Source organism: Sesamum indicum, linkage group LG11 (genome assembly GCF_000512975.1).
Source record: "Sesamum indicum cultivar Zhongzhi No. 13 linkage group LG11, S_indicum_v1.0, whole genome shotgun sequence".
Lineage (NCBI taxonomy): Eukaryota > Viridiplantae > Streptophyta > Magnoliopsida > Lamiales > Pedaliaceae > Sesamum > Sesamum indicum.
Genome location: NC_026155.1, coordinates 6,921,297 through 6,993,385, shown reverse-complemented (window position 1 = coordinate 6,993,385; position 72,089 = coordinate 6,921,297). Strand labels below are relative to the sequence as shown.

Below are 72,089 nucleotides of genomic sequence, written 5' to 3'. Positions count from 1 at the left end.
AAAAGTTTATTTGAATTGAGTTTCAATACACCTCATCGCATAAACAATTATAATTTCATCTCAAATAGTATTCAACTTTCCGTTTTCTGGAAAGAAAATTTTGAGCTAAAATGCACACCAGCAAATCTTCATACCGCCCTTCCTAATACAGGGCGAAGAAGGACAAGATGGCGGCCCCAACCAAGGACCCGACGGCCGGCACAGAAACGATGGCATTGCTGATTGGGACGAGCGTCGGGGCCGGCGCCTCGGAGATGGTTGTGGCAACAGCGACACTCATAGAGGCAGCGGCCACGACGGCGGCGGCACAGGCAATTTTCTTCATTTCCATTATGGTGAAAAGTTGCTGAGGAGGATAGATCGCAACAATCACCGGCCGAGTGCTGCCTGTTTCTCTTAGCTCCTGTGTGTTTGCTTTTATTGTGAATGAAAAGGGTGGTGCATCAGGGCTTTTTATAGGGGTGTGAGCCTATTTTTAGAAAATAATTCGAGTAAATATCGGCTATTATTTTGCAACTTAAAAACTATTTTAAAAATATTTTGCAACGGTAGAACTACAACATAGGAACGACATTTGAAAAAATTCTAATCTCGACCAAGTTTGGTCGAACCAAATCAATCACAGAGCAAGTGTATGTGATTAGTCGTATTTTTTTAACTGTACACCAATCACACGACAAATATATTGCACATACCATATAATTGATTCAAATTCGTACTAAAATTTTCCCAACATCTGAAAATGTATATCCTAATAATACCTTAAAATTAATAATATGTATATATATACATAAAAAACTGAAATACGAATGTATATATTTTGTAGGGTTAAAAACTGAAATACGAATGCACTCTGACCTTTCTTTTTCTTTTTTCGTTTTTTTTTTATTTCACACTCAACATCTTAAACTTTTAATTTTTTTGTAGCACGGTTTATATTTATTAATTAATTTCAAGCGCATCAAAATAGAATATTCAGAGAGTATAAAGACATGCTTGTGAATAAGGGTGACAACAAGTTGAGCTCGAGCTCGCTTCTGTAATTTCGAGCTTGACGAGCTCGAGCTCGACTCCTATATGTTGAGCTCGAGCTCGAGCTCAAACTGTTTCTTTTTTTATTTTATTTATTTATTTATTTATTTATTTATTTATTATTATTATTATTATTATTATTATTATTATAATAATAAATTATAAAAATCACCAATTTTTTTACATAAATTTAAAAATAATAAAATAAATTGTATAATACATACTATATTATTGTTATTATTATTATTATTATTATTAGTAGATTAAATCATGGGAATCACCAATTTTTTACATAAATTTATAAGTAATAAAATAGATTATATAATGTATACTATATTATAAATATACCAAAATATAGTATGAAATAATTTATTGTTATAAATATAAACTACTGATTAGTTTAGTAGTAATACAATTAGTAAATTATAAAAAAAAATTATTTTGAACAGTTTAAAGTTATTGGGCTCGCGAGCCAGCTTGTGAGCTGGTGAACAACCATAACTGAGCTGAAATTGAAAATTGGCTTCATTTTTAAGTCCCTTTTAGTATTTTTAATTGAAGAAATTGAGAAGAAAAATCCAATGCCGTGGAGGAAAGTTGCTATTGTGGATGTCTAACAGTAGAGAAAATATCATGAATCGAGTTGGATAGTAAACTTGAAGAAGAAGAGAAAATAAAGGAGAAATGGATGTGGGTGGTAGTGAAGACCACTCGTTCAATAGTAGAATTTCCGACTTTTACTCGTAATAGGCTTGTTAATGGATAGAGTAAGGATTCAAAGAAAGCCCAAATAAAAAAAATATTGTACCCAAACCCTATTCAATTCATTAAATCCAACTCAAGATCCATGGATATCTAGATCCGGTCAGACCCGATTTTTAGGAAAATCTCATATTTCAAAAATAAAAATAGACTTGATGCTTTGACAATAAAGGAAAATATGAAGCTAATGATTAGTTAATTCTCTATAAACACAGTAGATGGAGACACTTTTAAGTTGCAAGTTGCAAGTTGCTTTATCTCATCTTCGATTGTGCAATGCAGACATTCACTAAGGTTCTCAAAACATAGCAAGACTTACTACAGTTATTACACTCTACGAAATGATACAAAATTTTAAAACAAGAAGAAGAAAAAGTACTAGAGTGTGTCGATTTGGGGGTTCTTGATGGCGCGGCGGGACCAAGCCAGAACCTTTACGTCTGGAAGGTGTTTGATTTGAGAGAGACAGACACGATGGAGGAAAAGCCTCTCTCTCTCTCTCTCTCTCTCTTACAATACACAATTTTCACCTACGAACATATGCACACACGGATATCTGTAATGAAGATGCTTTGGCGAAATTGATTGATAAGCAAATGTGGTAGATCGGATGAAGGATATGAGGGAACTATGGCGAAATACAACGGGGTTTTAATTTTAATGAGTTTTACGTTTTAGCATCCAAAGTTGTTGATCATGGTGATGTTGATGCTATGGAATCCTTGAGTAAATTGAAGAAGAAATGGATGAAGTCTCTTGTAGGAGAACATTCAAATATTATTTCATCATCGAGAGAGTGAAGGCCGGTAACGGAACACATTGTCACTCCATTTCGTTCCGATGAGGTTGCCTAGTAGATGTATTCCTTTGAGGTTAGAAACTCCCCCTGCATTGAAGAATGATGAAAATTCAACCATGGTGGAGCAAAACGTGGCTGGGATTGTGCAAAAGGAGATGGAGGCTGCAAGCAAGGAAATGGGATCTCCTATTAAGGAAGGGGATCTTTGTAATGGAAGGAAGAATCATCTTCCTAACTTGAATATGGGTGCTGCTAGGATTATGGAGGAGAAGGTGGTAGTTGATAGGGTGTGCAAATGGAAATGGCGACTCCCAATAAGGAAGTGAATCTTGGCAATGGAAGGAATGTTTTTGAGGATGCTAGGAAAATGGATTTTTGTCCATGGCAGCCTACACCATTGATGAATGAGGTAAAATCTACTCCTTCAATTGGTATTTTCATTGGGTCTATTACTTTACGATCTCAAACAATCTATGAGGATGTTTTTGCAAATGGATTTAATAATTCAACTTGTAAAACTCTATCTTTTGCTTTTATTCCACCTACTATGCAAATAGGGAAGTTATTGTTCGTCTGACTTTCGATATGGTGAATCGTGGTTCTAAAAGATGGGAGTCTACTATGGTGGGATATTACCCATATTTCATCAGTTAAATGCTTACGTCCAATCTATTTGGCCGCCAGGGATGGATGTCATGGCAACTAGTACCAGATTTTATTTGTTCTTGTTTAAAATCGTTGTTGCAATGGAAGAGGTTATCAAGAGAGGCCCGTGGTTACTTTAGGGACAACCTATTGTTTTGCAAAAGTGGGAGTATGGTATGGGATTATATAAGATTGTCATACACAAGTGCCTATATGGATTACGTCATCTTCCAGTAGAATACATGACCAAAGAGGGGCTTAGCACATTTGCTAGTGGAGTTAGTCGACCACTTTAATCTGACGCTATTACGAAGACATATACGAGATTAGATTTCATTCGTGTATGTTTGACGCGATTATCAGTCTATATTGCCTAAGCACATTATCGTCATACAACCTACAAAAGATGACAGTGAGACCCCTTATAAGGTCGATATTGAGTATAAGCAGATTCTTGCTTGTTGCACCATGTGCTGCTCACTTGGACATTTGGTTAAGATTTCCCAACTACCAAAGTACCGGTGAAATCCCCCAGTAGCGATATATGTCCCTAAACCGACAGCACATGCATCTGTTCGAAAGCTTGCTGCTGTCGCTAAACATGCAAATGCTCCTAGACCAACGACTCAACCAAGTGTGTGGTTTACTACAATTGATCATGAGGATAGTACTACAACGGACGTGCCTGATATGCCTTTAGATAAAGGAAAAGTAATCATTATTTATAACTTGTTCCAGGCGTTAGATGAGGTTATTCTTGATGATGTGGAGTTTGTTGATCGCTCTAGTTCCTCGGATCCTAATGCAAGTAGCCCCCAGATTGGTGTTCCATGACGAGTGGCTCTTGGACTTGGGGGAAGATGATAAAATTGAGGCACTTTCTCTTACATAGGGTGAAGTATGAGGTTGGAACAATTGAATCGTTCATGGTGTGGCATGATCCTTGGCACTCAAAGGGTGTTCTCATTCATAGATATGCAAGAGGTCCTTCCACTATGGTATTCCTCTTGACACATGTCTGGATACGGTTATGATTGAGGACTAGTACCATTGGCTGTCTATTTTACTTACTTGGAGATGACAGAAATTATTAAGGACTTGCCCTTGATTCATGATGGGCTGAGTAGGGTTCGCTTGAATAATTCCAGTGGCTTTTTGATTAACGTAGAGGCATTTTTACCTTTTTAGCGGAAAGGCCCCAAAATAGGTTGATTTTCACTATTTTTCGATCCCTTTCATATCCCACGGAGGCTGTTTATCCTATTGTTGGCTATCTTAGAATGGTTATCTACTTTGAATAACCATGGTGGATGATGTATAATCAAGAGGGTATGCTGTGTGACACTCATTTGACGGAGACTCATAATCACTTATTCTTTGTATGTTCTTATGCTTAATTATATTTTACTATTATTAAAAGACAAGTTCGACTCTAGTGGCCTTATGATGATTTGTAGATGGGGATTCAATGGGCTAGCAGGAGGTGGCATGGTTGGGATGTGGTGAATGCTGCATATCATACTATAATGACTTCTTTGGTATATCACTTATGGCGAAAACGTAATTTGAGAAGATTCCAAAACATCCGAGTGGAAGTGAAAATGGTTATTGCTCTTGTAGTAGATCAGACTAGGCACTGCATTCTTAGTGATGAGTTGGGATTTAATTTACAGACTTCAATTTTATATAGACTATGGTGTATTCTATCGGATCTGTAGTTGGATAAGTATTGTAATTAGTTAGTGGTTGTGCTGTTGTATTTAACTTAAGTCCATTGCCTAAGTTATTATTGTACCATTTCTTATTATTAATAAAATTTATCTTTACCCCAGAAAAAGAAAAAGGTGTTTGATTTGAACGGGAACCCCAATTACACTAATAAGCTGCACCGAATTACTAAGCTCCTTTTTTCCACTAAATTTTAGCCAACCTAGGATACTGGGAGCTTGCCAGCGCATACCATTCATACTCGTAAAACCCATTATTGTTAGTCGCCGTTGTAATATACAACAAAATTCGAGGTGGGCTTGTTCATCCACACAACAAATTCAATTAATATACAATGAAAAGACAAAAAATCAACTTATATCTTTTTTGAGGTGGCCGCGCGAAAGAGGCGGAAGCGATGATGGAAGGGTGACGGAAGCTGAGACGACGGGTTTGGAGAGGGACTGAGGTTGATGAGAGACTAACTAGTAGTAGTGTGAATGGCTCAATGAAGAAAACTTGGGTAAAATTTTTTTGGAAAAAATAACTTGATTACGATCATTTTTATCTTTGACTTTTGGGTTTTAACTGACACCCATGCATTTCACGTGCATTCTCCGGCAGGAAGAGGTGTTTTTACCTAGTCATATATCCAATTTTACTTTAATTGTATCTATTACATATATTACATAATATATATATTTTAATTGTATATATTACATATATAATTTAAACTTAAGTTCGTATATTTGTTTAAATTTTAACAGTAGATTGAAATCAAAGAAAATCTACACTATTGATCTATTAGTTAATTTGGACCTTAGGTTCAAATCAGATCCAACGGTTATTAAATAAGATTATAAATATAATTTCATAATTAAAAATTAAGAACAAGTGCGTGAATTACACAAAAAATCGCGTTGGAGGTGTAATTACTCTATTTTGAAAAATACAAGCAGATAATTTACTATTTTTTTCACAACAAGATAATTATTCATTTATAATATGGACAAATTATAATGGCATTCTCTTAGGTTTGACATCATTATAAATACCACCTTGTTCTATTAAAAATTACCAAAACCCCCTACTTTTAACGACCGTCTAATAATTAGTCTATTCCGTCAGTTTCCATTTTTTTTTAGGACGAACTGACCAAAATGCCCTTATGGAGTAAGAATTATAATTTTATTTTTTTAATATTTTTTATTTATTTTATTGACTAAGTGGATAATTTTTTTATAATTTTTCAAATTTTTCCATCCACCTCGTTTGATATTTTATAATTTTTTAATTTTTTTATATAAAAATATACAGTAAGGTCATAGTAGACAATTTCATACATCCATCCAAAACCTACATAATTTCATCAAACGTCAAGGGGGTATTTGTAATTTTTCGAACAATGAAAGGGTATTCGTAATTATGTCAAACCTCATTGGAGGATGTTGTAATTTGCCCTTTATAACATCATTGGGGATAAATTGCATTAAACCTTCTTAATATCATAGGCTAGCTCAATTAACTTATTTCGATTTGTTTCAATATTTTCATCATCTCTTCATTAACGGATAAGGGAATGCAACGTTACACGTTAAATCAATTAATGTTATGGGGGAAGAAACCCTAATTTATTTTCTTTGCAGCTCCAACAATCATTGGACGAATATCTTTCAGCTTTCTATGACAACATGATCTTATTTGAAATAAGTTTCCAAACACTTCATTGCATAAAACATTACAATTTTAATTTCAAATAGTACTAAACTTTTCGTCTTTTTTTATGAGCTGAACCCAACCAAGGACCCCACGGCCGGCAAGGAAACAACGGCATTGCTGATTGGGACAGGTGTTGGAGTGGGCGCCTCAGAGATGGTGGTGGCAACGGCAGCGCTCATAGAGGCAGCGGCCACAACAACGGCGGCGCAGGCAATTTTCTTCATTTCCATAGTTGGTGGAACTCGGTGGAAAACTTGCCTGAGGAGACTGATAGCGACAATCACCGGCCGAGTCCTGCTTGTTTGTCTTTGCTCGTGTGTGTTTGCTTTTATTGTGAATGAAAAGGGTGGTGCTTCAAGGCTTTATATAGGGGTATAAGACTATTTTTAGAAAATAATTTGAGTAAATATCTACCTGTAATTTTTTGATGTGCTATTTTTAGAATATTTTACAAAGTTAGACCTTCGGCGTAGGAACCACATTAAAAAATGCGAATAAAGAATAGGGATGATTACACTTTCCTCCCTTAGGATTTAGTATAATTACATATAAATTCTCTTTAGTTTGAAAAATTATATCTGTTGTTTCTGAAGTTTGCTTACATCTTACAAATAAGTTCCTCGAATAGCCAAAATTCACCAAATTTGTTGATATTAACAAAAGACTTGAATTAAAATTTATATTTATCATCGATTAACTTATTACTGACTTATGCAGGTCGAATAATTCTTTTTTTTGACTAAACTATCTTTATATCGGTGAAGATATACCTCCTCACATGAAATAACACGTAAAGACGTATGAGGATAATTTTGTTATAAAAATATTTATTTGATCTGCAATAAATCAACAATACTTAAGTCAATCAAAGGTAAATATAATTTTTTTTTTCATTTCTTCGTTAATATCAACAAATTTGGTGAATATTGACTAATTGAGGGATTTATTTGTTAGACACAAGCAAATCATAGGGGGTGCTAGATATAATTTTTCAAACCAGAGGAGGTCTATGTGTAGTTACGCCAAACTTTAGGGGATGAGAGTGTAATTATCCCTAAAAAATAATACTATAAAATTAATAAATATAGTCAATTAATACTTCAAAATACGAATGAAATATTGAGAAAATATTTTTATAACTTTTTAGGCTTCAAAAACTAGAATATGCATCCATAAATTTGTATAATTATAATGTTTTCCAAAATTATAATTATTCATATTTAGAATGTTTTGAGGATATATTTTTTCTAAACATTATATCTTAAATATACCATTATCCTAATTTTACGAGTACAAAGTCGATTTTGTGAATTTAATTGGCTCAGCCGACGGGGAGTCAATACTCCCCGTTGTAAATTTGCTCACCTTTTTTTTAATAAAGAAGGATCGACGACTTTGAAAAACTCCCCTGCCCCCAGGTGGTTTCAATTAAAAAAAAATAAAAAATTGGTTCAGCCGACGGAGTTCAAGTGGGATCTCATATTTTAAATTTGAATTTTACTCAATTACTAATTGAGGGCATAACTGTTTCCAATAATTTAGTAATTGAGCCATTTAAGAAAAATGACAGATTATAAGTTGATGTATCAAAATGTAATTATGGTATAGATGTGAGCCTGCAGTATTTGCAGGGAAGCCCCTCATGGAGCGTTGCAAAAAGTAAAGCTGAAAATTTGAAGTTGGGGATAAATGCAAAATTGGTACTGTATTATAAGCCACTTTGCTGTTCAGATGTCATACTTTTTAAAATATCCTAATATAGTACCATTGTTTGGAGGATTATGGCAAGACTGATACCGTAGTTTATGGAAGTTGCAATTATAGTATCTTAGTTTTTGAATTGATAATTTTAATACCATGCCCTATCTTTTGAAAATCACATTTTAGCCCCTTCAAGTTTGATTTGTTGTAGATTTAGTCCAATGGTTTGAAAAATGGTATCAGAACATATGTTTATTAAAAAAAAATATATTGATTTATATTACATTTAGATTTTCTAACACTAATGGAGGAGACTTTTCAAAAGTATGGAGTTGAATGAACGTTCAAGTTATGATGATAACAGGGAATATTTTCAGATTTTGGAAATATATAGAAGGAAATTCCTTATGGAAATCCTTGAACAAATTGACAGTCTGAAAAGGATTGACTCGAGTCTTCTCACGCTAGAAGAAAAAGATGAATGGTTGAGAATTTTTCAGGTTCACTAGATACTACCAGGAAATGCGGTGAGGTGTTTACAGTCCATCGAAGTCTATGGTAGGATACTAGTAAGGAGAAACAAAACGGGTAAATTTCTTGACCGATACAATTTTAAAAATTATGATTAAAGGAGCTGACTGGAAAGAACTCGAGCCGGATACCTTGAAAATCTCTCAAGATCTAAGAGAGATCCAAAAGACTGCTCAAGACTATAGACATAAATTAATTCATATATCTATGAAAATGGAACTTTTGAGCTAGAAGATGGATGAGATCTTTAAAATTCTCCCAAATCTATATATGGATCTTTTTTATCTGAAAAATGAAATCATAGATCTAAAGAGAAACTAGAAAAATACCCCTGAAACATCCAGATCTCAACAAGAACGAATCAGGGATGCTTTTGGACCAATATCTCTTCTACACCAGAAGGGGAAGGCTATGAAAAGTCCAAAGCCAAAGACAAGAAAAGATCTAATCCTTGAATCTATCAGATCCATAAAATAATGGAGGTAACAACGGCAGATCTATCAAATCTACAAAAATTGGTTGAATTCCTTTCCCAACTTTTGATTGTGGATTTAATCAACATTCAAACTAATAAAATTATTCTAGCACTACCATGCCGGAGGAAAGTACAGGTTTCAACGATTCTCTACAAGATCGTCCAATGAGGGAAAGTGCGGATTTCCAACCAATGTAACACCAACGTTAATGGGAACCAGATTTAGAGAGAATCTAGGATGAAACCCAAGAACAATGCCTGGAATACACCTTGGGCAGGGATAACGCTCCAACCCTTGCATCCATACGGCACTATACTCAATTTGGATGTTATCGACTTTCGGAATATTGAGAAACTAATAGATGAATGGGTTGGAATCATAAAAAATAGCAGCAACTACTTAAGAATTGACAAAGAAAACTTCGTAAGATTATTGGAGTTAAGCTTGGAGGTTTTTGTGCGGATGTGATAATACTCTAGAAAATACCAAAGCCAATATCCTTGCTGGAGTATGTAAAAGCACAGTGACAAAAAGGCTAGGAAAGCTTATGAAGTTAGACTTCATCAGAGATTGATATTTTCAAGGAAGTGGAAATGAAAAGGATGGAGAAAGCATACAAGTTCTCTTTGGCCTTGAATTAAGGAGTATTTGTGCAGTAGATGATTGTATTAATTGGTTTTGCAAATATTTCTTTCAGAGTGAAGTAAAAACGGAGGTAGCCGCTCCAATTTCCTTTGCAAAAATCTGCAATCCATAGAGGAAAATGTTAATCCAATCATACAAAGTATCAAAGGACAACTGGATTTAATAGCAAGAAGAATGTCTTTTCTCAAAGACAAACTGAAGGATTAGTGTTATCAAGCATCTATCCAAAAGAACATAAAGAGGCTAAGAGGTAAGATCAAAAGAACATAAGGATTTGTTTATGAATATTTTTTAGTATTATTTTATCTTAAAAATTACTAATTAACATGTTCTTTCAGGTCTGACCACCACTTTCACGAGCACATCAATGCAGTGGTGCGAGGGCACTTTCTCCCGGGGCCATGTCTGAGGCAAGTGCCGACAGAGCTCTAACATTTCTAGTTTCAGAGCATGAAGGTAATGTAATTAAAATTAATTTCGTATTATCTTATGATTTATATTATTTAATGAATTCTACTAATATTTTGTTTAATTTTCTTATTGTAGATGACCTATTGGTGGGATTATGCAATGAGTTATGTTCCGAATCTTCCACACGTGGGCCGGAGAGTACATCCAAAAGACATTCTCCGTGCTCGGTCGAGCCTGGTCAAGCCACTTTGGCTGGCCAACGACGTATTGCTCCAACTCTAATCATATTGTGGCAGCGCGGATTTCCAGCAGGAGTCCTTAAAGAATAAAGCAAATCGAGCGACGAATCCTACAACGTCTTTGACTGTGTATTGCGCGAATATTCCTCTATTGGGATCCACAAGGACTCTGATCCTCTCTTTCAAGAACTCTCTAACTTTGCCTCTCCAAAATCTTACGTTTCTCCACCTCTAAAAGATGTCTTCGACGTTCTTCTTTTTTTCTTTTATAGGTATATTTTAATTATGGTAAGCAAGAAAAAGAATCCTAATAGCTCTCAAACTCTCTATTTCCCTTCCAATCATTTCCTACCATTATTACAATTAGCTCCAGAGAAAGATTGTGGTTCGAGCAATTAAATTAAGAGTCTGCTAATTTTCATCCAAGCGCATGTGTCACACATGTATGATAATTCTCGAGCAGGGGTTGAGTGTTGGGAGAGTTGTTGTTTACGAAATTCTAATAATCCTTAGACACGGGTTATTTTGATTGCATTTTTGTGATTATTTTTTTGTTCTTCCACTTTATTTGCTTTCAAATATGAGTTCTTTCTTCTCAATTCATCATTTTCCATTAAAGTACCTAAAAATCAAGAAAGATCACCATGTACAAGCATTGTATCATCGAAAATTGGAAAATTCAATGTAGAATAGACCACATAAATTTTTAATGACGTGGTACAATTGACGATGTTGTATATCATACGAGCTGTGTGTTGTATGATATAATTGATAATGGCATATCACACGAAGTATGTGCTGTGCATTATCAGAAAAAAAGAAGGGGTGATATTTTGATTGAAATGATGATAGTCGGGAAACACTATTTAATGATGCACTCCAACCTTGGGTATTGTACTCTGGATTGAAATATGATTGTTGATATTACTCTCGCATTTATTGTGATTGTATGGTGAATCTCTATTGGTTGGTGTCATTGCATGAAATTTATCTTAATGTGTATTAGTATATACATATAAGTTGATTAGCTGTACTTGTTAAATAGGTAGCTCATTTCTTGATACATATTTTTTTTTCCAAGGTCTTTGTGTCTGGCCAAATTGTATCTTAAGTGATGCTGCCAATCTTATTAGGTGGACCAACCATGATATCTGAAGTTGTGAGGTCTAGCAATATGACCATTAGATATCTAGTCTTTCACTAAATTTGCATTTCAAATTTAGTAATTGTTAAAAACTTTGCTATTTTCCTTTTAGGGCATGTATATGAGTACATTATTGGAATAATAAATATAAACTTGTAACGACGTCTATCATTATTTTAAGGTAAATATATATTATATTGATGAATTAAAAGATCTTATTCATTTTAAATGAAAGTTTCATAAAATAGGTTAAGATTGAAGAGGGCGTATAGTATTAATTAGCGGGTATAAAGTATAGTATCATAGAATTAGGGGTGTCAATGGCTAGGGTTTTAGACCCATAGTTTAATTCTAAAATCAAGACCTATTGAATATTGTTAGACCCAGAATTTGGGTTGGGTCTCTACCCATCAATACCCATGGATCAATGTACCATATTTAGACCCAAAAACTAAATTTATTTTTCTTTGTTGTTCAATTGAATTATTATTTATCAATCAATCTATCTTCAAATGAACAAATCTAAAAATAATTACTCCCCTATCAACTTTCTTGCCATTTAATCATACCTTAATAAATTTGTGTTTATATATATATTTCTCGGAAAGGGCTTACATGTATTTTTAAAAGGGTTAATTATATTTTGTGATTTGAATTATGATTATTTTTATATTTTGACGTCTATATCTTTCTTATTTCAAAACTTACCATCTTAACTTTATGAGTTTTTGTACTTTGCCATTTATAATTATTTTTTAACTATTTTTTTTTTCAAAAAAACATCACATGCAGTGTATATGTGATACTTAAGGGTTATATGATGTGGTATTTTTCACACTGAATGTGATGTTTTTCCTATAGAAAAATAAACAAAAAATGAATCATATATAAAAGTGCAAATTTTACAAAATTAAAATGATAAATTGATACAAAAAAAAAAAAGTTTCGATGGCAATAAAATCAAATATAGTTTAAATGATAAATGTAATTTACCCTTTAAAATATTTAAGAAAACACACTTAAATGACCATTTAATGAAAGTGAGAGAGAAATTTCATAAAGCAAAAATAAACACTTCGCAAGAAAGATTATTGCTCGATCACATCCAACCAATTCAATTGTACGTGTTTGGTTATTCTCTTTAATATATATAAATTAAATAATAAATATAATATTCTAGTCATAAGATTAGTTTTAAATTAATCCAACCTTGTTTATAATGGAATTTCTATAAAAATAAACTTCTTTCACATCTAACTTTATTTGAAATAAGGTAATAAATACCACCTTACATAAAATACAATCTTATCTCAATAATATTGAATTTTTCATCTTTCGAGCAAAAAAGAAAAAAAGAAAATTATGAGTTAAGAACCACACTAGCAAACTTTTATTTCACTCTTTCTAGTGCATGTAAAGGGCAAAGAAGGACAGGATGGTGGCACCCATCAAGGACCCCACGGCCGGCAAGGAAACGACGGCATCACTAGCCAAGATTGGCGTCGGTGCTTGTGCTGGTGCCTCAGAGACTGTGGTGGCAACGGCGACGCTCATGGACGCGGCGGCCAAGACAACGGCGGTATAGGCAATTTTCTTCATCTCCATGTTGGTGAAATTAACTCGGTGAGAAACTGCCGAATGGGATTGAATGCAGCAATTGCCAACCGATCCTGCCTGCTTGTCTTTGCTGGTGTGTGTTGGTGTTTATTGTGAATGAAAAGTATGGGACTTGAAGGCCCTTTATATTAGTGTTATAAGTCTATTTTTAGAAATAATTTGAATAAATATGTGTGAATAATTCTTTTCCTTACTATTTTTAGAATGTTTTGTTGGCGTTGATCCTCAAGTATCGGGACAATTATAGTTAAGAATGTGTTTAGGAATATTATGTTGAAATATAAATCATAAACATAGTACTTTTTGAATCAAAACAATAATGTAAAATTAGCAAATGTTTTCTTAATATATTTATAGGAAAGAATGCAATTTACTTGCTTTGTGATATGAGAAATGATCAAAAAATCTGTTCCTCAGGGGACACTTCAATGGTTTGGGGCTCAATATTTCATTGTGGGAATATTGGGTTCAAAATTCACTGAAAAAAATATATAATAAATTACCCCTTATGTTTTGAAAAATAAAAATAGGGGGTAATTTGTTTCATTTTCCAAATCATTGGTGTGCTTCATTTTGCATACCAATTAGTTGATATCAAGTCAAAGGGATTGTACCTTTTTGAAAGAGTGGAGCTTCCTAATTTCAAGTGCTCATCTACAATAAAGTTTCTTACTTGTTTACACAAAAATAAAAGAATACTCTCTCTAGCAAGTTCACACAGAATATCGACTTGTGTCTCTTTTAATCTTGCTAAAAACTCAAAACTATAGCAACACTTCTATGGACTGAAATATATAATAGGGATTTTGAAAAAACTTTGAGGGTACATTTGGATTTAGAGGAATGATTTGAAAAAGAATTTCAAATCACTCCATTTTAAAAGAATTTGAAATCCGTCAATATTCAATATTCAATATTCAAAGTACTACGAAGAGGGAGAGAAATGAAACACATACCTACCAAGATCTTGCTAATGGCCAACCACTCATATTTATATGGATAAATTGCATAAAACCCCCCTTTGTATTTTTAAAATTTAGCTAAAAATTCTCTGTGTTGAAAAATATAGACAAAAAACTCCTTATATTTTTAAAATAGTGTATATTCTTCCCTTCCATTAGGTAAGCCCTAACGACGTTAATTTTTTTTTGCTAAACTGACCGTTATACACAATTATAACAATCATAGATATTCAATTGTAAAAAAATTTAACGATCCAGATTTTAAGTAATTTAAATATATTTTTATTTATAAATATTTATATATAAAATATAATAAACTATATATAATATATAATATAATAGATATATATATGTAAATAATATATATATATATGCATTTGTATTGGCGACAACCACCGCTTACGTGGGTGGCGAAGCCATCGCCCGGGCACAAAGGGGGGGACGCTACGCCGTGCGGGAGACATCACCCAGATAAAATTGTCTGAATATTTGCCAGAGGACTAAAAGTAAGCAATTTCGTAAGTTACTGGACCTAAATAAATATGGACATAGTTATCGGATTAAAATTAAAATTAGGCATATTTAACGGACTAAAATGATACTTTTCCTGCACCAATGATAAATACCAAGAGAGAGATACAAATTTTGGGACAATGAATGATAATATAAAGAGTATATGATTATGATCCTCTAAAATTTGAATTTGTCTAAGATAAATACAAACTGATTAAGTATCCTAATCTTGAGTCTTGTATAAGTAAAAGTTTGTAAAATTAAATATCCTGTAAATAATTTTGTAGATAAATACAAATCAAATTATTAATTTACAATAAATATGATTTTACAACCAATCGATTTAATAAAAAAATTTTTTGCTACATATACAAAAAAAAAACACATAAATTTTATAAGAACAAAAGTTCTGAATATGAAATAACATGAATTTAATTTGATTAATCTCAAGTAACATCTGTAAATATACGTACCAGCTACATTCTATTTGTTTTTGCCCACAGTTCATTTAATTTTGGCAAGACATTGACAAGAAATTCATGATTTGATGAATTAATGATTGTTAGAGGGACAGCCGGTGTTTTAGAATTCCCATAAAAGTGAGAGAAAGCAATTGCAATTGCTCAAATTATATAATCACATCCAACTAATTGAATAGTATGTGTTTGATTATTCTCTTTAAATAGTGTATTAATTACATGATAAATATAATACGCTCGTCGTATAATTAATTTTAAATTAATCGAACCTTGTTTCGAATGGAATTTCTATAAATATAAATTTCTTCCACATCTAGGTTTATTTGAAACAATGAAATAAACACCTTCTGACATAGAATACAAATTTATCTTAATAACATCGAATTTTTCATCTCATCGGACAAAAAAAATTATGAGCTGAGACCCACACTAGCAAACTTTTATTCCTCTCTTTCTAGTGCATATAGAGGGAAAAGAAGGACAAGATCGTAGCACCCAACAAGGACTCCACGATTGGTAAGGAAACGATGGCATCGCTGGTCGGCACTGGAGTTGGAGCGGAAGCCGGTGCCTCAGTGGCGGTGGCGGCCACCGCTATGCTCATGGAGGCGGCTGCCAGGACAACGATAGAGGCAATTTTCTTCATTTCCATGATGGTGAAACTCGATGAGAAACTACCGAGTGGAATTGAATGTTACAATCGCCAATCAATCTTGCCTTCTTGTCTTTGCTAGTGTGTGTTGGTGGTTTATTGTGCATGAAAAGTATGGCACTTGAAGGCCCTTTATACTAGTGGCATGTCTATTTTTAGAAACAATTCAAATAAATATCCACCAAGACTTCTTCACCTTACTATTTTTAGAATTTTTTTTTTTTTGGTTTTTGGCATTGTTCCTTTAGTAACGGGATAATAGTTAAGAATGTATTTAGAAAGGGAAAAATATTTTTTTAGTCCGTTAAGTATGCCCAATTTTAGTTTTAGTCCTATAAGTATGCCCAATTTTAGTTTTAGTCCTATAAGTATGCCCATTTTTTATTAACTCAAGTAACTTGCAAAATTGATTAGTTTAATCATCAGGTCGATTGGATTTATAATTTGCACCGGAAAAGTGACATGGCATGACACCTAGATGCGTTTTTGTTGATTTATAATCTTATATGACTAAAATTATGATGTGGAAGACAAGTTGACCATCTTTTGTGCAAGTTTGGAGAGAAGAAAAGTCACTTTTCTTCCCTCCAACAAACAGATACCAATTTGTCTTCCACATCATAATTTTAGCCACATAGAATTATAAATCAACAAAAATGCATTTAGGTGTCATGCCATGTCACTTTTCTGGCGCAAATTATAAATCTAATCGACCGAATGACTAAAACTAATCAATTTTGCAAGTTACTGGAGTTAATAAAAAATGGGCATACTTATAGGACTAAAACTAAAATTGGGCATATTTAACGGATTAAAAAAATATTTTTCTCAATTTAGAAATATCATACTTGAATATAAGTAATAAATATAATACTTTTTTTGAATTAAGACAATAAGATAAAATTAATATATATATAGTTAACTAGTACTTCAATCTATATGAAATTAGCAAATATTTTCATAATTATGTTTCATAAATTGAAATATGCACGTATAAATTTTGTAAATTATTGGATCATTAGGAGAGGTGATGCCTGTTGCAAATATTTCTTCAAGTCTAAAGTGATTTCAAGGGAAAACGCTTCGTAGAGTCCTCTCAAGGGACTTCAAAGTGTGTTGTGGGGGTTCTAGTCAGGTGTTAGCGTCGATCCCCATAGCCCTTTTGTTCCCCTGGTTTCCACTCTCCTCTGGCGAATTAAGGGGATCAGTCCTCCCAACGCCTTAGGTTCATCCCTAGTTGGGATGTTTGGACGTCCAACTCCACCTCCACTCTGATTTCCTCTGGGGCATTTTCCTCTCGATTGACGGTCGTGCTTGTTGTTCAGCCACCTCTCTTGGATAATGATGCTACTTTGGAGGTGCATGCCAGCCTACATTAAATAGATTTTCTTGGTGGCCTTATTGATGTCTTGTCTTTTAGATTGTTGGGGACTGATTGCCACTGTATTAGAGGAGATGCTGAACCAACCTCAGCACCTTCCCACTCCTCTTGAAGGCCTATTGAAGAAGTAATTCTCGATTTAAATTACGTATCTTGTTCGTTTTTCATCCATAGCCTTACACATGATTCTATTTTATATTGTCTCTGCATTTTTCTCTATACACCAAACTTTCAGGAATATCAAGGGAACACTTCATGACCTGAATCAATTGGTTTTAGTTTTTTCGTACTTTTTCTCGCTTTTATCACGTGCTCAAGCCGTACTGATCCTTTCATGGAGTCCGTTAATCTTTGGGGGAAGAATAAGGGAATTTGCTTGAATGAGGTTTCTAGATATCCGAAGGTGCTTAAGAGGATATTCTCCTCTTATTGAGTTTCTTGGACTAGAGGTTACCTACCTTAGGGATAAGGATGCACTCAGTCCTTCTTTTATGGCCTCCATGTATATCTGCTTGGATGGTTGGAACCTATCGATATGGTCTGAAAGGTCCTACGTGAATGCCACTAAAACCATCAGTAATGTTCCGTGGCATAAACTTGATTGTGATTGGGATTCTAGTTCGATTGGGGATCCCAAGCTCCACAAACTTGGAGAGGGAGGTGCCACCTGGTTACCAAAATTATGCGATCCTTGAAAGTAGATAAAGATACATTCTCTATATAAGGATGTCTACCACATATTGGGAATATCCCATAAGTTTCATGAGGATTTCTCCTAGATCTTTAGGGAATACCTTCTTCCCGCCAATAGATCAAGTTTTTAGGGCATGGAGGTCGCTTCTGACTAAGTGTGCCACGCATCCTCGCTTATGGGGTTGGTGTTGATTCACCCTGTGGGGCCTCTGACTAACATAGTCTTTGCGAATGCCCATTTCATGCCATTTAATCATACCTTGATTAAATAAATTGTTCGAGTTGTTTCATATGTATATATCCACTTTCATTGTATTTCTAATATTAATGAAACTATAGATAATTAAGATGAAAACATATTACATTTTATGAAAATTTTTAATTTTTAAATTCCAGATAACAATATTCCCATGGACGCTCAAAGTAGTGCTCATTTGTTTACAGAACGAATTTTTGTTTATATATTCCTCAAAAAGTGCTTATGTTTATTTTCACATATTTGTGAAAATGCACTGAAACGGCCATTTTATTAAGGAAAAAACGCAAATAATCTCTTTGTGGTATTACAACTGAACAAATTACCTTTTGTGGAAAAAAATAGTCATTTATCTCCCTATATTTTTAAAATGCAGCAATTTGTCCTCCTGTGATTTTCAGCATAAAGGAATTTACCTCCTTAGGCAAGAAAATAAATTGCTTTATTTTTTTTTAAAAAAATAAGGTAAATTGTTATTACTTTTTTATAGGGGATAATTACTGATTTACAAAATTTGAGAAAGGTAAATTGCATTATCCTATTTAATTAAAGTGAGAAATTTCACAAACATCGCGAGGAAGCTTTTTGCCCAAATTATATGATCATCTCCAACTAATTAATTGTACATGTTTGGTTATTCACTTTAAACAATATACTCAATTACATTATGAATTTAATACACGGTCATATGATTAATTTAAAATTAGTCGAACCTTGTTCGGAATGAAATTTCTATAAAAATAAACTTCAACATCTATGTTTATTTGAAATAAAATAATAAACACATTCTTAGATAAAATAAAATTTTATCTCAATCATATTGAAATTATTCATCTTCCCGAAAAAAAAAGAAAAATAATTATGAGCTAAGACCCACACTAGCAAACTTTTTTTCCATTCTTTCTAGTGCATGTAAAGGGCAAAGAAGGACAGGATGGTGGCACCCACCACGGACCCCACGGCCGGCAAGGAAACGACGGCATCACTAGCCAAGATTGGCGTTGGTGCTTGTGCTGGTGCCTCAGAGACTGTGGTGGCAACGGCGACGCTTATGGACGCGGCGGCCAAGACAACGGCGGTATAGGCAATTTTCTTCATCTCCATGTTGGTGAAATTAACTCGGTGAGAAACTGCCGAATGGGATTGAATGCAGCAATTGCCAACCGATCCTGCCTGCTTGTCTTTGCTGGTGTGTGTTGGTGTTTATTGTGAATGAAAAGTATGGGACTTGAAGGCCCTTTATATTAGTGTTATAAGTCTATTTTTAGAAATAATTTGAATAAATATGTGTGAATAATTCTTTTCCTTACTATTTTTAGAATGTTTTGTTGGCGTTGATCCTCAAATATCGGGATAAAAGTACTGAAATTATATTTTATTTAGATTACTATTTGATATCGTCATAAATAAAGTAATAAACGGTGTAAGGTATGATCAATTTGTTAGCTCAACAATAGGCCCATGGGACCCAATGGACCAAAGAGGCTCATGAAGGCCCCACATGGATCTTCCCCCAACTATGGCCCAAGAGAATGAAAGCTCAGGAGAAGACTCGGCTCTTGGAAGCTCAGACGGTCCAGTGCCATCCTGACAGCCAGCAAAACACTTGTCTAGATAGAAATATCATTCTAATAGAGTTTGATCAGCATAATTAAGAAAGAAGACCCCTGAAAAAGCAAGATCCATATTCTGCTAAGGACTTCGAACCTAATTGAACTCCCGTAGACTTCTCCAACCAACATCAAAGAGATTTATCCATTAACAATTACCTCCACTACTCCCTCGGAGGCTAGACTCCCTCACCACTGGTGGACTTCAATTATAAAACTAGGTTTGGTCTTATCAACTAATGTACATGAAATTTGCTTTTTTTTATGTTTCAAAAGTTAAAAATACGCATGTATGAATTTTGTAAACCATTAGTTTTTTTTAACAAAAGTATAATTATCTTATATAGAAAAAAGTTGGGATAATTATATTCTCCTTCCCTAAAATTTGTTGTAATTATCTCATATAAAAAAAAAGTTGTGAACGTATTATTTTTAAGAATTATATTTAGAAATATATCATCAATTTTTTTACTACAAAGTGGACTTGGTGATTTTAACCAGTCCAACTTATCAAGTCAAGTCAGATGGTCTCATATTTTGGTAAACAAGCCCAAAATTAGGCTGAGTTCATCATCTATAATATAAATATTTTATTTAGAATAGTATTATAGGATTTTCATAATTATAGGATGTGACACAAATTACTATTATGCATATAGGTAAAAATATATTTTTATTCTATAACTTACTTTATTTATACATTTAATTTTTATTTTTTTTTTGATGAATTTAATTTTGAGCATTTCACATTTGGTCCTTCTTTGACAAATATAGCCATGTATTGACAAATTTAATCTTTTTCATATAGTAATAGATCTCCTTTTTTACCTTATATCTATAGATCATTAGGTTCAAAATCGTCAACATAAGACTAAGTTTGTCAAAAAAGGACTAAACGGGAGATATTCAGGAGTAAATTTATATATAAAAAAAAGGATTAAATGTATAAATAGAATAAGTTATAGGATCAAAAATATTAATGATCTAAAATTATAGGACCAAAAATACAATTTTGCCATATATTTATATTAATATAAAAAAAAAAAGAGTCTCCATACTTACAAATGACAGTTAATAACGCCTTCGTACCAATTTTTTGGGAAGTCAAAAATGTCATTTAACTATTAAACTATCCTATTCAACCTTTTAAATTATACATTAACTGATAAATTAATATTTTCTTTTATATATATGTATATATATTTTAATGTATTGTATTGTTTTGTTTGTTTCACTCTAATTTATAAAGTTTAAAGTATGAAAAATTATTTATTACATGCACGTAGGAACGGTGTGCAGGAACTGCTATAATCTATACTATATATTAAGCGAGAACACCTCTTTGATTTCTCTTTTATTTTTTAGCTTTTTTTTTCTTTTTCTTATTCTTTTTTCCCACTAACTTGCACATTTTTCACACTATCTAGAAGTGGTAAAATCTATTTTCTAAAGTAATTATTTATTTTAAATTCATATATCTCTTTATTTTGTTCCAAATATACTCTCTCGATATTATTTATTTTTTATTATAATCATCTTCATATTATCATTTTTCGTACAGCAAAAAAATTTAGTAAATGAAATTTAATTATTTAAAATTTTAGAATTTTTCGTCCATATACAAATATATATTAAAGGAGAATACCTCTTTGTGTGTCGCTGTTTTCTATCTGTCTTTTCTGAAAATATTAAATTTAATTTATTTACTTATATACCTAACTTCCTACATACATACGTAGATCCATTATAAGCAAATTGTAAGAGTTAGAGTTCAATTTAATCCACAATTAATCATTGAGGGCAGAACAATATTTTAATATTGTAGTTGGTGAGGTCTGAGAAATAGTATATAAATAGTTATTTATATTTTTAATAATATGAGTGTGCATAATTAAATAAAAAATTTAAAAAAGTTATTTATATTTTTAATAATATATTTTAAATGAATAAAATAAAAAATATTCAAATTAAAAAAAGTTATAAAAATTATGGGGTGTAGAATAATGGGAGGGCGGAAAGTTAATAAATTAATTAATTAATTAAATTAAATATTAAAAATTAAGAAAAAAATTCTAACTCCAACTACGCCGATGGTTTAAGTTTCATCACAAATATAAAATAGCAATAAATAACCATCATAACTGTCGTTGTAAAAAGTGTCGTTGGAAGGGCAATTTTTTATAGTGTAAGTCCTAAAAATTTGATCAAGAGAACCCTTTTGGGATTTCATAAACTACGTTGATGGATTTGGAGACACGAGTTGGGTAGGTTTCCACTTGCTTGGGGTTGAAATGATTTATGAGCGTTTAGCTTGCATTTGAAAATAGGTCAAGTGAGCTAAAATATCAAAATACGGTGTTTCGAGTCCAAATATTAATCTAGCTTATCGTGTGTTATTGGTTTCATGTGTGTATCATATTTGGAAGGAACGGAACTTGAGACATTTTGAGGAGTTTGAGTAAGAACCGACCGCACTTGCTGGACTCATTGTGGAAGAGGTTGGACAGAGGATTCTTAGTGCTTCTTTAGCTCGTTCTGTTAGTTCTTATGCGTTATATGAACTTTGTCGTATCCCTTGGCCTGTCGAGGGAGACGCCACTCGTTGAGCATTGTTGTACTGTATGCTTGTACTATTTATTTAATGAAAATTACATTTACCTAAAAAAGAGTCCAAATATTAACTATATGTTGAAGTTCATTTAGATAAAAATAAATATAGTGATGATTTCTCTGATTAATAGTGAAATTTCCCCTCTCTCATAAACATTATTAATTGGCTATGTCTGAATAAAATATTTTAAATAAAAGGAAATAATGGACCAATGGGATTAATAAATTAAATATATATTTCCATAAACATAATTTCTTCACTACAACATCAATTAATTAATATCTTAAGAAAAAAGCAAAGAAATTATGAGCCGAAACCTACACCAGCAAATCTTCTTCATCCAACGTATTCTTCCTACTGCATATAGAAGGCAAAGAAGGACATAATGGTAGCCCCCACCAAGGACCCCATGGCCGGCAAGGAAACGATTGCATCGCTGATCGGGACAGGGGTCGGAGCCGGTGCCTCGGAAATGGCGGTGGCAACGGCGGCGCTCATGGAGGCGGCAGCCACGACCACGGCGGCAACAGCAATTTTCTTCATTTCCATGGTTGTGGGAATTTCGTGAGAAAACTGCCGAAGGGGATTGATCGCAAGAATCGCCAACCGTGCCCTGCCTGCTTGTCTTTGCTTGTGTGCTTTTCGCTTTTATTTGATTTGAAGGGTAGCAATCTCAAGGCCTTTTATAGTAGAGATGAGTCTAATTTTAGAAGTAATCTGTGTGAATATCTACCATTGATTTTTCAACTTACTATTTTTAGAAATATTTAGAAATTTATTGTTTTGTTTGATAAATACAAGTGTATGGACTTCCTTTTATGCTTTGTAAGTGGTCAATTTTTGGTTTAACGCAATTTTACGATGTGATATTGTAAATGAGTAAATTATTTTTTTAAATAAAATAACAATTTATCTTTCCTGTGCTTTTTAAAATAAGGCGATTGAACTTTCTACCTAAGGAGGTAAATTGATTTATCTTAAAAAACACGAGAGGGTAAATTGATGTATGTTAAAAAAAACACAGAGAAGTAAATTGTCATATTTTCACAAGGAGTAATTTGCTCATTTGAAATATTACAGGGGAATTATTTGCATTTTACCTGATGAATTTCAGATCTGTATTTAGGGGGAGTTATTTTTTTTTAAAGTAAAAGTATTTGATCACGTCAAACTCATCATTTGTGGTTATTTAACTAAAGTTGCATTTGAATTGAATGATGTGAAATTATGAATTTTAAATCCTTAACAAAAAAAATCATTTGAAATTATTTAGAAAAATCAATGTATTATTCAATTTTTTTTAATATTTATTAAGTTTTAAAAATTTTATTTCGAGTTGATTTGAGGTGGAAAACTCTAGTAAGTTTATTTTTTGTATATATGGCAAATTGCAATTTACCTACCTGTGATGAAGAAAATAGACAGTTAACCCCCTTGTGTAAAAGATAACACCAATTTACACCCCCCGCCCAACTTTTAAGAAAATGTGCGAACACCCTTTCACGTAAGCAGTGTGTACATCACGCGCATGAGGTGTGATTTTGCTTCATTTTTTAGCTATAAAATGACTATTATACCCTTAATCATAAATCGTTAGATCTTGTTCTACATATATATCAACGTTCCACTTCTCATTAATAAATTGATTATCTATATCTTTTCTGATTTAAATGAACGGTGTATACTTGATATACAAATCAATGGCTTATGTCCATTTAAATTAGATCAATGGCTCAAATTTATTCAAGTAATAAATATAACTTTATAAAAATTATAAAAATAGATTTATACAATGAATAATACATAAAATATGCATACACATTTATAGATATACAATATCCAATATTTAGAAATAAAAAATATAAGAAAAAATAAGAGGATGGCAACAAAGGGGGAGGGAGAGGCGAGGGGAGATGCAGCCGCAAGCGAGGTGGAGGCGGTGGTAGAGGGTAGAGGCGGGGGTGGAGGGAGGGGGCTGCATGAGGAAGACGATGATTTTTTTTTTTCTTTTTTTTAATTATTTGTATTTTTAATTTTTTATATATAAATAACATATAATAAATTTCAACTGTTGATTTATATTATATAAAATCCAATCATTGTAAAAAAAGATGAAATAATAAAAAAAAGACAAAAAGAAAATTTGCACGTGCACGACACCACTCGCGTGAAGAGGGATATTCTGCACCTTTTTTAAACATTGAAGGGGGTAAATTGCTCTTTTATTTTTTATAAAGTGGCTAATTGTCTATTTTTCATATCATAGGTAGGTAAATTGCAATTTGCACTTTATATATAAAATTTGATTAATTTAATTAACTAATTGAATCAAATTCAATTAAATTAATTTAATTATGCTAAGATTAAATTTAATTAATTGGATCATCCATCAAATGGACTTTTCTATTAAATAATCTGATCATTTATATTCTCCGAAATTAATTTAAACTATTTAAAATTAATTCATTTATTCTAGGATTGATTTCAAATTAATTCTACTATTCTCGTAGTGATTTGCGTGTGACTCTTAGATTTATTCTCAACTAGACTTCGTTTTATATCCAACAAAATTAACTAATTAAATATAATTTAATTAATTACTTTTGATTAACAATTAATCCAGAAGCGTCCATCACCACGGACGGCCATCTATCAATGATTCATAGCACTAGAAACTAGGTGAGCATGAAAATTTGGACTCCTGATCGAGTACCATACACGTACTGTCCTTTCATTTTAACCGTCTTCCAAACCTAAATCTAGGGTATAAAATTACACCTAGACCCTCTCTGATTTAAAAAATTACATCTAGCACCCCTGTGGTTTGTTTCTGTCTAACAAGTAAGTCCCTTCATTAATCAAAATTAACTGAATTTGCTAATATTAACAAAAAAATATAGTGAAAATTGATATTTACCCTTGATTGACTTATTGCAAGTCGAACAATTTTCTTTTGTCTAAATTATCGTTATAACGGTGAAAATATACCTCTTCACATGTATTATACGTGAAGACGTATGAGGGCAATGTGGTCATAAAAAGGCTTATCTGACCTGCAGTATATCAGTAATAAGTCAATTGAGGGTAATTATAGTTTTTTTGTTTTTCAATTTTTTTTATTAATATCAGCAAATTTGATAAAATTTGACTAATAAAGTGACTTATTTGTTAAACTTAAGAAAATTTTAAAGTGATAAATATAATTTCTCAAATTGTAAAAAATTTAGAAACAATTACATTAAATTTTAGGAGAGAAAAATGTACTTAACCTGATTAATAATTAGCTAAGCCCCCAAGCCAGCCAGCTGTCCCATGTGTCCCAACGTGCCCACCAGACATCGCCGCCGCCCAAATCTGCTAAACAGCGGCTGATAGGCAGCTCATCTTGTGCGCCTACCCCCAGCCACCTCTCACCATTTCCATTCTCATTTAATTTGTACACAGGGTTAAATGATCATTTCCAACAATTTCTTTTACATCAGTTCTTTAATAGTTTATTTCCTTGGAGTGAAAAATCAATATTGAATGAAAAAGTGAAAGTTTAAGGTTAAAAAGATAAAAAAGTGCATTCAGTCATCACTTTTAATAGGGATAACTACACTCTCTTTCCTGACGTTTATATTACACATAAACTCCACATCTAGCAGTTCTGAAGTTTGCTTTCATTTGACAAATAAGCCCCTTCAATAGTCAAAATTCTTCAAATTTGTTCATATTAAAAAAAATCTAAATAAAAAATTAATATTTACCCTCGATTGACTTATTGCAGGTCAAATAAATTTTTTTATGACTGAATTACTCTCAAACGTCTCACGCATTAATACATGTGAGGAGGTATATTTTTATCGTTATAAGAGTAGTTTAGTTCGAATAAAATTGTTTGACCTACAATAAATTAGTAATAAGTCAATCGAGGTCAAATATTAAATTTTATTTTTTGTTTTTTATTAATATCATCAAATTCAGTGAATTTTAACTAACGGACGGACTTATTTGTTAGACGTAAGCAAACTTTATTTCCCAAACTATAGAAAATCCACGTATAATTACATCAAATTTTAAAAAAAAGAGAGTATAATTACCCCCTTTTAATATATAGCCTCCAAAATGTAGATGCATTCTTGAACCACATTTATAGTACTCAAAAAAAAAAAAATTTTATTAAACTTACTAATTTAAATATTAGATGACTATAGTTAGAATGAATCCAATATTTTTCTTACCTAACTTTTTGGCCATAGTTAGAAATTTATGTAATATTTTTATTAATGCAAGCTTTTTCTATTCATATTCTAATAAAAAAAGTTATAATTATGAAGGTGAATAGCAATTTACCTCTGTGATATTAAAAATGAGCATATTACTCCTATATAGAAAAGATATAGCAATTTATCCCTCTGTATTTTTTAAAATGAAGCAATTTATATACCTTATACACGGAGGTAAATTGCTTCATTTTAAAAATCATAAGGGGTAAATTGTTGTATTTTAAAAAATATAGGGAAGTAAATCGCCATTTATTTTTTCATATAAGGGTAATTTGCTCATTTAAAATATCACATGGGATTAGTTGTATATTTTCCTAATTATAAATGAAGAATTCAAAAAAATGTGCAAGAATTTCAAAAGTTTTTTAAGGAAAAATACGATAGAATTTAAAATAGAAATCCGTTGCTTAAAAATTAGACTAGGCTCCCACTTTGCTTAATGGACAAAATCGTGTTCAGCTCTGGCATGTCCCACCCCACCTGCTGTCCATCCACGCTTTTGCTGGCCCCTCACGCGTTTACATCTACATACAAACCTCTCCTGTCCTATAAATACCCCACCAGAATCACACCTCCCTTCATCACATTTATCACACATTTCTTCTCTGTCTACTTCGATCTGTTCTCAAAACTTTTGAGATACGAAAGTTTGCTCTCCATTAATATTCATACTGCAGTAGCTATGGCGACTTCGAAGGCTGTCGTTTTGATGCTTGTGGCCATCTTTGCAACTCTGTCTTGTGTGATCGCACAAGGAGCTCTCGCCATGGCTCCGGCGCCATCCCCTGACACCGGCGCCGCTGCCGGTCAAGGCTTCCCGGCCTCCGCCGCTGTGGTGGCTTCCTCATTGATTTTGTCTCTGTTGGCTCTCGTCAACTACTGAGTTTTGTTGCTATATATTGACGTTTTTTTTCTTTTTTCTTTTTTTTTGTGTGTCTATAATTCGTTCATATTGGGACTCTGTATGTAGGAGGGAAATCCTTATTTATTTATTTATTTTTGTTTAAATCTTTTCGTAATATTGGAATGGAATTATTATTTTTCTTCTCTCTTGCATTATTAGTTTTTTTTTTTTTTTTTCATAAATACGAATCATTCTCAAAGAAAACTTAAATAATTAAGTATGAAAAGTTTAAATCTGTTGTAATAATGTTTATGCATAATTAAGGGGTGAATAATAATTTACCCATGTGATATTGAAAATGAGCATATTACCCTCTATGAAAAAAATATAGCAATTTATCCCCTTTGTATTTTTTAAAATGAAGCAATTTACCTCTTTATATAGGGTAAATTACTTCATTTTAAAAAATATAGGGAGGTAAATTATTGTATTTTAAAAAGTACAGAGAGGTAAATCGCTATTTGTTTTTTCATAAGGGGATAATTTGCTCATTTGGAATATCACAAGGGGGTTGCTTGCATTTTTCTCCATAATTAAGGATTGATGTTAATAATTTTAGCATAAAGACAGAAACCTTTTTATTGGAAAAAAATGGAAGCAATTTTTGTTGATGTGTTCGAAAAATGCACAGGTCCAATAGATTTTGACGATCACTCACAGCTTGGGCCAAAGCAAATACAAATCCTGAAAGGGAACCTGCAAAAAAGGCGTTAGCACTCCGACGCCAAGTTAGTATTGAATTTGAAATTGACATGGTGAATAAAATCGTTGAAAAGTACAAAAATACGTGATAATTTACACATAAAGTAAATTGCTATTCCTTTATCATAAAGATAATTTACTAATTTATAATACTACGGTGCGATAAATTACATTGAATTAATTTTTTATTTGAGAGAAAACGCTAATTTTCTTTAGGAAAATGAGAAAAGAATTAAGGAGGATAGCAAAGGTGAAAAAAAGAATCGTTAAAAACTCATTAGCGTTTTAGATAAAGGTAATTTGATTAAATAAATAAATAAAAGAAGATGATACAACAAGATTTTGCAGGCTGTGGAAACCATGAAAGCCACCACCTAAACACTTGAATTGCAGCTCCCAGTTCAGCACATTAAGACACCCTCTGCGAAAACGACATAGCGTCTCATCACAAACAACACAATTGTTGTCCTTCTCTTGCAACCAAGTCTTGTCTAAAGTTGACAATCGCCCCAAATTTCCAACCAAAAACTAAACTGACTTTGAGCTCCCTTGGGATAAGTACATTTTTTTTGTACTTAAATGCGATTTTGGCTTTCAAATAATTTAAGATTGTAATTTTGGTTTTGCAAATTTTAATTTTTGGCACTTTTTGTCTTTTCATTAACTTTTTCGTTAAATTTAACAGAAATTTCATGTAAAGTGGAAGGAATTGCTATTTTCCTCCCGTATTATGGTGCTTTTCAAGTTGTAATTTAATGCATCCATTGTTCTTATTTTTCTTCAAATTTCAAAAGAGAATAAATAAAAAAAAGTAAATTTAAGCAACAAATTTTCTAAAATTTGACAATTTTTCTATTATTAACAATTGTTTGTTAAGATTATTCAGAAAATTTATTACTTAAATTTATTTATTTTTTATTTATTCTCCTTTGAAGTTTGATGAAAAATAGGAAAAATTGCTGTATTGGATTACAACTTGAAAAACATCAAAGAATAAGAGGAAAATAGCAATTTTTTCCACTTTAAATGAAATTTTCGTTAAGTTCAATGAAAGGACCAAAAGTGCCAAAAAAAATTAAAATTTGAGAATCAAAATTACAACATTAAATTATTTGAAGGCCAAAATCACATTAGTAACTATATTTAAGGACAAAAATTACATTTACCCCGAATAAGGTACCTCAAGGAACATTAGCACCCTGTGGTTGGAATAGTTTAAGAGCTTCAGCTGTGTTAAGTTGACCTGAAGATGAACGACAACAAATGTGATCCTTCCCCTAATAAAAGGATGGAATAATAGCCAAGATTTCCGCCACCACAGAAATACGAGACACAAGTGTCAAACCTATCATAGTTGGTGTAAAATTGGTGACTGTCGATTCAATTGTTGACTTAAAATCAACCATTTTGAATAATCTTTTTCAATAAAATATTAATATTGAGAAATGTTCTTTGATCAACTTCACTATGATTTGTACATTATATGTATGCATTTGGTTGAAATTCTTAGATATTGATGCTATGGGGTTGGCACATGGCATTGCCGTCATGTTTCTTGATGCTGTTTTCAGCACAGATCTTGAAATTTTTAAATTTTATTTTTCAAAACTTTTCTATTATTCTGGATATTTTTAAATTGTTAAAAATATTATTTTTTTTAATTTATATTTGAAAAAGAAAATTGAATTTCACTTTCAATTTGTATAAACAGCTCATCGCACCCACATAAGATATTTACTTTACATTATGGAGAGTCGTTTCTATCTCAAGAACTCGGTACTAATTACTATTAGAGTTCTATAAAATTGTCTGATAAAATGCTTATAAGATCTTTAAAATGTTTACCATATTAGTTATTTTTTTTTAAAAAAAAGATATAATCTCTTTTTGAGTAGATCTTTTAAACACGTTGACCTTAACATCTAATCTACAAAACTCTCATTATTTTATTAGTATTTTATTTTTACCCTTTATACGACTAACGTTGCCTTCCCCTCCCCCCTCCCAATCGCATCCCCAAAGCAAAAATAGCTATCTATATGATTTTAATTTCTTATAGTTCGACTGTCTTTTCAATTATTATTATAATATGAAAAGTTCATCATGTCAAATATTTTAATTTTATAAGCTCTATGATGGGAATCGAGACGAAATAGAATAGAAAAAATAATAATACATAATATATTTAGATAGGAATATTATAGCAGCTCTAATATTAGTTAGAATGCAATAGTAATTAGAATTCCTCAGATCTTTAATTTCTTTCCTAGTTAAATTTTATTTCTTTATCATATTAGGTTTCGTTCATTGTAAGCTTATAAACATATGGGCTAAACTCATTATCCGATACTTGTTTATTATTTAAAAGTATTTTATTTAGAATTCATAAATTTTAATACGATAAATTAATTTAATATCTACTAGTCATTCTAAATCACTCTGACATTTTATTTATCGATTTAAGAGCAAATTTTTATAATATAATTCAATATTTTTAAAATTTTAAAACGTTTAATAGGATGTGCGAACTTATAAGATATTTAATATAAATCCCAAATATTTTATTAAAAAAGTATAAGATATTTTGTAATATTTTATAAATTTTTGACAATATCTTATAAGATATTTAGAAGAATTATATTTCATTTAAAGATTAAATAGATGAAAATCTTCCCTTAGAGGGGAAGAAATTTCAAAAAAAAAAAAATAATAATTAGAAAAAAATAATAATAATTAGCTCAACAGCAAAACCAACCAGCTAAGCCACGTGTGTCCATCAGACATCCCGCCGCCCGAATCTACTGAATAGCGGCTGATTGGCCCATTTTGTTTCGCACATTTATTAAATAATAATAATTAAACCAAAATTAAAAAAAGTGTAATAATTTACTACACTCAAAAAATAATAATTAAGAGTTTGTGCCCATTTATGTGACACGTCACTACTTTTAGTAATAATAATAATTTTAGTAGAAGAAAAATTATATTTTTAAATGTATTGTCTTGAAGATAATATATATTAATTATCAGTGAACACTCAATGAGTATGCATAATTTAAAATTTAAAATTTTTATTTAATTATATAAAAATAAAATAAAATAAAATAAAGAGCTGATCAAGCTGAGTTTTCTTAAATAGTTTTATTAATCTTAAATATGCATGAAATAGAAGAATTTAATGCGATGGTTATTCATATAAGAATACGTATATTTGAGGGTATTTTAGTCGATATACAGTTGTCAAGCTAAGTTAATTTATTCTAACATTCTAACCCTCTCTCGTACTTAATAAATAACTAGTTGGATGTGACATAATCAGTGCATGTACATATAAATTTATAATAATTAAATATTATTTAATAAAAAATTATTGTAGGAAAGATGATTATGATAAAAAAAAAAATTGAGAGAGCATTTCTGAAGTTGGAGAAATGAGAAAAAAATATTAATTAAAAATAAATTACAATTTAAAATAAAGAAGACACCAAAGAGATGTTCTCTCTTAATATATAGTATAGATACAAACATACTGCATGCTCCCACTGTCATATAATTATCATATATATAAATATATATTAAATATATACTTTTTTTATTAGTTTATCAGCCTTTTTAATTTTATTAATTGTATATTCTTTAAGTAAATATACAAATATATATATATATATGCATGTGTAAATTTATTTTTAATTTGATTTGACAAATAAATAATTAAACTAAAATAAAATGAGCTATAATGACTTTAGAATTACGGAAATAAAAAAAGAGCTCGATGAATAAGTGAAACCAGAATTAGAAAATATTTCGACAAAGGATGGTTTTGGTATTTTGAAAATTTCTTTCTTTCTTTTTTTTCACAGAGCAAATTTTTTAAGGGTAAAGTGGACTTTTTATACTTAAAAATTAAAGGTCAGAATTTTTATTTGAAGATTTTAATATTTTAGGAATTAATTGATGTGATGAATATTTGAGGGATGGTAACTGTATTTAATTTTAAATTTTAAATTTGAAGTATGAAATTATTTGTAAAAATATTTAAAATACTTCCCACATGTGTGAACTGGACTAAGCTTAGAGCTTCCTTAACGAGCAAAGTCGTGTTCAACTCTGGCATGTCGCACCCACCAGCTGTCCACGCTTTTGCTGGCCCCACAGGCATCTACATAATAAACCCCACCTGCTTCCAACCCCTATATATATCCCACCTCCTCCATCACATTTTCTTCAATCTCTACTCACAAATTTTCAGGTACAAAAATTGATTACTCTCCGAATATCATTTCTACCAGTCCGGGTAACAATGGCGACTTCCAAGGCTCTGCTTTTGATGCTTTTTACCGTCTTTGCAGCTCTGTCTTGTGTGATTGCACAGGGAGATTTCTACATGGCTCCGGCGCCATCCCCTGACACCGGCGCCGCCGCTCAAGGCTTCTCGGTCTCCGCCGTGATGGCGTCTTCTTTGATTCTGGCTCTCTTGGCTCTCATCAACTACTGATTTCGTCTGTTTTATATGGAATTTTTTTTTATTGTTATGTAATTCGTTGATACTCTGTTTCTTTCTTTCTTTCTTTTTTTGTTTTTTTGAAATAAGGATGCATATATTAATTGAGCAAAAGTCCGAAGATAAAACAGGATGCAAACAAGCATAATGTTTGGATTTTTTTTGTTTTGAGTGTATTGTTGTGATTTATTGGGATACGAAAAAAAAAATAAAAATAAATAAGTATATGTTGAGAATAACGAACCTTATATAGAGACTCCATATATACGAGTGAAATTCTTTCTTTTTTTAAAAAAAAAATTCATTTTGGATGAATGGGTTGTGAGAGATTAATATATAAGATAAATTACAATGATTTTTTTTGAAATTTATCATAATTATGAATGTCTTCTTGATATTTAAAAAATTATCGATACTCTATAATTTGAATGGGTATATAACAATTAGCCTAATTTACTAGATTTTTATCTATTTTTTTTTATGATAAACTGATCAACATATCTTTATGAATTAAAAATTTATAATTTTATTTACTTTTTTATGGACTAAGCAGATAATTTTTCTATAATTTTTAATATTATTCCATCCATCCATTTCGAATTTTTTATAAATTTTTATTTTTTTTTTAAAAAATAAAAGATTACAGTAAGGAGAAAGTCGACAATTTCATACATTCATCCAAAGATTACATAATTTCATCAAACACTAGAGGAGTATCTGTAATTTTTCAAATGATAAGAACATATTTATAATTATATCAAATCTCAAAAGAAATCGTTGTAATAAATCAATCCTAAAATAAATTTAAATTTTTATTTAATTTTTGTATTGATGTCAACTGATACCCTAAAATTATTTTCCAAAGCTCAAGACAAGGAAGCGGACATCCATTAGACCAGCCCAACTTTGCTGACCCAATGAACTACGGCTTTTCCTTATTTAAAAATTACACAACAGGATTTTAAAATAAAGCCCAATTACTCGATTAGTAAGCCTAAAGATTGAAATAGTGGGACGGACATGTCATTTAGATTCTCCACGTTACAAGAGAGGTTGCAATAGAAATTAATAAACATAAAAAGAAAAAATAAAGACACTAAAAAAGTGTTCTTCAATCTCATTAAAACATATTGATTTTGCGAAAAAATAGGTAGAAAGAGGAAATAATTTAATTCACGTTGTATCTTACTGTATATAAATTTTAAGAAGCATTCACTGGGTACAGAGGCGATTCTCTCATCCAATGGACTTGCTCGTCTAGGACGTGACAAATGGTATTAGAGCCAAATTCCAAGTAGAATTAGAAACTAAGAGCTATACACCACAAAGTATTACACGTATAGAAATCACCACAGTCAAATTTCAAAATACACACAGTGTATTTGAATATAATTTCCTCGTCCGACGAACCTGTAAGCCTGGGACATAACATATCAGATCATGACGAATAATAGATACAGTTATTAATATATATAAAATGCTTAAATTAAATAAATTATGATATTTCCTCTTGGAACACCTATATAAGGACGTTCTTGAAATTTGTCTCCTATACACATCATAAAATAAAATTTGAAAAAAAAAGAAAAAAATATTGAGAAAGGTCTCAAACTTTAATTTATGCACACCACACGAATGAAATATTATTTCATTTCAAACATATAAAAAAAATCTAATATTTCATGTACATAATTTATGATATTAAAAGATATACAAAATATAACACTATTTTATATTAAAAGATCTAAAAATATTCTACTTACTATCTGCAATACCAAAGGTGAAAGAGTACTTAGTAAAATATGGCAATAATTTTTGCGTTTTGTCATCTTCTCCCACTTCATCACCCACTCACAAGCAACATAGATTTAATAATGACATGTTGCATATGGCGTCTAATAAACTCATTTTTCCATAGTTTGGTAGCTAGAAATTCGTATTGGTATATATATTGTACCACTTAATTTTATTTCTTTCCATGCACTATTTCAAAGTAATACCCCTAATAGTTATGTAATAAATTTTACACGCAATTAATGTTGTCATAATTCTTTGTCCAATTCTTTTACCTGTATTTTATACGAACGATAAAGTGAAGTAATTTATAGTATGAATAAGTCATTATGATAATTAGAAGTCCCCCAATTCATAACTCTCTACAGTCAAATCAGTGATATACTTCGATGTGACCAAAAGTGGGATCAACATGATTTATATATAGCCTAAACGCAATAACACTCAATCCCCAGGAATTCTTCACCTTATTTTGTCGTATTGAGTGTGAATTTTTCTTTTTACTTATTATTTGTGGATGAATTACAATGGGCTTTTATAAAATTTGTTATAATTATAAATATTTTTTCATTGTTTTGAAAAATAACAAATGCCCTTCTGAACTTACAAATAGTCTAATAAATATTCTTTTGTGATAATTTATTGTAGGGTGTATTTGTTATGGTATCTGTAATTTTGTAGGGTAATTTATGACTTTTCAAACAATGAAAAAATATTTGTAATTATAGCAAATCTTATGAAAGCCTGTTGTAATTTGTCATTTCTAATTTTTTTTTTTTTTTTTGTTGTGGTTGGTGTTTATCATAGGGTATCAATTTAGTAATTTGGGTTCTTGATTCTAATATGTTGTTACCTTCTTCGGTTCTTCGCTAAAAATTTTGTCCCAATATGCATTTAAGTTCACTATCAGTAGTCATCAACAATAGGCCTGTTAATGGGTAGGGTCTTACTCTACCCAGGCCCAAATCCAAAAACTCCAAACAAATTAATATAGTTGCTTAAGGTTTTAAGCAACGTAAAGGTCTAGAGATTTTTTATACATAATCTCCAGTAACTAAAGTGACATCCATTAGAATCTTAATTGCTATTGTTGCAATGTCTGATTTGCATATTCATCAAATGGATGTAAAAACTACATTTTTGGATGTGAACTTAAACGAAGAAACTGATATTGACCAACGGAAGGGTTTTGTGAAAGCAGGTCAAGAAACCAAGGCGTGAAAATTAACAAAATCCTTATATGGCTTAAAACAAGCACCTAAGTACTGACATGAAAAAATTGATTCCTGTATGATAGAGAATGATTTTAAACCAAATGAGTGTGGCAAGTACATCTATTATAAGTCTTGGAATAATTCACATGTGATTGTTTGCCTCTATGTGGATGAGTTATTGATATTTGCATCTACTTTGTATGTGATTAAAGAGACAAAAAATATGCTTAGTACTCACTTTGATATGAAAGATCTTGGTGAGACAAATTTTATTTAGGCTTGAAAATTACCAACACATTTGGTGGTATTTTCCTTGACCAATTGCATTATATTGATAAAAGTTTGAGAAAATACATTTTTATTGATTGTATGCATGTTACAACTCTTTTTAATCTTCACTTGTTTCCTATTGAAAATGATGATGTGATGAATCAAAAGGAGTATGCTAGCTTAAACTTAAGATATGTGACTGATTAATAATAAGAGTTATGAGATATTTACTTGGTACAAAAAATCGTGGCTTGTTTGATTGAAGACATCCTGCTTTACTTGAAGGCATTTCTTATCTTTGATTGGAACACCTTATGAGGTGATTCATGTTCTACCACTGGTTACATCTTTATTTTGGTGGTGTTGCTATTTGTTGGAAGTTAAAAAGCAAATAATTATTTGCTAAGAGGAAGCAAATTGGTTGTGAGATTTATTATTTCAAATACCATATTTTAAAAAATCAATTACTCCATTTTTATTCATTATGACATCGCCGCTGTGATTGTTAGAATAGAAAACAATTATTATAATAAATCCAAACCTATAAGAAGAAAATAAAATACTATGAGACCATACTTGATAAGTGATAATCTCAATATTGATTATGTTTAAATCTTTGTGATAATATTGCGGATCTATTAACCAAGGCCCTGACAAGAGAAAGATTCTGGAATACATCAATGGGATGGCGTTAAAGCCTATACAATTATAAATTATGTATGAGTGAACCCAATCTGGGGACTAGAGATCCTATAACCAGGTTCAAAAGAAAAAAACGGTACATATGATAACTTGTTTTGAAATTCACTATCTTATTTTAATTACTTTTCATCCCTATGAAGTGAGTGCATTTATCTTGTAACAATTTGTGGAGGTTGAGTTTATTAACTTAATGAAAATCTGTAGCTCCAATGAGTGGGGTGTTAGAGTTACATGGGCACCCTTGAAAGATTTTACGTATATGAGTGTGGAAATAAGGAATATTCAACAAAAATAAAAAAAAAATATAATATTGCTTCGTCCCTAAAAATATGGGGGGGCACCACTCACAATTTGTTTTTTTATCTCCCTCACACAAAAGGGAGGGTAAATGTCACTCTTCTTGCCCTACAGGTGGGTTCTTCTCCTGCTCCAAAAGGGGGCGGATTTTTAAAGGGTTGGCTCTTCTAAAATGGTTGGGGCTGGGGTTACTATTAGCTCGGGGTGCAGCTTTGGGAAAGGTTCTTCGGAACATCCACTTCCATGACAGTTAGGCTATTGGTATGTGGGGGAGCTGCACCTCCTGCATGACGGCCCTCAGGATATTCTCCAAATCTTCATCTGAAAGTACTTTCCAGCTATTTTATTGAGCAATTTAAAAATCTCAGTAAGAAGAGAAAGGAGATGGGCAACCTTGTTACCTGAATCCGCAGAAGCAATCTGGAAGCAGGTTTTGGAAAGGTTGTTGCAAAGGGATTGGGAATATCTTAGCAAATGAAGCTCTCATCCGAGGAAGGGGTACCCATGATCAACAAATTGCTTCTGGTAGGTTGTAAAGCTATGTATTAAAAAGGGCCCTGCTATGTTGGCCATCTTCATCTGGGAATTCATTGACTTATGTTAGTACAGCAAACGACTTTACTAGGACTCTAGATACCGTCGACCCTCATCAGAATTGGGAAAATCCAAATGGGCATCCTCCTTACTTTCATCGCCTCGGCTTGACTCTTCGTCAAGTCCAGCAGCTGCTAATTTATCTTTCTACAATTATTTACTAACTTGAGTATCAAACTGCTAACGATTATTTTTTCATTCTAGACTTGCAAAAGACTTAACCCTAAAGAATTCAAGTCCAAAATCTACATGACAAACTATTTCTATTCGCATCACTTACAATATTTTTTAAATAGATTTTTAAATATTTTATAAGATATTTGAAAAAATTAATAGGCCTCTTAGTATATTTCATTTAAAGTTTAAATAAATAAAAAATCTTCCCTTAAGAGGGGAGGAAATAAAAGAAAAAGAAGTAATCAGCTAAACAGCCAAACCAACCAGCTGTGCCACGTGGGCCAACGTGCCCGTCAGACATCCCGCCGCTGCGCCGCCCAAAAATCAGCTAAACAGTGGCCTATAGGTTCATTTTATTTCGCACAATTATTGAATAATATAATTAAATCCAATTTGTTTTTTAAAAAAAGTATTTATTTATTACACTCCGAAAATAATACTTAAGAGTTTGTGCCCATTAATGATAACACGTAATTAACATAGTAATTATTACAGTAAAAGAAATTCTAATTTAAATATATTGCCTTAAGTACATAATGCATATTACTTATCGGAATTCAGTTGATAATTATGCATAATTCAGATTTTTATTATATTTATTTAATTATATAAAAAATTAAATAAATAACTAATCAAACTAAATATTTTCTTTAACAATTTTATTAATCTTATATATGCATGAATAAAATATCATTGATATATATATATATATATATATGTTTGATGGCATTTTAGTAAATATATTTTGTTAACCAAGAATAATTATTTTAAATCCATCATACTTAATAAATAGTATAAAAACATTATATCTTCCCACTTTTATATAAAATTTTCTTATTATTCTGATGTAAACAAGTCGAATTGAGTGGAATGTATTTGTTAATAAATTTAAATTTAAATAAAATTTAATTAAACTACTAATTTTTTTCACTAATATAGCTTAATTCATGTCAATTCTCAAATTGAATTTAAAAATATAATAATTTTATTTATCATAATTAACAGATGTCATTCCTGTGAGACTAATTTGAATTACAATTTTTACCTAATTCAACACTGCACTCAGATTACTGGATTTGGATATGAGAATTCTAAATTCTTAATAATAAATGATTGACTGTATTTTAATTCCAATTTTAAATTATATTATAATAAATAGTAATAAATTTAAAAATTATATAAGGTTGCATTGCACTTAACTCATGAATTTCAAATCCTTAATAACAAATTATTTGAATATGTTTGGATAATTCTAAGAAGAAGTTACAATGATTTCTCCTGAGGTTTGACATAACTACGAATACCCCTTCATTGTTTGAAAATTTGTCAATACTCCGTGATTTTAACCGTCGTTTTAACAATTAGTCCAATCTGTTAGGTTTCTCTCTATTTTATGTGTCAACTGACCAAAATGCTCTGATGGATTAAAAATTATAAATTTATTTATTTTTAATTTTTTTTCAGCACCCCTTTCAATTTCTTTAGAAATTTTTAATTTTTTTAAAAAAAATAAAAAATACAGTAAGAGCATAATTGATAATTTCATTCCTCCATTTAAAAATTACATAATTTAATCAAACGTCATGAGGTATATGTAATTCTCAAACAACAAAGGGGTATTAATGATTATGTCAAATGTCAAGGGAGGTCGTTGTGATTAACCCTAATTCTAAATATAAAGAATTTCAAATCATTCTATTTGAATTTTGAACTAAATTTTGATAAATATGGATGAATTTTAAATTCCTATTAAATAGAATCATTTAAAAATTCTTTTTCAAAATTTCTTTTTTTTTTTTATTGCAAATTTATCAATCCAAATATACCCGAAAATCATTTCTAAAAAATTTTCCCCAAAATTCAAATACTTCCACATATGTGTGAACTGGACTGGGCTCCCACTTTCCTTTTAATGGACAAAATCGTGTTCAGCTCTGGCATATCCCACCACACCAGCTGTCCACGCTTTTGCTGACCCCACACGCGTTTACACACATACAAACACCTCCAGCCGCTCTATATATATCCCACAAGAATCACTGCCTCCTTCATCACATTTTCATTTTCTTCTCCCTCTACTTACAATTTTTCAGGATACAAAAATTTATTACTCTCCGAGTATCAGTTGTAACAATGGCGAGTTCCAAGGCTGTGATTCTGATGCTTGTGGCCATCTTTGCAACTCTGTCTTGTGTGATTGCACAAGGAGATCTCGCCATGGCTCCGGCGCCATCGCCTGACACCGGCGCCGCTGCTCAAGGCCTCCCTGTCTCCGCGGCGGTGGTGGCGTCCTCTTTAGTTCTGGCTCTGTTGACTCTCGTCAACTACTGAGTTCGGCTGTTTTATATGGAGTTTTTTTCTTTTTTTTTTTTTTAATCGTGTGATTTGTTGATACTTATTGGTTACGTATTGGGACTCTGTATGTGGGAGGGAAAATTCTTTTCTTTTATTTTTTAAATTATTTTGGATACATTGATTGTGAGGGATTTTATACATACATATATATATATATATATATATATATTGGCCATCATTTAACTTACAATTTGCAATTTTTTCATAATAGGAATAAATTACATTTTGCACCCTAGAATCAATTGAAATTGTGACTTACTACCCTGAAAAAAACTAAATTGCAATTTACATCCTGGAACAATTGATTCTTTCATATTGAAATGTTGGGATATTTTTAGCCAAAGTTGGGCTGGATGTAAAAACTTCCCTTTGTTTTAGAAATAAGTAAAAAAATCTCCTTTATTTCCTTAAACGTAGCTCTCTTATACCTCTTCGTTAATTCACTTTTATGGTGTGAATTATTTTTAAAGTGATCGTTATATTCTTATCTAATATGAAGTGTTCTTTATTTTAATGATAGTTAGATTATTTGTTTAGTATATAATGGCCATAGGATGTAATATATAAAAGTTGTATGACATAATCAATTCATTTCAACTATTAGATTTTATATTTATAAAAAATTATAGGTTTAAGTTCAATCAATTTTAAATATATATTATATGTATAATTATAAAAAATAAAATTATTAGTTAAAAAATTATATAAAATTAGCCCCCTGCCCCGCCACCCTTCCCCGACGGCAGTCCCCCGACGCATAATGGGCAACATTACCGTCGCCGCCACCCTCCCAATAGCCATTGTCGTCGCGGTCGCTCATGGTAAATTTGAGCCACTACAACCACATGTCTCCTAAATTAAAAGAATTTAAAAAAATATATATTTTCATTTTAAGTTTCTTAAAAATAAGAAAATTAATTTTAATTGTTTGCAAATTTAAAAGAAATTAAAAAAGTATTAAATTTTCATTTAAAATTCTTATAATATTTATTTAAATTTGAAATTATTATAGTAAATAATATAATTTATTTAAATATATTGAATCAAAATTAATAGTTTAGATTAAGAAGTATATTTAAAAAGAAAATTATTTTTATTTGGGAGAGAGGAATACACCAAAAAAAAAAAAAAAACAACAACTCAGAATAAGTCTAAAACAAGCCAATTTTACTAAGTCTATTATATAGAAGCAATAAGGGTAAAAAAAATATCGCAATTCAGCAATCGAGTTTGATTTTATGTTTATTTATAATGATTTTATGTTACTAGACAACATAGACCGAGTTGATCACGATAACAATAATAACTAGTAATTTGTTGGACATCCTATGCTTATGCAAATACTTTATAATAATATTTTTTAAGAAAATTTATTACTTGATAAGGTATATATAAAATAATAAGCAAATATTAAAATTTATAAAAAAAAATGGTGAAAAAGACATGCATGAGAGTTTAAAAAATAATAAATAACTATCATTAAATAGTGGGGGGTGGGAACTTAGATGAATAAATAAAGTATTAAAAAAAATAGACACAAAAAATATACTCTTTCTTAATATATAGTATAGATAATTAGAAAAACAACAATAATATAATAATATACTAAAATTCTTCATATGTTTATACAAAAATTTTGATGATACATAAACTAATATTCAAGACAATATATTTTATATTGGTATTGTATATTATATATGTATAAATATATAAATGAGATCAACTAGTTAATTAATTTGTAGTTATTAGTAATATTTTATATGTTTAAGCAGTTGATAAATGCAAAAACATAATATAGATGATATCATTATTTTATTACACACCCTATTTTCATAATCATCTTATTTTATTTCAAAACTATTTGTTTAACATTAGTATGTTATCATGATCAATTTCTTATATAATGTCATTCAAAAAAAGAATCTTTTTCACAATCTTATTCATAAAAATGATTGGTACGTTTTTTTTATATTCATTTGTATTCTTCTATAATAAATATATAACCATGCATAAATGTTTATTCTTTACATGTTGTAATTGATATCTCACTTTTTTACATTTTTGCCCATAGAAAAATGCATTTATTAAGAAAAAAGAATTGTAGCAAACATAAGTTGTTACAAAATACTAAAATCATTATACAGGTCATTTACTCTATACCAAAAAACCGCCCCAATTGAATTAGATCGCAAAGCACATCTTTTTTTTTTTTTTTTTTTTATGATTATCAGATTGGGTTTGGACTAAACTTTCTAAAAATCGGAAGCATTAAGTCGGCCAAAAAAATTATCTGAATTGACTCAACCAACAGCATTTGTACTCATAGTACCTTCTGCCCCACAAGATGAATTTTACTTTTATGGAGGTCTATAAACTGGCCATATTGCATGAATGTTTCTTGTATGATCCCTCGTCTCAGCAATCTATATATAGACAGTTTACACCTCAAACTCCCGACTATCAGTAACCCCAAAATATCAATACAAGAGATCCGTAGGTAACTTTTGGTCATGAATACATTAAAATTTTGGTATAATGGGAACAACCCACCTCGATCTTGAAACCTGGAATTCGATGCTTGCATTCAAGGGGAGAATTATTGCAATATCTGAAAAGTCATCAACAAGGAAATATCACATGTTTCAGCATCGGAAAGGACATAGCATTAACATATATTGCAGAGAATTGGTTCTATCTACTTGAGAGAGATTTTACAATGTTGTTTTTCCATTTTTAACTTGGATTCTACTTAGTAGGAATCGAGGGGTGTCCATATAAGAGGAATACTAACATTTCTCTTGCAATGATATGGATTTGCCAAATAAGTACAATTTTATCTACAAAAGATCTACACTTCAATAATTATTGAAGAGCCACTTGCTGGTTTTTGTTATTTGACTGGCCAGCATATTTTCCAAAATATAATATCAAATCGTTTTACATCATAAGATCCAAGGACGCAAACATTTTCGAAGAGTCATTTTTGCATAAACATTAAGAGTAAGTACTTCTAGTATCGTTTCAGTTAAAGTTAACAAAGAGGTGGTAAATATCCTAGCAAAGTACTGTCTCCTGAATTCCACTATTCTAGAACAGTTGAACTTTTCTGTTTCCGATGAGACATTGGCAACTCTCAACTCTTCAGGGGGATAATATAAAAGATCCTATCACTCGTAGAAGTATAAATCTTAAAGAAAAGGAATGTTTTTTAACGTCCCAAATCAATTAAAAACTTTAACCAATGGTAAGGATTTTTAAAGATCACCTCATCTTATTCAACGCCTTGTTCATCATTTTCGAAACTTTAGCTGGATGCATGCTAGCAAAAGCCCTGCACATATTCCAGTCCTCAACATTAAGAACAAATCAGAAGTTCTAAGTTACTCGAACTTAAAAGAAGCAAAATCCAAGATAAGCAACATCTTTGACAAGTTGAGGCATGGTAGAAGAGAGCAGGAGGAGGAAAGTGAAGGTGAGGCAATGTGAAGAGAAGAGATGAAAAGGAAGAAACTTAGGATCAAGATGTCCTCCTTAAATAGTATTAACTAAATGATAAACATAAACACAGAAATAAATTCTAAAATAGAGTGGCATGTATAAGTTGGGGGTTGGTAAAAGATGGATTCAGACCTCAGCACTCCCTGAAATTTCTGAAGCTTTAATCACCTTATCTGCAAATTAGTGAGAAAGTCGGAGAGCCTGAAAGGATCACCATTGGCACATAAAACACGTTATTATGCAAAATGGCGAAAGTATATTTTAAAACACAGAAAAGTGGGAAAAATTGAGACCTGATATCTTTTGCGATAACTGTATTTCCATCTTCAGACCCTAGATGGCGAATAACCACTTCCTCAAGTCGACCATCGCGATAGGCGTGCTATAAAATGAAATTTATATTAATTACAGATTTTTTTGGCTAAAGGGTCAGTGGAAGTGAAATAAAATAAACGAATAATTATACTCCCTTCCCCTGAGGTTTGGTGTAATTACATGTAAACCTTCTATGATTTGGGAAATTACATCTAACACCCCTGAGGTTTGCTTCCGTCTAACAATAAGTCTCTCTGTTAGTCAAAATTCACTAAATATGTTGATATTAACAGAAAAACTGAATGAAAATTGATATTTACCATCAATTGGTTTATTATTGATCTGTTGTAGGTCAAATAATTTTTTTTTTGACTAAACTACACTTATAACAGTGAAATATACCTCCTCACATGTATTAACGCGTGAAGACGTATGAGGGTAATTTGGTCATAAGAAAATTTATTTGATATGTAATAAGTCAGTAATAGGTCAATCAGGGGTAAATTTTTTTTTTTTTTTCTAATTTTTTGGTTAACATCAGCAAATTTGGTGGATTTTGTCTAAAGGAGGGATTTATCTGTTAGATGGAAAGCAAACCTCAAGGGTGCTAGATTTAATTTCTCAAACCACAAGAGGTCTACGTATAATTACACCAAACCTTAGGGGAGGGGAGTGTAATCATCCCTAAAATAAAATAGATTTATTTTGGAAGCGAAACAAACATCATTACTGAATTCAAAATCAGCAGAGTAAAGAAGCACGCGATAACTGCTTTATGGTTTCACATAGAACTGCAAAGAATCTTAATAATTTCAGACTAAAGTAAATAAGGAAAACAGTGTAACCCGGATCCTTCAATAACACACATGGAGTTTTTTCTTTAAGCCTTTTCCTATTTGGCGGGGACCCAAGATATTCTTCCTCCAGGGGATGGGGGATAATGCCAAAGGAAGAAAGGGGTTTTAATAGGCTTACAATTTCTTTCACTATATTGAGATTTACATCATAGATTCATAATCTAAGAGAGCTGATGGGTTAAAGATAAAATCCTTGGAATGCGGAACCTGCATAACATTCTGTTTTATATATGTTAAGTAATACTACATTTACATGGGAAGAATACATTCAGAAATTAAATCCGCCGCATCTGCACATTTACAAACAAGCATGAAAATGCCACGCAACCAGAGAAGGTGAAAAAGCACATAGCTAATAAATGCATCAATCATGAACTTTAACGATTCTCAACTAAGACAGAAAAACAAAAGATAAAGGAAAAACATATTTTAACAAAGATGCATCCAAATCAAATCCTTTCAGGTATATTTTTATGGTCATATACACCTGCTTGGCGTTCTCAGTGTTTGGGTGCAGATCTGTTCCCTCGTGTAGTTATTCCAGAGAAACCCTACTTTCAGATAACTTTTTCCGTTAAGGGCAAATTCATCTGTTCCAAACTTAACAATATATTAAGCAATCCAATGAGGTAGCATATGGGTTGAAATACAATCAGGTTCAAGACTTAATAAGAGCCTATATAAAGCTTTCTAATGATTTTAGTTCAAAGCAGATATCTAAATGACTGAAGGTCAGTTTACTGTCATTGATGACTGAAAGAAGAGGGTCACCATCTAATGGCATAAACGAATGTAAAACAAGTAGTCCCCAGCAAAATGCCAAAAATGATTAGAACAACATCTACATCGAATGTTTTGGTTATGAAGTAATTCACGATTAATGTTACACGGATGAGGGCCTGCACTCGAGAAGCCGCAGAATAACAACTTACAGACTGCTTAAATATTTGTTGATGGTGCCAGAAGACTTAGGTTAAAATGATTGCGGAAACGTGAATACCTAGGAGTATGATTCTAGAAATGATTGCTTGGACTTGAGGATTTTTAATACCTACATAGTGTGTCCAGAAGAGATTGATTAGGTTTAAGGTTTCATTATTTAGAGTTCCAGGGATTTTATTAATACGAAATAAAAGAGGACAGAAAGGACTAGGCATTAGAGTAACATCAAATGAGACCAAAGACCACATGTAAAGGTTACACTTATATAACAAGTAAGCCAACCATGAACTGAAATTATAACAAGCTGCTATATGCTGACAATGAGAACACAACTTAACTACAAAAAACAATTCAAGAAGCTTTTTATATCCAGGCCAAAGTTCCTAAACCCCAGATATCTTTCTCAACATCATCTTCATGCAGGTGTCTTGAAAGCTGATTTCTGCAACTCAGATATCGCAACCACAAATGAAAATTAATACTAATAAGATCTATCATTTATGAACTTAATACTAACAGCATTATGCGAGACTAGTCTTCTCTCACTTGGAACTACACACAAAATTTGTGCCCTTTCAGAATTTTACGTAGTAATGGTTGAGAACAAAACTCAAACTAGTGGCAGAAGGGATAGTTGCATGCCTTATTCAAAAATAACATCTAGAATCACAAAATGAGATTTCTCTTCCATCTGACCATCTGACAAAAGCTATACCCTGTGATGTATCATCTCAACCTAAAATCAAATAAAAAATAAATTCCAACAGCCAAGTGCCACAGTTATATAAGGGTAGAAGTCAAGGCAGTTAGAGTAATCCATTTATTAGCACATCCACTTTTACCTAAAACATTATACAAACCTTAATTTACACAGATGTTACTTTCAATAGAGCAATCAAGCATGAACCACAAATGATTTGGCAAACACTTGTATAATTTGCGAAGGAAAAAAGAAAAACAAAGAGAGAGAGAGAGAGAGAGAGAGAGATATCACCTTGTAAAAACAACTGGTTCCAAATGGGCAGGTCCCATTCCCAAAGTTGAAGTGCTTACAATCAATAGACCTGAAAGTGAATTACCAGCCAATCAGAGCAAGGACACAAGGGTGAGGGGGAGGGGAAGAGAGAGAAAGAGAGGTCAATTGTACCTCAGCTTTGCCTTGTAGCTATCAACAATCTCCTGCTTTTCTTCTTCCGAGGAATACCAAATGACGCTAGGAATGACAAAGTATGAAAGCTTTCGACAAATAGGACAGGTTCTTAATGCAGAATTAGCATCCGAGCTAGAAGCTGGAGAACTGCTACGCCAATTCCTGATACATGATACACAGAATGGATGATTGCACTCGGATAATATCCCAAATTTACGTTCCGCTGCTGTAGGCTTTGAGAGGACGCGCTCAAGGCAAACACTGCACTCTATTTCTTGACTACCTTTCAGTGCTTCTAAGTGCTTCTGCCTCTTATCACATGTTTTCAAGTGTTCTTCTCTTTCATGAGGCCTAAAAGGATGCAAGCAATGTTTCCTGCAGGTAGGACAAAGATCCCCATGAATCTGAGGACAATTTACACCACGTGGACATTCACCAGCAGCAGCAAAGGAGCATATCGGTCGATCAGCAGGATCAAAATTCCCAACATCAGCAAAATCATCATCATTGTGGATTATATCATGACGCATTGAATTCTCCCCCCATGCAGGTCTGTTGGGAGGATCGAGTGGCCCACTAGAAGCTGAAGAAACAGAACAAGTGGCAATGCCCACGCCAAATGTTGCAGTAGCCGAAGGAAGTACTTTGGCAAAAGCGAGATCTGCTGATGAAGATGAAGCTGGAGGTTGTGACCGAGAAACTTTAATGTGATCGTATCTACATCGACTTCCATAAGCACAAACCCCCTTTTGGTAGAAGGTACATATCTGCAATAACATTAGGGGGAAAAAGGAAAAGAAAGAAAGGAAATTGCATTACACCATTAAAAAACTTCAACAATGCCAACCAGCTCAGAAGAAATTTACATTATTTGGTGGGGCCTTCCAGTCATGCGAATACTCACAGCATTCCCCTTTCAGACATGCACCATGAGCAAAAAATTTGCAAAGAATCCTGAAAGAATAAAAGTCATTTGAAATTGATATGTTTTCTAACATTTAAATGATGGAAATGTGGATCATATGAAAATTAAAATAAAAAGTAAGAGGAAAAATGAACACAAACTGGACTTAGTTTTATGAGCTCCATGACAAGCAAGGACACGTTTCAGTCAAAAGGAACATGTCTTTGCTGTCTTTGTACATTCCTTGCAGTAAAAGTTCTAAAAAACAAGATGCAGCATGCATAATTCAGTGATGGTGTTAAAAATAACTTACGTTTCTATTTAACAGGAGAGAGTTTTAGAAAAATGTAGGAACAAAAGTGCAAGTTTGACAACTAAATATTACTTAGTAACCAATGTTTCCATATAAAAGAGAGAGTTCGGCAAGAACGTATGAAAATATGGGATGAGAGGTGCAAGTTTGACGACTAAAGGTCACTTCATACTCCAATCTAGAACAATTTATTTCAATTTCAATAATAATAGAATGTCAAGGTTTTGCAAGAAATTAATAATGCATGATGTTGCTGAGCTTCAAAAATGCCTTTTACCTTCTCTGACATAACAGTTATGTTGAGTGACGAAATTATACTATTATTTCACCTCAGAAGACGGAAAAGGCAAACAGCTAGATTATAAGATTGATACCACAATGGATGAGACTTTGAAATTGAAACTACTGTAGAGCAGAAAAGCTTGACATCCTAAACGTCATACTGATAACTAAACATATAAGCACAAAGAGCAAACTAATCCAAGAAGCATTATGTTTAAGACCACAACTTAACAATTTTTATATAGCAAAACCGGCAAGATTAGTTCTCTCACGTATTGGGTAATTGATTAAAGCAACAATGTAATTTGGAACCATAAGCAGAAAGTCCCCCTACAAAGAAAAACATTAGAAATGACCAAAGTGATCGGGAGCCAGTTCTCAAGTTTTATTTTTATCAAATCTAAGCATATGAAACCATGGTAGTTTCGCAAATTCGCTGCATCACCATATTTGCAAAGTTCCTTCAACTCTGACTAATCTATGCTTTCTTAAACCAGTTTTGAGGCACCAGATCAGCAGTCCAATCATCAAGGAAGCAACTTCTATTTTTCAAAGCTTCCAAGACAATAGAGAAAACATCCTAAACTTCCTTCAATCACAGCATACAGTGAAGTTGCAGTGAGATTTCAAAATTTTAATATCTCAACTATGTTAGATGCTGTTAAGAATTGCCAAACTTCATATCTTTAGGTGAGGTTTTTCTTAACCAAGGGTGCGAAAAAAGGACCACAAAATAGAATAAAGAAGTTCACATTACGAACTTTTATTCAAACTTCAAAGAGAACTGTTATATTTAACTCAAAATCTATGCATCAAGCAGCACTCATAGACAAGATTGTTAGTTCAACAGTCAAAGTTCAACGACACAAGCCCAACTTGAAAGTTTCAAATCAAACAAAGCTACTCAAGATAAATAATTAAAAAATCATCTGAGCTCAACTTATTAACACAAAAAGGCAGCTCGAAACCTTCTACAGGTGGTTTAGTTTTAACTTTTAAAGCATAGGGGAACAACAGCTGGAAACGGCTGCTAATAACCGCTCAAACTCAACAAAATAAGTTGAGAAACATCAAACTACAAGCTTCAATCATGTTCGGCTGTTCAAACTAGTAAGAAATTCCAATCAAGCCTAAACAATATGTTACCCCACTAGGGTCAACTTTTACTCCTATTTAAAGTCTGCTACGAAACAAACTTTGACAGGAACTGTTTATCAGTATCGTTCTAACTATACAAAATAATGATTTCGCGAATAAAACCTCAAAAAACAACATATTATAGGAGAAATTACCTGATGGTATCAATCTTTCCTTTCCTCAGGGAATGGGGGTCAATTGATTGCTGTTTTAATTTATTGCAACGTTCTTGCTTCCAGATATATGGCGTTTATTAGAACCACATATTTTTTGATTTTCCCATCTATCATTTTCAGTTTTCCCTACCTCCAATGAAACCCCAATCGCAAAAACTAGAAAGCAAATTTAAGAATTAATTGCACGAATCAAAATTCCAAAACAATCTGGACCAGCATAAATTTGATGAAACAAGATTACAACCTTGATAAAGACTGTAAAAAAAAAATAATCTGTAAAAAGAAGAATTCAACAAATAATGACGGAGGATAATTATATTTTGAAAAATTGTGCATACCGTTTAGACATGGCGTTGCTGAGAATTCCCACGAACGGTCCGATTATAACAAGGAGGGGGGGTTTTCCACTCGATCAAGAGGATACGGATTTGGGGGAGTGTATTTAGGGATTTTGGCGGGTGGGATGTTATGGAAAATGCTTGCAAAGGGGTCCTCCAATTTCAAGTATATTACGCAAAAGGCTCCCTGTTTATTTGAAATTTATATAAAGTTTAATTTAAGAAGTCCTTTTTATTGAGGTGCATAAAATAAATTTAGGGCTAATTACATCGCCCTACTCAGTGTAACGACATCTAAATTCTTTCAAGTTTGAATAATGACACTTAGTATTTTCGACGTTTATTTTCATCCAATAAATAGATTTCTCACAAATTTATTGATATTAATAAAAAAAAATTGAGTGCAAATAGTTGGCAGCTTGTGATCTATTATAAATGATCTTATTCGATGTAATGTTAAATATTATGAATATCAGTGGTTATCTTTGTGATGTTGTGTTTATATATTATTAGTGTACTTCACAGACAACCTACAGATCAAATAATCAATTGTGATGGGTGGCACATTTGATGGCAACTATAAACAATTTTCGAGGGTTAGTTTGAAGTATTTCAAGTTGATAACCCTCAAGAACGGACATTGTGGAGATACAGAGACTTGCATCAATTAATGCATTCATATGATGAGTGTTGTATTTTATATCTATGGACATTAGTGAAGGCTTTACTGGGTTATATAAATGTCATATAAAAATCCATGTGGTATGATTTGTATACTATAAATCTTTAGTTGCAATGGTATGAAAGTTAATCTTTCGATCTAAGGAGCCATAGTAGCCTTCTACATTGGACAATTGTATGGTCATCCTAGTTGATGTGACTGTAATATTACGTGGTTGCCAAAGCCTTGCAACAATATTGTCATTACAAGCATGGAGGTTGGTACATTCCGAAAAGGAATCCATTATCCATCATGAGATGATGGTGATCTCCTATGTCCTCAACACTATGTCAATCTCTGGAAGTCTGTCACCACAGTTATCGATCAAATAAAAAAATAGTTAGAGCCACAGTCAAGAGTGAATATATAGGTATTGGATTCAAATATGGGAATCGATTTAGAATTCTGTGCCCTAAACATTGACAAGGAGATAGTTAAAGGAAGGACTATATCTGTATGATATGCAGAGTTGAAGGTTCACACCAATTTCACATATTCTCTAATGTTATGGACGATTACTAGACGACCGCTTCTCTCCTCTCTGGAGATATTTTCTCTTCCATTCAAAGCTCAAGAACTTGAAATAATAGATACAAGCTATTTCTTGAGTTTACGTAGAATACTTTCTACTTCATAAGAGTGTTGTTCTATCATTAGTCTTTTGAGTTTCTAGCAAGATTAAAGAGACACAAGTTAGTATTTTATGTGCATTTATTAGAGAGCATTCTTTTGCTCTTGTTTGAACAATCAAGAAATTTTGTTGGAGATGAGCTTTTGAAGCTAGGACTTTCCATTTCTCAAAGACGTATGTATGCTCTTCTACTTGACATTTAGTTGGTCTGTAAGTGCACGAAAGCTTGGTTGATGTGGGATATGATCTTGTTTAAAATTTTACTTATCATTTGCTTTACTTATTTTACTTTCTGGGCTATTACCGATTTCTTTAAGTAGTATCAAAGTCCAGTTTGTACGTTGGACTAGTTGATTTATGTGCATTCACATGATTTATTTTGTTTTAATAGTATGTATATTATTATTATTTCATATTTATTTAATGTATTAAAAACACGTGGTTGTTGAGATTTAAATGAAATGATGAATACTAAATATTTCAAATTTTCAAGGAAAATATATAAAAAATTGTTGGACCATCAACGTTGGCCACACGACCACGCATACCGACAGTGTGGGGGCCTGCACGTGCACAACGCCCGCAGGCACTAGCCGTGTAGCCACCTGAAAGGCAATCACCCACATACACCAAAGTTAACACACTATTAATTTATACTATTTTCTTTATTCAAACTAATCAGTTCAAGTAAATGAGGCCTTCATGTAGGAAAATTCTAATCAAAATCCGATTTGATCAAATCAAAATCAATTATACAACAAGTACAATACACTTGTCATGTGCTCGATGTACAATTCAAGAAAAATAACCAACCACATAACAAATATGATACACTTATTTTATGATTAATTTGATTCTGTTAAATTTGATTCAGACAAAAAATTTTCCACAACATGTATTGTATTTGATGTTGCTCTTTATATACATCGTTACACATATAAATTTCACTTCACTTGTACACCGCTATGCGCAATTCTTAAAAAAGTTTTGAGGGGTGAAATGGAAATAAATCCCCAGACCGGGAGGAGGTATGTGAAGTCGCAATTCGGCTCCCCCTTTTAAAAAGTTTACTGCGGTGCATTACAGTTGAAAACGGAAAGGGGAGAATATAAAACGCTACTCTACTTTTGTTCGTCAGTTGAGTAAAAACGTTACTTTTGAATTAAAGGACAAAAGTAGGGCCCACTTGGATTGCCAGTCTCTTTTCCTCGTCCACACCTCACTCCAATCTGGTTCCCACTCACCACGCTTTTTCTATTATAATTATTGTTAAATAATTCCCCCTCTCAATGTGCCAAGTGCGTTTGAATTTAAATAATTAATTTTTTATTTAGGGACGAATTATTGAAGAATAATTATATTAATATTTTAATAAATTAAATAATATATTAATTTAATTTATATCAATATAATAAATAAAAATAAAATAAATTTATATAAAGTTAAATGAATACCCACATTTTTACCATGTTTGTGCACTAACAACTCCATCTCACATGAACCATGTACAAAATTAAGGTCCAATTTGCCCCACAATTGTATAATTAATTGGAAATGATGTAATTATTTTGTGAGTTATTTTTTTTTAAAAAACATTACGGTGTTTAAATTTATAATTTTATAATTGATTATACAAATACAAATTATAATTGAATTTCAGAACTGACCTCGTATAAAAGATTAATAAATGAATTTAAAAATTATTTAATAAATACAATGGGTAAACAGCAACTTTCATCCAGAAAATAATTAGTGAAGAAAAGGGTTAAACGGTACAAAAATCGTGTTCGCACTCGAACTATAAGTTTAACTTACTCAATTGTAAGGCCACGATATATAAATTACAACATATAAAAATTTATTAGAACTTTATTAGTCTAGTCTGGTCTGACGATTACTTAATTAATAAAAAAATAATTAATTATGAAAAAATTGATTTGTTTGATTATACAAACACAAATTGTAGTTAAGTTCTTAAACTAATTAACTTCAACACAATTTAAAAATTATTTGATGGGATTAATGGGTAATTGGATCAAAAAATAATTATATTGAAATTAAAAATACTGCAAATTATAATTTTTATCAGAACATAGTCTTGATTGAATTTTCTAAATAAAAGTTACTTAAAACGCGACAAACGACACAAAAAATTTATTTACAGTCGAAACGAAAATTTGACTTATTTAGTCGCAGGTCACATGGTAACTTAAAAGCACAAATTATATCTGCAGCTCTTTTATATTTTGAAAAGTCTGAAATACAATTCTCAGAATTAAATTAATTTTCGAAATAAATATAATTTTCTTTAATATAACATACGATTATAATTATTTTATACGGGTTTCAATGAATACACTTCGATGTAGTAATATTATAAATATATAAAATATTTTTCTTGAATTTCTGTCTAAAATATTCCGTTAAATCAAATAAATTATAAAATGGAATGGGGTGAATATGGAATATCAAAAGTCTTAAGGGGTATAACAGAAATATTCTGAAAAAGACACCAAGCACAAACAGACGGGGTAAAAGTTAATACGGAACAGCAAACGATTGACATTGATTTATTACAATTCTTTTTTCGGTTTTTGTATTGTGTGTTGATTACTATACCTTGTCTGAGTGGACTATTCCCGCATTCCCCCGTCGCTTCGAGTTGCATCCTCGTTCTCACAGTCTATCAGCTCCTCTCCCGGGAACAGCTTTGAACTCTTACCATACGCATATACGGGAAACTACGCTCTTTGCATTGCTGGAAGCGAGCCCATCTGTCTGTTCATGGTTTCTTTTCTGTCTCCGTGAGTTTTTATAGTCAAAACCAGTGGTAATATGCTGTTTTAAGTTTGTGTCGTAAAGTTAACTTGGTGTTTTTTGCGCTGGGCTGCATATTTTGTTGTGGGGTTTCTGGAATTTGGTGTTGTGTTTGGATTATGTGATAATTGAACATGTGGGATGTGTACTTATGGCCCTTGAGAAATTGCTGCGTAAAGATTGAGTTTTTGGTCAGTTTCGAGTTTGTTGCTTAGCAAAGAAATGGGTGCTGGAAATGTGTTACTAGGTTCATGTTGTAGAGGTTGGGTTTCTGTCAGCCTTTTTTCTTTCTTGGATTCTGTTTTCCTAGTGTTTTTGCAGTTTCTTGTCTGTGAACTGAAGGGTGTTCATTTCAAGTGAGTGATCACACTTCTAGGCCTTCTTTATGCGTATCTTGATATGGGAATCTGAGACGCAGATTTCTTGAAGTTGGCTTCCATTTTCAGCACAAAGGACAGTGGAGTGAGTGACTTTCCAATTCTTTGTCCTCCCACCTTTTTTCACTACTTCTGTTCTGCTCTTGTTTTATTTTCTTGTGGGGGTCTAAATTTGATGCTTCGACTGGGATTTGGATGTGGGTTTAGTGGATTGAACCTTAAGTTTTGGCATTTGACTTAGCTGGGGTTGAATGCGTTTATAATTCTTTCACATTGTTGTAGGTTCTGTTTCTGAAGTTTGGAGTGAAAAGTTGTAATATTGACAGTTTATCTTGTAACATCTTCTTCTTTATGTAATATTCGTAGATTGTAGAAAATTTGCTTCCGGTTTATTGCTGCTTATTGTTTGACATGAGGTTCAATTTGCATTGTCTCTTGTTTGGTTGGCCTCGTGATTTGTTTGTCCTGTCTTCTTGCATGGGTTTCATTGGGAAGATTCGGATTGGAGAATGAGCATGATGTCATCGAGCTGTTCATTGGTGGCAGCCATTTACACCCCTTGATAAATAGTTGGCTATGCCATTTAAATGAGTGATGCATTGTTGTTTTGTTTCTTTCCTTTTAAAATAAGCTAGCTAATTATCTGAAGAGTTACTCTTAGAGGGTGTTTGAGTCTGTTTACTTTCATCATTTGAATTTGAGTTAATTGTCGTAGTCTTGAATTTAAATTGTTTTAATATTCTGGCTTATAAGTTGAATGAACTCCTATTACCCCCCAAATCTCGTATATATTTGGGTAACTACATGCATTTTTCGTGTCCATGCGATAATGGAAGTGGGGAACTTACTTTCCGTATTATGAATGCAGATGCTTGTAAGATCTATGCTTGTTAACAATATCTGAAGGCCATTATATACACTATTCAAGGTCGAGTCCATATCTCACACCTCCTTCTTAACGATAATTTACATCTGAGATAACAGTTTTTTTTTTTTCATCTAAGGACAACTGAAATTTGATAAAAAGCTCAGCGTTTCAGTTGAAGAAAAAGTTCAGGTGTTGGAAGATTTGAGCTAAATCCTTTGCTGGAGCTGATGACGGCTGCAATATGGTTTCAAGCTACCTTGCTTCTTTGCGGAGTACTCTTCAATGCAGTAGGTCGATCCAGTAACCTAACATGCTCCCTTTTAGCAATGTGCTCAGTATTGTAGGCCACCTGACCCTTATTATACGTTAGGCCTTGGAGTCCTTGACTTGGTGATTTTACTAACATATGTCAGGCATCGGATTGTGATATTTGCTGTAAAGCATTCTGGGATAGCAGTAGCCTGTTTAAAGGAATTCTGATCCAAATTATGCAATATTGATCTGATAACAGAGTTAAGATCAGATGGCATATAGGCCAAATGACTAATACAGCATTTTCTGATGATAACAAATTGGCTTTAGTGCAGATTGTCGAATTTGGTAATATGCATGTCCATTATTGATTTTTGGCATATGTCAACTTGATTGGTTAGATTAATAATATCTATAGTTAACGCTACTACCATAGAACTTTTCATCACAATGTGCTTGCTTCTACAGGTTCATTTGTTGGGATAAATATTGGGACTGACGTTTCAAACCTACCTTCAGCTGTTGAAATTGTTGCAATTCTTAGAGCTCATTCAATATCTCATGTGCGTCTTTTCAATGCTGATGCCCGCATGCTGAATGCCCTCTCAAATACTGGCATAGAGGTCATGATTAGTGTTACAAACGAGGAAGTTACAACGATTGGAGAATCACCATCAGCAGCAGCGGACTGGATCAACAAAAATGTTGCAGCCTATGTGCCAACTACCAATATCACAGCAATTGCTGTGGGCAGTGAAGTTCTTACTTCGCTTCCAAATGCCTCTGCTGTTATAGTTCCCGCTATGAATTACCTCAACAAAGCCCTTGTTGCCTCAAATCTGAATTATCTAGTTAAAGTATCAACTCCGCACTCGATGGGCATAATTTCTCGGCCCTTTCCTCCTTCTACTGCCACTTTTAATGCAACATGGAACTCCACTATTTACCAGATCCTTCAGTTCTTGAAAAACACAAATTCTTTCTACATGTTAAACGCTTATCCTTATTATGAATATGTTAAGAGCAACGGCATTTTCCCTCTCGAGTATGCTCTTTTCAAACCACTGCCCTCTGTCAAACAAATCGTAGACCCCAACACCCTTTTCCACTATAGCAGTATGTTTGATGCTTTGGTCGATGCTACCTATAATTCTATAGCTGCTCTCAACTTCTCAGGAATCCCTATAGTGGTTACTGAAACTGGATGGCCGTGGTCTGGTGGTGCAAACGAACCTGATGCTACAGCAGAAAATGCTGAAACATATAACAAGAACTTGATTAGGCGTGTGGCAAATGACTCCGGCCCGCCTAGTCAGCCCGCCATTCCCATTAACACATACATTTATGAGTTGTTCAACGAAGACAAGAGGGTTGGGCCCGAGTCAGGTAGAAACTGGGGTGTTCTTTTTACTAACGGCACTGCTGTTTATGACATAAAGTTGAGTACTTCTGAGAGTCTCGACGCAAATTCTTCGGCGGTGTTTTGCATAGCAAGATCAGGTGCCGATGAGACCTCGCTGCAGGATGGTCTTAATTGGGCTTGTGGGCCGGGCCAAGCTAACTGCGGGCCAATACAGCAAGGACAGCCTTGTTATATCCCCAACACATTGCAAAACCATGCTTCTTATGCTTACAATGATTACTATCAGAAAATGCGCAGCTCCGGTGGGACTTGTGACTTTGGAGGCACCGCTACAACAACTACTGTTGATCCTAGTAAGTTGTGGATAACATTCGTCTTTATCAAATTAGGTGAAAGAAAGACTACTTGATAATCTCGGTTATTGCCTTTTGGATCTCTATGTTTAGTAATTACTCTTAACATCAAATGGCTTGTGGTCTTTGGATTTCTGATTTCGATTAAAGTTTGAAGAAACTTTTTGCTTTCATTTTTCAGTTTCTTTATTTAACATTTTTCCTTATTGGCCGTGCATATTGACATAAAATGCTCTTGAATACTTCTGAATCCTTGATTTTATGGTATAACATCGCTACCTGGTCCAAGATGATGCCCTTTTGTAGCCGTGTTCAACAAATATAATGATCATTATGAAGGATATAAGTGCACATCTTTAAGATGTTCTTGTGTGGAATAACTTGTGTTGGATCTTGACATATTGGTCAAAAGATGTTCTTAGAAATTTCATTGTTCTGCTGGCAAGTTAAATAGATCCTTAGCAAAATCAAGCTTGTGCGGTAGCTGAAACTATGTCATCCGGAATCCTTTCTAGCAGTTCTCGGAATTCATTGAATGTGTTGTATAATCTGTATCAATACCTTTTCTTTCTGTTTTTCCCTAAGCCAAGGTAACTGTTTTAGGATTATCACCAGCCCCCTCTGACGAAGACAACCATTTCTGTTTCAATACATTTATTTGAACTTGTTGCTATTATGAAATACTCTCTTTAGAAACCTGTTCTTGAGTTCGTTTACAATGTATGCATATTTCTGAACTTTTTTTTGGTAATATCCTGCTGCAAACGTTTGTCCAGTCTTGAGAAGGGCTTATTCCCTTTTGCACATTTCACGTGCGACTTATCTAGATATCCACCGCCAAAATGGCTAATTATATGTTGTTTTTGCATTAAAAAGCTGCTCTTATATCTGCTTATTTTCGATTCTGACCAATGCATACACCTGTCTATGTATTTTTACGTCGTATTCTACACAAAAAGCCGCTAGTATTTTGCAATAATAAATTCCTTCCACATTCCTTTCCAGGTTATGGATCATGCAGATTTACAGGAAGGTGAGACTCTTACGTTTCCTCTCTGTCTATTACTAGACCAACTATTTAGGAAAACAGAAAGAGACAATACTTGCTCTTGTTGTTCTTTACTTGACCTCTGAAATGTGGCTTTATATTTTTCGTGCAGTCTGAATTCAAGCACAGGAGAAGGGCTATTTCCGCCTCCAGTGTTTGGACCCGTCGGTCCACCCTCAGGATGTTCACAAAATTTCGTCCATCTTGGTACAGTATTTGCTTTGTTTGCTGCTCTGATTTTGTCGGGTATGGATGTGGAACACTTTGTGGCATTATGGTAAACTGAAACTGTGATGGTCGACGTTTTGAAACTGACCATCTTCCGTTAGGGGTTGTAGCTGATTGATTCCAGTCCAGTTTTTGATTGTGAGTTGCTGACACTTCAATTCTTGTTTTACACGAGTATATAATGTTTTTCTTGGAATAATGTTGGCGATAGCTCTGCTGTTTATATGTCACACTAGTGTATAATGTTTTCTATGAACTGTCTCAATAGCTCTGTTATTGCGTTATGAGTATATGTTTTTATAATATATATATATATATATATATATACACACACTAGTATGAATTTCGTGCTATGAACGGAAATTTACAAATTCAATAGTACTTTCATAAATTCTAAATTATATAATAGTATATACGTCATATTTTAATAACCGTCTTACTATATACAATAGTCCAAATTCGGGAAAAGTATTATTTTAGTTCGCTAAGTATGCATAATTTTAATTTTAGTCCGATAACTATGTCTATTTTTGTTTAGGTCCAGTAACTTACGAAATTGTTTACTTTTAGTCCTCTGACAGATTTTCGGACAATTTTACCCCTATGCAACTTTTGAAGGACAGTTTTAGTCCATATGCACTCATAGGGGTAAAATTGTCCAAAAATCTGCCAGAGGACTAAAAGTAAGCAATTTTGTAAGTTACTGGACCTAAACAAAAATGAACATAGTTATCGGACTAAAATTAAAATTAGACATACTTAGCGGACTAAAATAATACTTTTCACTCCAAACTCAATGTTAAATTCTTTACTAAATTTATTTAGGGACTGTTTTTTTGAAAATAACAATAGAATACTATTATATTTTTCCACATTGATCAAAATTATTTTATCAGTCTTAAAATTAAAAAATATTTAAGAAGTAAATATAAGAATACTTTATTGTAGATTCTCATAAAAAAAAAAAAACATCGTATTTAAAAGATGTAGAAAAGAAGTTTAATTAAAACACAAAAAAGAAAATACATAAGTGATGTGAAATTCAACATAAAAAAGAAACAGAATAAAAAAAATCGTTGGATAATGCATCAAGAAAAGAAGCTTGCAATGGTCTATGAAGTTTGCCACTTACATTAATGAAAATATATTATTATGTTATACAATGAGACGCCTTGCTATTTTCTAATAACAATTGTAAACAAAAATTAAATTGAAAAATTCATATATTTATCGTCATTCTGTATTCCAATAAATGCAGACCTATTAAAATTTTGATGGAACAACATTAACAAATTATTTCACGATGGATCTTCAACAAAAATTATAAGATCAACGGGAATTAATCATATAAAATAAATTTTCGTATTCCAATGCTTAAGTCAGTAATGATTTTACTGAAAAAGAATAAAGAAAACATGAATTAAAATGAGAATAAATGATAAAAAGTATATATTCGTATGGAGTACAACATACAAGCTCAAAATAGCCTACAAACCAAGAGAAAAATGACAGAATGAGTGAGAGTTTGAGAGTGGGGGTTGATGTTACCAAATAACTGTACAAGGCCTCTATTTAGAGGCGTGTACAAAGCAGGTTCAGAGCGGGGTTGCAGAGTGCCGTATGCGTTGTAAAGCCCTTTGAGTTGGCTATCATCTAGAAAAATTCATTTGTGATTTGGATAAATATTGAAAGAGGTATGACTGTTTTACCAAGTTATGTTAAGTCTGCCAAGATTTCCAAAACGTTGATATTAGTGGCTTATCAGCTCAATTCCCACCCAATCTATGCGAATCTTTGTGAGATATTTTAGTATGACATGTCTTGATATTTTGGAAAGCTATATGTAGTATTTTTCCAACTATATGATGACGTGTCCGGCTGTAATGTTCTTGTTTCTCGGACCTGCCAGTTCAGTAAAGTAAATGGTAAGCCTGCGGGCCTTAGCTCCCTGCTGATAGCTAACTGAGCTGATGTGCCCTGCTTGTGGGCTTAGTCCATGAAAGGTTTCGGGGGCATCATTACTCCTCCCACTCTAGGAGTGCATATCATAGAGCAGGATTGCTAGAGTAAGTAGGATATCCTACAAAAAAATAAGAGAGCTTTCATGCTCATCAGTAGGATGAACCCCCCTAGGCTCCTTGAGTAAAATTGACCGGCTAAAGGACTCCAGGTGGAGAGTCCTTCTACCTTAAGGAATTAGAGCGTGTTGATCTAGGGGATTCTTTAATTGACTTGGTAGCTTGAACTTTCTGCTATGCTTTTTTATTCCTGCAGGTTAGTATAAGTACTTGGTTGAGAAATACCCACCTTATATGCTATGTAAGAATGTTCCTCGAAGGTGTTAGAGTAATGCTAAGTAGGATAAGATAGGGAGGCTTTTCCATCTCCTGCTAGTATAAGTTACCCAAGTAGTAAAAGAAAATGCTTTATCACAAAAGTTTAGCCAGAAAACTAGGCAAGTAGGTAAGATAATTCTTAACCTAAGTAGATATGTCTTTGTTGCGACAAACCTTTAAGTTTAGGCAACATGTTATAGGGCAAGAAATATTGATCTGCTTTGCTATGCTGATGCAAACATACTTGTTCCAACTGCTTCTTTCATTAGAGCTAAAGATATGATTTTGTTAGTAGGAGAGAATATATTTCACAGTAAATGAGTAAGGATAGAACTTAAGTAGTAAGTCTGCCTAAGCAAGTTATTAGCATTATGCTAAAACAAATGTGCCAACAGAAGGCAGCTGGAAACTGAAGTGAGTGTGTCAGCTGGTAGTTGCTCGTATGTTGTATATGTCAGCTGGTGATGGCTGAGTTGGATGCGTACGCCAGTCAGTGGCGGTTCATCTCACTAAGTGCACCAGTTGGTGGTAGCTAACATAAGTGCGTGCATCAGCTAGGGGCGACTTATTGGAAGCGTGTACCATGTGCCAACTAGGGGCAACTTATGTAGAAGCATGCGCCAGTTAAGGTGCGACTTACTAGGAGGGCGCCAGTTGGTGACAACTTATTAGGAGCGTGAGCCAGCTGATGGTAGCTTATGTAAGTACGTATACCGGCTAGGGATGACTTGTGTAAAAATATGCGCTAGCTGGTGGCAACGACTTATTTGAAGTCAGCTAGGAACTGGAAATGAGCCTGCGAGTAACACAAGATGGCAAGCAAGAATTACCTTTATTCATGTGAGATAATGCTTGATTACAAGAATAGCAAGTTGCAAGTAAAGAGTAGCGCTTTCAGGAGTAAAACTTCCTGAGGTTATAAGCGTTCTATGGTCGAGAAAGTTTCCTGCCATTAGTGCCTTCCAACTCGTATGCCCCAAATTTATGACCCGAGTCACTCTAAAGGCTCTTCCCAGTTAGGGGCCAGCTTTCCCACTGGCCTAAGAGCATCAACTCATCTAAACATCAGGACTCCCACTTGGAATTTCCTTTTTTTTTACTCGTCGGTTGTAGGCATTCACCACCCTTTGCTTGTATCTTTCTATGCGAACGCGAGCATCTTCTCGAACTTCTTCCACTAGGTCCAAGTTGGCTCGTATCATTGCTTTCCTGCTTTTAGTGCTGGATTCTGAAGGTCTTCAGCTCCGCTTTAGGCCGGATGATGACCTCTAATCCGTACACCACGTTAAAAGGTATTTCTCCAATGGTCGATTTGGGGGTGGTTCTGTACGACCACAAAACACCGGGCAGTACATCTACTCATTGCACTCCTGCCTACTCCACCTTGGTTTTGATGCCTTGCACCAAGATGCTATTATTTAGTTCTACTTGCCCATTAGTTTGGGGTAGGCAACTAACATAAAATGTTGTTGGATGCCTAATTTGGCATACCAATCTTAGATTTCCAGCCTTGAAATTGATGGCCATTGTCAGAAATAATAACACGGGGTATGTCATACCTGTAGATTATATTCTTTTAGAGAAATATTAGTACTTCATTTTCTATAATCCTGGCAAGAGGTTCGGATTCCACCCATTTGCTGAAGTAGCATACTGCCATGAGGAAGAATTTAAATTGCCCTTATGCAACTAGAGAAGGACCCAAAATATCCCCCACTGGAAAAATGGGCAAGGTGCTTATAAGACTTTGAACGGTTTAGCTGGAATGTGAATGAGTGGAGCGTGCCTTTAGCATTGCTCACACTTCCTCACCCAATCTATTGCATCCTTCTTGAGGGTAAGCTAAAAGTATCCGGCTCGTAAACGTTTACTTGTAAGAGCTACACTACCTGTGTGAGATCCACATGCTCCTTCATGTATTTCCTGTAATATGTTCCTGCCTTCTTTTGCGACAGACATCAGAGGTAAGGTTGGAAGAAATTATGCTTGTAAGGTTTCCGTCCCACAGGGCAAATCTAGCTGCCCTGCTCCTTAGGCGGGCTACCTCTTTCTTATCAGTAGGAAGAACTTCTTCCTTCAAGTAGTCTAAGAGAGCTTCCTCCAATCCATACGATTCTGTAAGACGGTCGTGTTAGTATTAAAAGGTCTTTAAATGAGAGTTCTTATAGTAATAGTGTGGGTTTGCAGTCAACTATAGAGCTAGCTAGGTAATCAGCCTTGGTGTTTTTCCTATGTGGAATTTGATGGAGCTGGATGCTTTTCAGTTGGCTTGTGAGTTCGCTCATCTCCTAAGGTACTCTTTCATTTGGTCTTCCTTGACCTCATATGTGCCTCCTACTTGGTTGGTTACTAGTTGGGAATTGGAGTAGGTAATTAGGTTCCTAGCTCCTGCATCCAGCGCTATCCTAATAATTGCTATATTTCTGTGTTGTAATTTGATCACAACCATGTACCCTATTTATAGATGTACTCAAGCCTATCCTTAAGAGGAATCTATATCCTAATGATTGAAAGAGTACAAACTCAATCTCAGATAGGGTTATCCTAGAGGAGTCCTTATCACAACATGTATTTGGGAGACTCAAACTCTATCTCAAATATGGATGCATATTGGGTCACGAGTCCATAGACTCGACCCAGTATTCAACATAAACAAAAATAATAAATGCATTTTATTGAATAGTATGTAAAGCCTACAAGAAGGTGGCATGAAATACAAATAAAAGTTCACAAATACATTGCAACAACTACTAGCATACAAAGCCAGAACTTTGGTTCACAACCAAAAAATATAATTGTATAGTTTATTTCTTGAGAAAGATTTCATTTGACTATTTTCCCCTGGGCTATTCCTCTTTGCTGAGGTATCGGATGTCTCGGATAATAGGAGAGGGAAAGAACTTTATTTGTAGATGGAATTGTTGACAAAGACTGGAAAACATGAAAGACCAACTGTTGTTTGAGACGCGACATTGATGTAAGGTTATAAATAATGTGATGGTGGTGGAGGGGGCTGAAAGCTCTAATAGTAAACTGGCGGTGGAGGTGGTGACTCAAACTTGTAGGGTGGTGGTGGTGGAGGAGGAGATATGTAAATATATGGAGGCGGTGGTGGTGACTCATATTTGTAGGGTCGCGGTGGAGGTGACTCATACTTGTAAAGGGGTGGTGGTGGAGATTTGTAAACATATGGAGGTGGTGGTGGTGATTCATATTTGTAGGGTGGGGGTGGTGGCGATTTGGAGGTGATTCATATTTATAAGGTGGTGGTGGTGGCGATTCATACTTGTAAGGTGGGGGTGGAGGAGATTTGTAAACATATGGAGAGGGTGGAGGTAATTCATACTTGTAAGGTGGTGGTGGAGGAGATCTGTAAACATATGGAGGCGGCGGTGGTGACTCATACTTGTAGGGTCGGGGCGGAGGTGACTCATACTTGTAAGGTGGTGGTGGAGGAGATTTGTAAACATATGGCGGTGGTGGTGGGGGAGATTTGTAAACATATGGAGGCGGTGGTGGTGACTCATACTTGTAGGGTGGAGGCGGAGGTGACTCATACTTGTAAGGTGGAGGTGGTGGAGATTCGTATACATATAGAGGCGGTGGTGGTGACTCATACTTATAAGGTGGTGGTGGAGGAGATCTGTAAACATATGGTGGTGGTGGAGGCGACTCATACTTGTACGGCGGGGGTGGAGGCGACTCATACTTGTAAGGCGGTGGTGGTGGAGATTTGTAAATATATGGAGGTGGTGGTGACTCATACTTGTAGGGCGGGGGTGGAGGGCGTTCATACTTATAAGGTGGTGGTGGAGGAGATTTGTATACATATGGCGGTGGTGGTGGTGACTCATACTTGTAGGGTGGTGGTGGTGGGGATTTATACACATAAGGAGGAGGTGGTGGCGACTCATACTTATAAGGCGGCAGCAGCGACACATACTTGTAAGGTGGAGGTGGCGGGGGTGATGCATATGTATAAGGAGGAGGTGGTGGTGGTGAATTATACGAGTAGGGCAGCCACGAACTCCATGATGGGAAGTCGGCATTTACAATTGCAGCAAGCGTGGAGAAGAGAGCTAGCCGAACCCACAGCTGGGGTTCCGTGTTCCTCACCATGGCTTCTAACGATCAGAATAATGTAAGTTTCACTGATTAATCACCAGCTGTACTTTTGGTTCTACTTCTACCTTGTGTGGACTTATTTAGAATATATATAGCGATTTCTTCTAACCATGCATTGAACTAGTCTAAGGTTATTTGTCTGAATGCTTGCCATTTTTCTTCTATGGTTCGGTAATTGCTTATGTAGGATGCAGGTTAGAACTAGTCAGTTTATTAAGAGCAGTTAATCTTCATTACATTCAATTGTGGAGATAGCTGATAATTGATGTACCATAATTGTTTTTCCCACACTATTATCAGAACTAGTCATTTTAGGGGAGCAGTTAATTTTCCTTGTATTTATATTATAAATGCTTTTCCTACAGTACTACTGTCTGGACTTGATTACTCAGAATGACTGCTTCTTTGTCTGACTGATGTTTTTTAATTGAAGTTAAAACTATTCGACAATGAAACTAAGGCTGTATGGGAAAGGTTAAAGAACCTTCTTCTTGTGATATTCAAAGAAGACTTTTAATCCCTTCAGACTGGTAAAACGTCTTGCAGGTAATATCTGCAACTTGAATTAATAACATAACATTAAGTCAGTTTTCACTCAATAAGGTTGTTAGATTGACTGTTTGATGCATACACTTGAACTGCTGTTTTTCTCCTACTGCATTTCACTATATGTTAGTACGATATTCTGAAGAAGAGTACAGTATATAAGGAAGTATCAAATTGTACGTCGCGGGAGGCGTTGAATTGGTCTTATTTATTTCTTTGCAGCTCAGTTGCATTTCGTTTTTCATGATCAGCGAAGGCTGTACTGCATATAAATGTTGCTAAGGCTTGTCTCGTCAATGAAATTTTATATCATTTGAAGTTTTACATGAAAAGATAAATCATTTGTCACTGTCCATTTCAGTAGAGGGACAATCTTGTTCCTGTATTCAAAATGCAATGAGAACAAACATAATATTAGAATTCGATGATGATCAAGCAGCTTTGTCCCATGATTATTGATGTATAATGGCTCTTTTGGTCGAAAAAAGGTAATATATTCAAGGAATGTGGATTAAATATCACCATGATACAACAAAGTGATCATCAATTTCCCTTTTCATACTAAAGTTTCACAAGAAATTACAGATTAACACGATGAAAAAGAGCTGTCGAAATTCAGGGCTATTTTCATGCGTTCTTCACTTGCAATGATTCACAGACCAAAATAGTCATGAAAGATTAGCATTAGGAAGAATTTCAACTTCAAAACTGCAAACCATGCTCCCGAGCGGCATCAGCAAGGGCCTCAATCCGCCCATGGTAGGGGTAACCACCTCGGTCAAAGGCCACCTTCGTTATCCCTTTTTCAAGACAAGTTTTTGCAAGAATTTCACCCACTTTTTTAGCAACATCCTGTCATAAATAGGAATTTGAGGATCGGAAATCCTTTGCGCTATGAAACTATTCAAATAAGTCAAAGTGATTTGTTAGTGGGGATTTCAAATACTGAGTTCCAAATTCGTCAATCCAAACATAACATTATTGTTTAATTCTGCAGAATAAGGCTTCTAGAGAGGCAAATGATTTTGTAATTAATCAGTAAGAAAAACGTTGCAAGAGCAGTTAGCATCTATAACCATTCGGCATACAAGAATTTGGAGGAAGCATCAATCAACTTACAATAGTTGGCCCTGAGCTATAGTCGAACTCCTCTGAGATGGGTTTCTGCATAGTAGAAGCTGAAGCAAGAGTATGCATCTTCGAATCATCAATCACCTGAGCGTAAATATGCTTATTGGAGCGAAAAACGCATAATCTTGGTCTTTCAGGTGTCCCTTCAACCTGCAAAGGCAAGACATCACTCGACTTTGGACGTCTCATGTGTCACTAAGACACATTACTGAAACGTAACGACAAGAAAGAAATGCAGTAGGAACATGATACTAAGGAAAATGTGGCAAAAACACAAGATCCAACCCAGAAAAAGTACTAAACTAGACTCTATGGCATTCAGCACTCCAGTAAAATTTTCTTCTTTTCGTTTACTTCATTATCCAGATAAATTAAGATGAACAGAAAGAGTTTAAGAGCAAGTCACCAGCAACCAGTAATCAGGTATGATGGTGCATATTATATTGTACCTAAAAATCTGGCAAAGAATAGAACGAATCAACAAAATATTCTGTAATCCCACCAGAAATCTGTACTTGAGGAAGATTCATTTCTAGTCATAGCCAGCAACCTGGTTCCATAAACTAACTCAGTTTCCTTTCATATCAAACATCTCTTGTTCCCATATCCATATTGTACCAAAATCTAACTATAAGTAGCAACTTTTAACCTAGCATACCCCTTAGGCAGCAATTAATGTTTCATCAGCCACATTGTCCTGCCTTAGGGATAAAATTGTTGAACAAGAGATATGCTTCTTTTTCTACTGCACCACAACCTATACGCCACTAAACTTCCTGCATTGTATAGACAACTTCTTTACTGAGTGAAACAAAATCACTTTTTCTCACACCATCATATTTTCAAACACTTAGAGGACATTCCTTATAGCACAAACTCCCACTGCATTCCGTCACTACATTATGCATAATACTATCCTTACCTGACTTCCCTTCTCCATGAAAACATCTTTGTGCAATCCCTTTAATCTTATAAACCAAGAAATGCGATTCCTGCAGAAATTAAACGCAAAGGTACAGGGAAAAAGCAAGTGAAAGACTTGCCTTCTTACGGATACGAGCATGGCGAGCAGTCCTGTCCTGGGTTCGAGTTCTGGACTTGGCTTCAACCACGAGACGCCGAGGGTGGAGAGCTAAAGCAGGAAGTGAACTGGGTCGGGTCCCATCGCAAAGTTGCTGGGTTCGGGTAGTGGCCCAAGTGCTCTGGAGGAACGAGAGTGAAATTGAATTGCAAGACATGGCTTGGGTCTTCTATCTCTCTACCGTGCTGAAGGAAGAAGTGTGTCGGGATAAGGAGGGATAGAAGGATAAAGAAGGCGAAATTGCAACTTAGGCCCCCATAAAATGTGAAAATCAAATTTGGTTCCCCAAAAGAAAAACAAAGAAAGTGAAGGAGATTTCCTTTTTTAGAAATACTTTTCATCTCATATCATCTCCTCAAATATTTTTGAGAAAACTGCAATTTTCGTTGTAAGCTACAGTGTGATTTGTAATATTATTTTCATACCTTTTAAAATAGTTAATATTATTTTCACATTTTAGGAAAACGTTGTAAAGTTAGTCGCCCTGATACAATGTTTGTCTTACACTTTATAAAAATATTGCAAAGGTAGTCCCACATCAAGTATGTCCGTAGCATGTCCGATATCATGTCTTTTTTATTTTTTTATTTTATATTTTTTGGCACATGAATGTCGTGTCTGACTCGTATCCGAATTGTGTTCGTGAGATAATTTTTTAAAATATCTGTGCTTTATAGATCAGCCTATTCCCTACATATTAAGGTCAATTTTGGTAGATAGCACATTAGCACGTACATAATTAATCATATTATCATGACAATATAGGAAATGACGAATTATAAATTCATACCAAATCCTATATTTAAATTGAAATTTATTGTCCATTTATCTCATACAACAACGTAAACAAGGCCATAATGTATAAGGGCAAAACTCACATAAATTGTAATAAATTTACACTATATACAAAAATATGAACCCATAAGTGTTTATTTTCGATTATAAACCCTTACTTTAATTATATTATAGGTATTTAAAATCCTAATATTTTTATTCTAAGTCTGCTTCACATAAAATTAAGACAAGGGATTTAATAACCAATTAGCTTTACATAAAATTATATTGAAAATGAGTAAATTATATTGAAAATAGAAATACAAAAAATGATAAATAAATAAATAGTAGAGAAATATATTTTTGTTAAGAGTAAAACTAGAAATAAAAACACTAAGTTTATTTATTGGAAATTGTATATGAAAATTTAATTATTGAGTGAATCTCTTATTATTTGATTTTTCAATATAAGATAATTATGTATGTACATAAAAGATTAATATAGATAAGAAATAGATAGTACCAATTAGATTCATATAAATAAGATCAAGAAACACACTAAAAATATAAAATTATAAATTATAAATAAAGGCAAAAGATAAAAATTATTCAATAATATTTCAAATTTAAAAGTTAATGAGATTGTTGACAATATTTTGATAAAAGTTAATAGTTGTTTTTCTATATAATTAGCATAGATATAGGTAGGGGTGCAAATGATCCGAACCCAATCGAAAATTTGAGCTCGAGCTCGAGCTCAACGAGTTCAAAAAGATAGGTTCGAGTTCAAGTTCAATTAATTTTTTTTCTAAAATATTCAAATTTTAAAAATATGGACTATTATACCATGCGGAATACACCATTTAAAAATCTAAATAAAAACTCAAATCTAATAGGCAATTCTCACATTGCATATTTACTACCTTTTCAGCTTTTCTTTTTTATTTCTAATTTTAATTTTAATGAATTACTTGATTGATCGATTTATTTAATAAATATAGAGATAAGTAATATATTTATTTATATACATTAAATAAATATAGGATTAAGATAACCAACAAATGTATTTTGTTGTAGTGGATATTAAATATAACAGTAAAATTCATATATATACTACAAAAAATGCGAAATTTGTAACGGCTTCTTTGGAACTACCACAAGGCCGTTTCAAAATGCACGGCTTTTGTTACGTATTTGTAACAGTTAGGATGTTATGACGTCATGTCAGTGCTGATAACAATTTAAGTTATTTGTAACAACCTAAACTGTTTAAGGAGCCATTACAATATTAATACATCCGTAACGTCGTTACAAGATATTGGTTGTTACAATGTGTAACACTTTTTGTAATTATTTCTGAGTGAGAGAGTGTATGTTGAAAGGTGCAAAAATCGTGTGTATATGGATGACTTTTTTTACCAGATAATATTACAAAAGCCTTTCCAAATGTTGGCATTATAACGGCTATATTTTTTTAACAACTATTTTTTCAACGGTTATTTTTTTCATTTCAAAGGCCGTTACAATAACTGGTACAAAATAGATTATATACGTATGTGTTGTAAGTTGTTTTCATTTTATTTTTATTTGTTGTAGAGTTGCTTATTAACCGCATACACTCTCAATATCTCTCTGATTTTTGTGCATATACACTTGATCAAGTAGATTATTACTTAGTTTTTGGATCGGCAATTGATGATCTCTTGAGTTGGTTGATCAGGCAACAACGACTTATTTAACCCTTTTGTTAATTAAATTTATAGTTTACTTATTTTAGTTTTATGATTTTTTGATCTTATATGTTATGTATTGGTTTAGTATAATGTAATATTTATAAAATTTATAGGTCGAATTATATATTTATATATATACGTGTAAATATGCAGTGATATATCATCATGTTATTACAACTGAGTAGATGGATGTATGATAAGAATCTCAAGGGAGGGCAGGTCTTACACTGGAGTTTGAGGATCGAGTTAAGACTTTTATAGAATGCGCCAAGTGTCAGTATATGAATGGAGTCGGAAGTGCAAAAACACAGTTCAAAACATCCAATGATGTCAGTTATCACTTGTGTATGCGAGGATTTATGTCAGAATATTATAATTGAACTTTGTATGGCGATGAGAGGATGTAGGAGTACTTCGATGCTGTGACTGCCCCTCAAGTGCAAGAGGAACAAAATCCCAACTGCTCATGAGGAGGTAATTATTCACACTGGGGTAATAAACAACAGATGGATTGGCATAGAGGATGGTTTTTGATGCAGTAGGGCCGGGTTATTTGGTAGGAGGTCCCGCCCTACTGATGCCGGTCCTAGTTCATATTATTAAGGTGGTGGCCCCTATGATTATCTATTAAGGTTGGCAGACCAGTTTTACGATGTAATGCATGCTGCTGATCAGCCATTGTAGAACGGTTGCACCAAATCTCAATTAGCATCTATTGTTGAGTTGGTGAATATCAAAGCGGATAACCATATTTCTGAGCAATCATAATCGAATATCTCAGTGGGCTAATAAAATATTGGCCCCCCGATACACCCTGCCGAGAGATTTCTACAGTACGAAGAAGTTGATAGAGGATTTGGGTTTACCTGTTGAGAAGATTGATGCATGTGATAATGAATGCATGTTGTAATGGAAGGATGTACGACGATTTGGAATACTAGAAGTTTTATAGAGATGCTAGGTACAACTCGACACAGGGAGAGATACCTCTGCCGCAAGAAGTCTTCGTCTGCTGTTCTTAGGTACTTATTGTTTACTCCCCGTCTACAGAGGTTGTATGCTTCAAGAGCAACTACGGAGCACATGACGTGACATGCCACACATTAAACGGAGGATAGCTCAATGTGTCATCCTTCTGATGAGTGGTTGGAAGCATTTTGACCTGACGTATCCCGATTTTGTAGAAGAGCCGTGTAATATTCGGCTGGACGTTTGCACAGACGGTTTTCCGCTGCATGGGCAATGCGGTCGTACTTATTGATATTGCCCCGTTATCATTACACTGTACAATCTCCCCCCGAATATGTGCATGAGTTTTGAGTACATGTATCTTACAATGGTAATCCCTGGTCATTCTAGTCCGAAGCATCTGATTGGTGTGTCCTTGAAGCCGTTGAGCGAAAAGCTGTTGCAATTGTGGCATGTGAGTG

At 33.1% G+C, this 72,089-nt stretch overlaps 4 protein-coding genes across 13 annotated transcripts; 1 reads left to right on the top strand and 3 right to left on the bottom strand.

Annotated features, from left to right (window-relative positions):
• On the bottom strand, positions 42,637-50,430 carry LOC105173469 (E3 ubiquitin-protein ligase makorin). 2 transcript variants are annotated; one of them, XR_002288072.1, is made up of 8 exons: positions 50,276-50,430; positions 47,992-48,079; positions 47,123-47,892; positions 46,970-47,039; positions 44,155-44,243; positions 43,994-44,062; positions 43,629-43,694; positions 42,637-42,971 (listed from the first exon to the last, which is right to left on the bottom strand). XR_002288072.1 is itself a non-coding variant. In XM_020697986.1 (7 exons), the coding sequence occupies exons 1-6, from the start codon at positions 50,284-50,286 to the stop codon at positions 44,026-44,028; spliced, it is 1,065 nt and encodes a 354-aa protein (XP_020553645.1). In that variant the 5' UTR covers positions 50,287-50,430; the 3' UTR covers positions 42,637-42,971; positions 43,994-44,025. The 2 variants fall into 2 exon arrangements, 1 of the variants encoding a protein (XP_020553645.1); XM_020697986.1 differs by lacking the exon at positions 43,629-43,694.
• On the top strand, positions 54,217-59,185 carry LOC105173467 (glucan endo-1,3-beta-glucosidase 4). 9 transcript variants are annotated; one of them, XM_020698083.1, is made up of 6 exons: positions 54,217-54,431; positions 55,690-55,749; positions 55,862-55,980; positions 56,410-57,657; positions 58,663-58,690; positions 58,818-59,185. In XM_020698083.1, the coding sequence occupies exons 3-6, from the start codon at positions 55,917-55,919 to the stop codon at positions 58,984-58,986; spliced, it is 1,509 nt and encodes a 502-aa protein (XP_020553742.1). In that variant the 5' UTR covers positions 54,217-54,431; positions 55,690-55,749; positions 55,862-55,916; the 3' UTR covers positions 58,987-59,185. The 9 variants fall into 9 exon arrangements, with proteins under 9 accessions (XP_020553742.1, XP_011093511.1, XP_020553741.1 ...); XM_011095209.2 differs by having other exon boundaries at positions 55,826-55,980; XM_020698082.1 differs by having other exon boundaries at positions 54,217-54,457.
• Positions 64,150-65,480, bottom strand: LOC105173806 (extensin-2-like). Its single transcript, XM_020697705.1, is given in 2 exon segments — positions 64,150-64,513; positions 64,516-65,480. Coding segments are annotated over 2 exon segments (1,095 nt in total). The 5' UTR covers positions 65,389-65,480; the 3' UTR covers positions 64,150-64,291.
• Positions 66,421-68,366, bottom strand: LOC105173466 (50S ribosomal protein L18, chloroplastic). Its single transcript, XM_011095207.2, has 3 exons — positions 68,115-68,366; positions 67,060-67,221; positions 66,421-66,792 (listed from the first exon to the last, which is right to left on the bottom strand). Exons 1-3 carry the CDS (start codon positions 68,307-68,309, stop codon positions 66,643-66,645), a joined length of 507 nt encoding a protein of 168 aa, XP_011093509.1. The 5' UTR covers positions 68,310-68,366; the 3' UTR covers positions 66,421-66,642.

Excerpts from the sequence above, each read along its gene's own strand:
- LOC105173466 (XM_011095207.2), bottom strand. The coding sequence starts at position 68,309 with ATGTCTTGCAATTCAATTTCACTCTCGTTCCTCCAGAGCACTTGGGCC. Across the intron at positions 67,222-68,114 it reads ATGCTCGTATCCGTAAGAAG|GTTGAAGGGACACCTGAAAG; the intron begins GCAAGTCTTTCA and ends TTGCCTTTGCAG. Across the intron at positions 66,793-67,059 it reads ATAGCTCAGGGCCAACTATT|GATGTTGCTAAAAAAGTGGG; the intron begins GTAAGTTGATTG and ends TATTTATGACAG.
- LOC105173467 (XM_020698084.1), top strand. The coding sequence starts at position 55,917 with ATGACGGCTGCAATATGGTTTCAAGCTACCTTGCTTCTTTGCGGAGTA. Across the intron at positions 57,658-58,662 it reads AACAACTACTGTTGATCCTA|GTTATGGATCATGCAGATTT; the intron begins GTAAGTTGTGGA and ends ATTCCTTTCCAG. Across the intron at positions 58,691-58,817 it reads TCATGCAGATTTACAGGAAG|TCTGAATTCAAGCACAGGAG; the intron begins GTGAGACTCTTA and ends TTTTTCGTGCAG.
- LOC105173469 (XM_020697986.1), bottom strand. Across the intron at positions 47,040-47,122 it reads AGCTACAAGGCAAAGCTGAG|GTCTATTGATTGTAAGCACT; the intron begins GTACAATTGACC and ends ATTCACTTTCAG. Across the intron at positions 44,063-44,154 it reads GTTATCGCAAAAGATATCAG|GCTCTCCGACTTTCTCACTA; the intron begins GTCTCAATTTTT and ends TGATCCTTTCAG.